At 50.8% G+C, this 51,961-nt stretch overlaps 1 pseudogene, besides 5 other annotated features; it reads left to right on the top strand.

The window, feature by feature from the left end:
* Positions 11,276 to 11,776: an enhancer, noted in NCBI's record as "H3K4me1 hESC enhancer chr3:13814826-13815326 (GRCh37/hg19 assembly coordinates)". NCBI's record gives its function as "activates a minimal SCP1, AML or CMV promoter by ChIP-STARR-seq in naive H9 embryonic stem cells {active_cell/tissue: H9 hESC(naive)}" and the evidence as "EXISTENCE:reporter gene assay evidence [ECO:0000049][PMID:30033119]".
* Positions 18,747 to 19,246: an enhancer, noted in NCBI's record as "H3K4me1 hESC enhancer chr3:13822297-13822796 (GRCh37/hg19 assembly coordinates)". NCBI's record gives its function as "activates a minimal SCP1, AML or CMV promoter by ChIP-STARR-seq in primed H9 embryonic stem cells {active_cell/tissue: H9 hESC(primed)}" and the evidence as "EXISTENCE:reporter gene assay evidence [ECO:0000049][PMID:30033119]".
* Positions 24,885 to 25,625: an enhancer, noted in NCBI's record as "H3K4me1 hESC enhancer chr3:13828435-13829175 (GRCh37/hg19 assembly coordinates)". NCBI's record gives its function as "activates a minimal SCP1, AML or CMV promoter by ChIP-STARR-seq in naive H9 embryonic stem cells {active_cell/tissue: H9 hESC(naive)}" and the evidence as "EXISTENCE:reporter gene assay evidence [ECO:0000049][PMID:30033119]".
* Positions 25,626 to 26,365: an enhancer, noted in NCBI's record as "H3K4me1 hESC enhancer chr3:13829176-13829915 (GRCh37/hg19 assembly coordinates)". NCBI's record gives its function as "activates a minimal SCP1, AML or CMV promoter by ChIP-STARR-seq in primed H9 embryonic stem cells {active_cell/tissue: H9 hESC(primed)}" and the evidence as "EXISTENCE:reporter gene assay evidence [ECO:0000049][PMID:30033119]".
* TRSUP-CTA2-1 (tRNA suppressor (anticodon CTA) 2-1) lies at positions 30,336 to 30,403 on the top strand (annotated as a pseudogene).
* Positions 30,504 to 31,144: an enhancer, noted in NCBI's record as "H3K27ac-H3K4me1 hESC enhancer chr3:13834054-13834694 (GRCh37/hg19 assembly coordinates)". NCBI's record gives its function as "activates a minimal SCP1, AML or CMV promoter by ChIP-STARR-seq in primed H9 embryonic stem cells {active_cell/tissue: H9 hESC(primed)}" and the evidence as "EXISTENCE:reporter gene assay evidence [ECO:0000049][PMID:30033119]".

The following is a 51,961-nucleotide window of genomic DNA, read 5'->3' on the forward strand; positions in this document are numbered from 1 at the left end:
ATGTCTGAATTTCTCTCCCTGACTATATAATAAACTTCAATAAAGACCCCATCTCCTTAGAGTGGCCGCATGATCTGGTGGAGGGAGGGTTGACTTTGAACCACTTATACAGCTGTGTAATATTGGGAAAGTTACCCATAGTATCCATGCCTCAGTTTCTCCCATCTGTAAAATGGGGACTAAATGAGTGGACTAAATGAGATTAATAGTGGGAAAATGCCCCAAAGAGTGCAGGCGTTATGAACTGAGTTCTCAGTAAATGTGAGGTTTGAGTCATCATCACCCTCATCATCTAGGCTTTCTCCATAGTGTTTGTCTCTGCAGCACCCATTACTCCTTCTCTGGCACATGCCCCATCTTGTTTTGTGAATTCACTCCTCTACATACAATGGCTAGTCCCCAGGCTCCTGGTGGGTTCCACCCTGGCTCAGTGGCTCTGGCCCCATACAATCTGTGCATCACTTCCTCAGCCACAGTGATTGGTTCGAGGATTATCACATACCTGAGGTCTAGCCAATCAGAAATTACAACAATTCCAGGTCTTTGTGTTGTCTTTGCCCCCAGGGACTTTGAGCTGGGAAGATATAGTGTTGACACCTCTATAGTCCTCCCTTCGCCCCAAAAGAAGAGCCTGCCTGAGAATGGAGCCAGTACAGAAGGTGTAGACCCCATAGAAGGAGTAAGAGACATCCGTGCCAGTGACATCATTTGACCCTGAAGGCAGATCCATACCTTTTAAATTATGTGAGCAAAAGAATAACAAAATAAAATAATTAAAAGTTGTTAAAAATCCCTTCTAGGTTAGGTTAGGTTTTCTGTCACATGCAACTAAAAGGGTCCTACACAATAGTTATTCCAAGTCTGTATGACAGACCAATTTACATATATTTCTAATTGAATTTTTAAAAGAACTTACGCACATATGTAAAACACAGTGCAGTCAGTGTGGAGATCACAAGATACTTGCCTTTGACTGGCTTATACATACAAATGCCTGGCTCTGTGCCTGCGTGGAAACCCGGTCGCCTGCTTCCCTCCACATCCTCCACAGGGTCTGAGCTGCAACCAAGCTGTCTTGTGCTAACACTGCTACCCTGTGGCCAAGGGCTGACTCAACGTCCTTCCCACGCCTTTCTTCACTGTGTCCCAGGAGGAAATTATCATCATCTGTAACCTCGTAGATCTTTTTATATATATAGTCATCTCAGCTCAATCCAGGCAATTTGGTAAGTTGTGGTTTGCTTTAGGAGCTCCCTTCATCTTCTCCTATCCTCACCTCTGCCCCTATCTGTTCCCTAGACAGTGTCATTTTGAGCCACCTTCTGGGCTAGGCTCCCATGGCTTAGAGCTCAAACTGCTGTCTCCCCTTTCAAACAAGTATATTGTAATGGTTCCTTTTCTCTCCAGAAATCAAATTCTGCATAATATTATCTACTTGCAACCCATAATTTAAACAAAACAACATAATTCCCCAGTTGTCGTATTAAAGTGAAATAATAAGAAAAATAACCTGTGAGAAAATAACATGTATTTCGTTACATAAATGCTTGATTAAGACTACTCCAAAAGGGAGGATAAAGTTGTCAAATGATTGCGCCTGTTTAATAATGAATACATGTAGATTTAAGAGAAATAAGACACTCTAACTGAATAATGTGATCCTTTGAAATAAAGGGCTAAAAATATACATTTATACATATGCATAGAGTTCACCACGAATACAACAACGGCAAACACAGACAGACACAGGGATGGTTCATAGGTTACTGGGGGCTGCAGGTGATTTTCTGAAAGAGTGAAGCATTCTTGGAAAAGTCCTAGGAATAGAAAGCATAGCTATCCTTGGATACCTGCTATCATACCTGGTAAGTTCATGTGCGTTAAAAAACCTTGCAAATAATAAAGCTACTCTGTTTAAATGGAAAATTGAGTGAAACTCTGGACACTGGTCATCATAGGTCCAATGTCCAGCATCCCAGGATGCTCTCTGCAAACTGGGAGTAGCTCCACCTGCCAACCACTGGTCGACATAGACACCCCATGAATGTCCACATGCCCCTGGGGCGATACAACTGCCTTTGAAAAGCTCTAGTCTAGAAAAGAGTCTGACAGCTGCAGGAACCACGGTGGACTCTGCGTAGCCATGGGCAGACTGCTCCCTGAGCCTCGGTTTTCTGCTCTGTAAAGTGGGGCTTTTTAATGTCAGGTAAGATGGTGCATTCACAGCAGGCAGGCACTCAGCAGACAGTTCTCCTCTTGTCTCTTCTGCGGTCCTCAGCCAGGCCCTCCATCCCCCGCCCTTCCTTGCACTCCAGGATGCTGGGTATCAGGCCCTCCTAGCCCTGCCTGCTTTAGCAGCCTCCGTGGGTTGCCTCACATTGCTTCTAAGCTCCCTCATCCCCCGAAAGGCCAGTGTCATCATCCAGAAGCCTGAAGTGATCTCTAACGGTCTCTAGCTGTCTCCCTCCAGCATTGCCCGGACACCTGCTGTGTGTCCCAAAAGCCCAGTGAATATATAACAGAAGTCACAGACTAGGGCTCAGATGCAAGGCTCAACACAGGCCCTGTGCTGTTTCAAGGCAGTGTAGAGGGCTTCCTGGAGGATGAGGAACTGAGCAGGGCCCTGATGGTGAAGAGGGCTTAGGTGTGGAGTCTGAGAAGGACATTCTGGGAAGAAGTGTTGGAGCCAACATCTGAGAGGCTTGAACATGGAAGGGAATGGAAAATCACTCTGCTTACTACCTGCCTGTTTCAGGTGATAACCACTCCAATCTGCACTATTGCAACAATTCCTCCTGGCCCCAGCTGTGCCCCTCCAGTCCAGCCCTGACACTTTCTGCCAAGAGGAAATAGTCCCCAAATTCGCAGTTAACCTTGCTTGTCTAGCCCCCGCTCAATCAGACCCTAAGTCGCTCCCATCTCTCGTTGGACACTCAGGTCCTTGGTGCCTTGGACCCACTGATTGTTCCAGATTCTACCCCATTACTTCCTGCCCTCACCTGCTAGTTTATTCATTTCTTCATTCAACAAATATTTACTGAGCACCTACTGTCTGCCAGACCCTGCTCTAGAGGCCAGGTATAGAGTAATGAATCTGAACAGACAGATTCCCCATCGCATGAAATTGATACTCCAGTTGGGAGATAGAAGATAAAGCAAACAAAAAAAAAATAAGATTATGTGGAGTTAAGAGCAGACAAGAAAAATATAGCAGGATCAGGGAGCAGAATGTGAGAAAAGAGGTTTTAAAAATGTGTATTTTAAAATGTAAGGGTTTATCAGAAACGATTTTGTTTTTGCTGGTTTAAAGAATACAGATTGGCCAGGTGCGGTGGCTCATGCCTGTAATCCCAGCACTTTGGGAGGCTGAGACAGGCAGATCACCTGAGATCAGGAGTTCAAGACCAGCCTGGCCAACATGGTGGTGAAACGCCATCTCTACTAAAAATACAAAAGTAGCTGGGCGTGGTGGCAGGCACCTGTAATCCCAGCTACTTGGGAGGCTGAGTCAGGAGAATTGCTTGAACCTGGGAGGTGAAAGTTGAAAGTTGAAGTGAACCAAGATCATGCCATTGCACTCCAGCATGGGTAACAAGAACGAAACTCCATCTCAAAAAAATAAATAAATAAATAAAAATAAATAAATAAATAAAAGAATCCAGATTTTGTTGCTGTGACTGTTTGGTGGCTAATTCTGAGAATACATTCTCATTGGATTTGGCTGATTTTGGCAGGCCCACTCTCCTTTGCCAGGGATGGGTCCAGGGATGGTCACGAAACTCCGCTTTGGCCAATAGGGCTTAAGGGAAAGACCTCCAAGGGCTCCTGGGAATGATTTTCTTAGAAAGGGACATGTGTGGAGAAAGCCCTTTTTTCTCTCCTCACTTTTTGCTTTGAGCTGCTATCATGCAATGATGTTTGGAGCTGTAGCAGCTATCTTGTGACCATGAGGTCTTGTGATATCATGGCATGCAAAGAGTAGCAGAGTGTGGAATTAGAAAGACTTACGTCCTCAGGGACAATACTGAACCCCTGAACAAGCCCAGGGGCCTTATCTTGGAACTTCTTATTCAGTCAACACTAATGTTTTAGACAAAACTTCCTAACCAGTGAGTGACAAACAGCTTTTAGTGTACAGACAGTCCTCAACTTATGATGGTTGAACTTAGGACTTTTCAACTTTCCAATGGTGCTACTGGACATGCATTCAGTAGAAAGCATACTTTGAATGACCACATGACCATTCTGCTTTTTACTTTCAGTACGGTATTCAGTACATCACATGAGATATTCCACACCCTATGATGAAATAGGCTTTGCATTAGACACTTGTGCCAACTGTAGCTAACGTAAGTGTTCTGAATGTGTGTAAGGGAGGCTCGCTAAGCTACCATGTTTGGTAGGTGAGGTTTATTTTTGATTTGTGCTGGGTTTATTGTAAACCATGGAGCATCTGTACCGAGCTGACTCCAGGTAGCTGGAGGGGGCCGAGTGGCCTCAGTGCCTTCTATTTCCCACCAATGATGAGACGAGCCAATGCATGCCACCATCTCTCTGCACACCATGGTAGGATGGGGTGAAAGCTGGGAAGCACTGCTTGAGGCCCCAAGAGTTGCATGCCCCACCATGGACAACCCGTCCCCATCTTCACTCCCTCCACTCCTCTTGCTTCCCAGACACCTCAGACCCTATCTAACTCCATGTTTTTGTACTTGCTGTCTTCTCTACCTAAATGCCCTCCCTATCTGCTCATATCTTCCTGGCAAACTCCTACTTACCCCTCAAAGCCCAGGTGTTGCCTCTTCTGTGAAACTCCTCTGAGGCTCCAAGCCTCCGGGCCTCTGCTCCATCTCTCATTTGTGCTTCCTTCTGCCCCACTGCTCATTCCTGTTGACTGATGGTCTATCCTGCTATAGACTGGGCCCTCCCCAGAGCTAGAGACTGGGTTTCATTGTTGTTTGTACCCCCTGTTCCTAATGCAAGGCCCGGGGGGCTCAGACCAGGGGCTAACCATTTTTGTTGGTTAGCTAAATGAGCAAGGTAAGTGAGTGAATGAATGAGCAAATGTTTTCAGCTGCCAGACCTAGGGCAGAGGCCAGGATGGTCTCTCCCCTGAGCAGAGCACAGTCCAGAGGTGGTGCTGGCACAATGGATGTTCCAGTGGTGGAGGCGACTCTGCAAAGGTGGGCCAGGTGCCTGCTGCTGATGGGCGGGTGGAGGCCTGCCTGCGCCCAGCCCTCCTGCTTCCTCTAATCCCGCTTCTCCCCCTGCACCTCGGGCTGCCTCCTGGGGGCCAGTCCCACCCTCATTCCTCCCCCAGGCTTCTGCCAGCTGAATTATCCTCTCTGCTATCTCCTTCCCTCAGATGTGCTTGGGGGCTGGGGTGGGACACTGGGGTAGGAGACAGGTGATGGCCCTCACTGCTCTGGGGAAAATTAATTAGCCTGGGTTCTGCAAGTCACTTTGAAGACAAAAAAAAAAAGAAAAAAGAAAAAGAAAAAAAGAAAAGAAAAGAAAGGAAAGGAAAGAAAATACTCGCATGGGCCAACTATTATCGTGAGGTGAGGCTCATCGCTCCCCTATGCTAGGGCAGGGTACGCACCCATCATTCCACTCCATACCTGTTTTTCTAGAAAATCCATCTTCTGAATCTCAGCTCTCTGGTGCACGGTGAAAAAAGGCACAAGGAAAGCTGCATTGGTGCCCTCTCTGGGTGGGCCCCACCTGCGGAAAACTGATTCCCAGTTGCTGCTGGGATCCAGAGCTTCAGATCTGGGTTAGAATTCCCAGCCTCCTGACCCCTGCCTGGGGCCTGGCCTCTCTAATGCTTCTGGCATACAACAGGTGCTCAATAAACAGAGCTCCCAGCCTCCTGTCATTGTCTTGGGATGGAGCCGACAGCATCCACACAGCCCCAGGTCAAGGCTGAGCCTGCTGTCAGGGCCTGGTTTCCCGGCTGCCTCCCTAGGGACCACCCAGCCAGCCTGCCTGCTGCACTCCACTCCAGCTCAGAACCGCAGAGCAGCTGACAGCCCTGGGCGTGAGGATGCCAGCTTCCTCCCCACAGCTGGGAAGGCCTGGCCAGACCTCAGGGTGGACCCTTGGCATTAACACCCCCAGACTGGAGTTGTCTCCTTGACATACCCTGGAATGCTCTCCCTGCCCTTTCCCAAGGTGGAAACTGAGGCTTGGAGGGGTCTGGTCTCTGGTTAACAGATACCCAGCCAGGCTTCCAGGCTTCCAACCCCAGCTGGGCTGGGGGAGGGGGTGGCTGACAGGCAGGCAGGTGAGGTTTGGCAGAGGGAAGGTCTGGGAGCTTTTTAGGGCTTCAGAAGTTTGGCATGGGGAGCCGGAGGTGAGCGACGCTTCCTTCTTGGGACCCTCCTGCTCTCTGGTCTTGGCAAACCTGCCAGGCACAGGTGGGCCTCAGAACCAGCCCGTTTATAGCTCCAGGTGAGCGCTCATGGGGCCCCCCACTGAGGAGTTGGGGAGGAAGGCCGGGCCGTGGGCTCCAGATGAAAGGCCAGAGGCGCCCCTGCTATCTCTGCTGCTCCTCACCTGGTGTTCCTGGCCGGCTTCATTACCTGGAAAACCAGAGGGCTTCTCTTTTCTCCACCCCTACCCCCACCCGGGCTCCGCCCTCTCCAGCCGAGTCTCCTTTGCCTTGGAAGATGTATTACAGTGCCCAGTAGGTGCCAGGCCTGCACAAGGCACTGCAGGGGACCCTTGACAGAAGGACTGGGTTGGTGGGCTTCGTCTAGAGCAGGCCCTTCACGCCTTTGAGCCTCAGTTTCCTCTTCTGTAAGGTGGAGATAAGAGTCGCCTCCCTCACAGAGTTCCGGAGGAGACAAGAGAGATAGAGAAAGAGCTGAGTGGAGTCGTGGCCCTATCTTCACGGGACCCCCAGGTATTGGTTCCCAGCAGCCATGGGCTTGGCCTGTGCAAGGCACCTCAGATAAAGAGAGGAGGGGGCCTTGGACTCTGTCTCTGGAGGGAAGGCAAGATGGCTGCTTACTGCTTTGTCTGACAAATAATTCTCGGCACCTACCTGGTGACAGACCCAGTCTGAGCCGGTCTTTGCCTTAGGGAAACTTTCAAAGTGATACAAGAGATTAAAACCTGCTGATGCTATGGGGAGGGAATAACAGTGACCAGCATTTATTAAGCACTTACTGTATGCCAGGCCCTGTTTCCAGTGCTTTTCATGTTTTAACTCACCTAAGGCTCTCAGCCAACCACAAGGTTGGTATTTTCACAGGCTGAGGACACCACACGCAGCTAGGAAGTGTAAACTTAGGATTTGAACCTGGGCTGTTGGGCCCGAGAGCCCCTTTCAGAGAAGGCTGAGGACTTCTGAAGAAGTGTGGCTGCAATGCCGTAAAGGAGAATGGAAGAGGAACTTGGGAGAGGCCTTGCTGTTCCTTCTAGACCACCACCCTCTCCTGCTCACATGCCTTCAGTGACTTCCCAGTGCCTACAGGACCAGTGCAGGGCCTGGGGCTCCTGACCCCCATGCCCTCCGCTGACCTCACCCTTCACGGCTGGCTGTGCCCTTGCCTCCCTCACAGGGCTGTCCTGCCTTTTCTCCCTTTCCACAGGCCCTGCTCTGGCGTCCAATCCCAATCTCCCAGCTTCCCGGGTTAGGGTCAGTCTGAGCAGTGGCACCGTCTCGTGAGTTTCTGGTCCTGCCAGCCAGACGCACTTATGCCAGGAGGTTCAAGGGGTGCTAGTTTTTAAAACTGGGATTGTTTTATCACATTTTATTGTCTTTCTTGGTTAAACCCTTGAGTATACAGTAGATATATATGCATAGCAGAAAACCTGGAAAATAGGACAGTAAAAGACCAGCAAAGACTCAGAATCCTGCAGCCTTCCCCAAGAGTTAGCTGCTATTAACAGATGGGATCTGGCCAGTACACCTTTTCTTTTCTTTTTTTCTAGTAATGCATATTTTTAAAATGCATTTTCCTTTCCTATTTCAGGGTTTGTTCCCCAGGTGATCAGTGAGTCCTTCTTGCTTCTAGCCTAAAACTCTCGTATGGGGTTTTCCCTCCAGAGTGGGGAAGCCCTGAGAAGATGCCATTCTGGGTTGCAGGGTGGGCAAGAAGAGGGTCTTCCCTGACATGCGGTCAGAGAGACCAGGGGTTCTGAGTATCCCATGAAATGAGGACTAGGGGGTCGCTAAGTGACCTCTACAACCTGGAAGGCCCATTCCACAGGGCAGGCGCCTCTGTCTGTCTCGTCCATTCTTTAATCCCCATAGCTACAGCAGTATGGGCTAGGAACAGGCACTCACTAAGTATTTATTGGATGAATGAGGCCGTGGGTTCTGTACAGAGCAGAGAATATGCAGACCAGAGGGGAGAAGGCCTTGCCCATGGCCCTATGCTCAGGAGTCAGGAATCAGAGGCTGGGTTGTCCCTGCACGATGGGGTGGGGGTGGGGAGCCCTGAGGCCAGGATAGGGTGCTGCAGCTTCCTGGTGGGGTCAGAGGCCCTGCCCAGCCCCCTCCCACCATAGGGCAGAGGAAGTGGAGGCTGCATGTCAGAATGCCTGAGGACAGCCTGGCTGCAGAGCCATTTATCACCTGCAGCAATTCCAGGAATGTGGAAATAGGCCAAAGTCAGAAAAGCTTGGAGGGTGGGAGGCCAAGAGATCCCCCCAACCCCTTTTTTCAAGAAGTAGAGAAGCCCAGAGCCTTGGCACCTGGGATGTGTGTTACCTGAAGAATCAGACTCATGGAGCGTGGGCTAACTTTTGCTTTTAGAGGATGCCCACCACGTGCCTGGCACTGTGCAGTGAACTTCACACCTGGCCATCTGGGGCTAAAGCTTGTGCAGTGATGCCCTGTGCTTTCTTCAAACCTGAGCCAGGCTGGGGCCAAGCTGTCTGCCTAACACCCTGCATAGCTCCCGCCTGCTGAGAGGAAAAGTGGAATTCTCACAGAGGCCACAGCCCTGACTGAGCCAGGTCTCCTCCAGTCTCCCTCCTGCTCACTCTGCTCCAGCTGCTGCCCTGAGCCTGCCTCAGGGCCTTTGCCCCTGCTGTTTCTTCTGCCTGGGGTAAGTCTTCCCCATTCAGCTGCCTGGTTTATTGCTTTGTTTCCAGGGCCCTGATCAGAAATCACTTCCTCCGAGAGGCCTTCTCCGACCACCCTTGTATGAGAAACACCCCTAGCTGCTCCGCAGTCCCCTAGACATGCACTGTCCAATACAGCAGCCACAAGCAATGTGTAGTCTTGAGTACCTGAAATGTGCCCAGTGACAGTCCAGGTGTGCATAATGTCCAGTATGCACTGATTTCACAGACATGGCATGAAAACGACAAAATAACTTATTAATCATTTTTTGCATTGATGGCATGTTGACATGATAATATTTGGACCTAATAGGTTAAATCACCTATATTGTTAATATTAGTTCCATCCGTTTCTTCTTGCTTTTGTCCAAGCAGCTATGAGAAAGTGTAGAATTACACAGGTGCCTCACACACTGGGGCACCATCACCTGACCTGGTTTTCTTCCTGGCCCTCACCCGTCTGCCACATCGCGGGTTTACTTGTTCATCTGTTTATTATCCACCCTCCCCAGGAAAACACCAGCTCTGTGAGGGCAGGGATTTGTGCCCGTTTTGTGGCTGCTGTACCCCACACATGTAGAGATTATGAATGAATGAAGGGGTGCCCTGTGCCCGCATTGTGCTCAAGTGCTTAACCTTGAGGGAAGGCGGGGAGGAAGGGAGGGGTGAGCCCACGGTGGGTGGCCAGAGTACTACAGGGAGATGAGAACTGATCTCGGGTCCAGACACTGCCTCTGCCTATGGGCGGCAGGAGCCTCAGTTTCCCTGTCTGTCCTATGAGGGTCTTGTTTTCTGCCTAAAGGTTCAAAATGGGGTGTCCTCCATGAGGCTGTCTTGGGAGCTCCAGCGGGCAGGGGAGCTGGGCACAGCCCTTTCCTGACCAGCACCAGAGCTGGACAGCGGATGAAAGGAATCGCCTCCAGAATGAGCCCACTGTCTTCACCATTCCTATGGAGGTGGTGCGAATGCAGGAGCTGAGACTGGCTTGGGCAGGAAGTCTCCAAGCCTCAGGGTGGGGGCGGGGGCCAGAGGGGCTTGGGGACACACAAGTGGACATGGCACGGGGGGTCCTTGAGAGGGATGTCAGATAGCTCCAGTGAAGTGAGACGGATGATGGGAGGGTGTCAGAGGGGCACTGTTGGCTTCCAGGGCAGGGGTGGCCACTGCTGGGGTTGATAGAAGAAGGACTGATTCCCAGGGGCAGACGTGTTCCCACTGGTGAGAAGGCTGCATGGGTGTCTGCAGGGCAGGGCAGGGCAGCCCAGGGGGAGAAGAGCCAGGCAAAGGTGTAGGGGTGTTTGGGGCAGCAAGGAGGACGATGAGGCTGGGAGCTGGGGACCCTGGGTAGTGGTGGAAGCTGGCAGGAGGGCTTGTCGGGGGCCTGGCTGCTCCCGAGTGGATGTGGCCTTCCATAGACTCTGTGGTCATGGCGGGCATGGTGGCTGCTGCTCCCAGGGTACTCAGAATGGGGCCACCTGGAGTGATGAGGAGAACAAGGGACCCTGGGTATCCCTGCTGCAGGGGTGCTGGAAGGTCAGCCAGCCACCAATCCAGCTAAGATAGTCCCCGCAGAGGATGGCTGGCCAGCCCCAGCTTGCACACCTCCCAGCACGAGGCAGTTGCTTCTTCACAGCGGCTCAGGATGGGGATAGCTGCTCTCCACAGGGCAAGTTGAGTTTGTCTTCCTGTGACCCTGCCCCTTCCCAGGCCAGGACTCTGTCCTTGGGGACAGAGATGTAAAACAGCCCTACAGGGACTGGGGACCATGATGAATTCTCCAGCTGCTCCTTGAAGCCTATCTCCAGCCTGGTTCCTCCTCCGGTGACTCCCTGCCTGTCTCTGCTCTTTCTGCTGGGAGATGCAGACGGGGAAGAAGCCGCATTCTGCAGGACCAGGGGGTGGGGTGCCCCCAGATTACCTGTGACTTTGGGCATGTCATAGCCCTGCTCACAGCCTCAGTTTCCTGCTCTGGGAGGTGGGTATGAATCACAGAGCTTCCCTCGCAGGGTGAGCGTGAGGCCCTTGCAAATGGCGCCAGGCCTGGCCCCATGGGATTGCTGGGCGCGCTCCCCTGCTTTCCTGGGGAGCTGGGTTTTGAGTGTGGGCTGCCAGGCGGGCGGGCAGGCGGGCAGGCCTGGCCCGTTACAGGGATTAATGGGTGGCTGGCTTTGGAATGATCACCCCCCATACATGGGAGGTAGGGTGGTGGGCAGCCAGGGAGCCAGGAGTGATTCCACACCTGCACATAATTACCAAAGGATCTGCCTCCTGGGAATTATTTTTATCTTAATATTTTATGTGGTTCCAAAAATTGGGAGAGGGTTGAGCAGGGCCTGGGACACAAGCAGCAGGGGTTGCTGGGGGCACTAGGAGGTCACTGCCCCTCATGGCCACCTGTCCAGGCACCTGGCACTGGAGTTTGCCTGCCATCGGGAGAGGATGCCCAGCTGCTCTGGGGCCTGCAGATCATCTGGGAAAGGTGAGAGTCCATTGGAGGCAACGGAAGCCCTGTGCTGCTGTGGCTGGGAGAGCGTGAGTGTGCACACGTGTGTGCACGTGTGTGTGTGCAGTGTAGTGGCTGCACACTGCAGTGGCTGAGCGGAACTGGATGTGTGAGTGAATTTAGATGGGACATATCTGAGCAGGTGGGTGTGCATCTGAGTGTGCTCAGTGTGTGTGTCAGGGCAGCGTGTGCCTGCGCATCTGAGTGTGTCTTGGAGGAGGGCGGGGGTTGATCTTTAGTGGGGGCCGACTGTGGGTGCGCATGCACCACAGCATGATGGTATGTGTCTGTGCTGTGGGGTTGTCGGTGCATTTGGTTTGGGTGTGTGGCAGTGCTGGACTGTGAGTGTGTGGCTCAACTGGGCAGCTACTGGAAGAGGTGGGGAGACTGTGTGTGGGGTGGGATGTGTACACGGTGTGTGCTTAGCACCACGGGGAGGTGCTGAGTCAGTGGCAGTGAGGGAGAGAGCTGTGAGTGCGCAGGGGTGAAGGTGTGAGGGCTATTTGTGTATGACTGGGTGGGTATGAGTATCTATATTTGGTCTGAGCCCAGATAGGGTGTGTGTGTGTGTGTGTGTGTGTGTGTGTGAGAGAGAGAGAGAGAGAGAGAAAGAGAGAAAGAGAAAGAGAGAGATGAACATGTGTGTGGGATGAGTGGGTGGGTGTATTTGCAGCTGTGCAGTTTTATGGTTCCTACTTGGGTTGAGGGACCCGTGGCTGAGTGCCTGTCCTATTGCCTGGCTGGGGCTGACCACCAGTGGGTGTGGGATTGCCCAACAAGTGAGGTGCCTGTAAGTGTTTAGCAAGGGTGCGATCTGGGCTCACGGTGACCTATACCTCCTAGGCTCAAGTGATCCTTCTACCTCAGCCTCCCAAATAGCTGGTAACACAGACATGCACCACCACGACTGGCTAATTTTTGTATTTTTGTAGTGTTGGGGTTTTGCCATGTTGCCCAGGCTGTCCGGAACTCCTAGACTGAAGCGATCCACCCGTCTTGGCCTCCCAAAATGTTGGGATTACAGGCGTGAGCCACTGCGCTTGGCCGGATTGTTATAAACTTAATGAGATGGTGGCTCAATCGTGGCAGCTGCCCCATGCTTGTTTGCTTGTTTTTAACCTAGAGCAAATCAGTATAGCCCCTTGCAGCTGGTGGCACCTGCTTTCTTTGATTTCCTCATTCAAGGGGCCCTGGAAGCCTCTGGCTGCCATCTGGAGGGGCAGCAGCACTCCTGCCCTTCTTTCCCTCAGTGTTCTAACAATTCACCAGCCCTCCCTTGAAATCCAGAGCACTCAGCCATCCTGCAGGCCACCACGCTGGTCTGCTTCATTGATGACATGCCATTTGGTCCTGGGAAATGAGAACCAGGAACATCTTAGACACCTTGCTCAGATCCATGTTGTGAGGAGACAGGAAAGAAGCCCCAGAAAAATTCAGGAACCTGCCACCTTGGCGAAACTTCTAGGGGTCCCGTAAGTTGGGGCCTGTCAGGGTATCCCTTCCTGGGTGAAGATGGCTAGATGGCTGCACCTTGCTCCTCTTGCCACCAAGGAAGAAAACATACCTATTGGGGCTTTGGATTGTTGAGGACAATGTTGAGTGTGTGGCTCTCACCCAGATTGCTGCCAGTTTTGAATGTGACCCCAAACAAGAAAAGGCTCTGCAATAAGTCCAGGTTGCTGTACAAAAGGCCTTGTCACTTGGGCCATATGACCCAGCAGACCCAATGGTGTTTTGAGTGGCAGCGGCAGATAGTGAAGCTACATGGAGCCTTTGGCAGCTTCTATAGGTGAATTGCAGGGAGGATCCTTGGGGTATTGGAGCAGAGCCATATGATCGTCTGCGGAGAATTATTTTCCTTTGGAGAAAGAGTTTCTGGTTTGTTACTGGTAGAGCTGGGAGAGACTGAATGCTCGATCATGGGCCACAAAGTTACCATACCGCCAAGCTGCCTGTCATGGCTTGAGTGCTGTCTGGCTCACCAGGCACAGGGCTGGGTGAACTCAGAAGCATCCCATTTGCAGGTGGAAATGGCACACGTAACACTGGGCTGGAACAAGTGCTGAAGACAAAAGTGAGTCGTAGAAACAAGCAACTCAGACTCCTGTGTCACCTGCTTCTCCTCTCCTCATACCTATGTTTTGTGGGGAGATTGCTATGACTACTTGGTGGTGGAAGAAAACATTCACCCCAGCTTACAGATGACTCTGCATCATGTGTTGACACCATTCCACAGATAGCGACAGCACTATAGCTCCACTCAGGGTGGCCCTGAGGACAGCGGTGAATAGAAATTCTCTTTGTGGAAAGAACTTGAACAGTGTATCTGGATGGCCTTTTTGCCTTCAGGGAGAGATAAGGGTTTTTCTACATAGGTCCATGTGCAACGGGCTAATTATTTGGGTGGATGATCAGGAACATGGCAGGATGGAAGGAACACTATTGGAAAATGAGTGACAAGGAAGCCTGGGATGAAGTATGTGGCTAGACCTTTGCAAATGAGCACACACTGTCAGGACACTGGTGTCTCATCATTGTGCCCACCAAAGGGCAAGCCCAGCAGAGGAACCTCCCAGCAATCCGGTGGCAAGATGACCTGTTTTGAGGATGTCAGTCAGCCTCTTTCCCCAGTCACATCTGCCATTGACTAATGGCTTTATGAACAAAGTGGCCATGGTGGCAGAAATTGAGGTTCTGCTTGAGCTCAGAAAAACATGGATTTCTACTCATTAAGGGTGATCTATCTGCAGGCACTGCTGATATTCCATCCCGCCAGCAGCAGACACCAACACTGAGCTCCTCCATGCCCTTACTGGCAGAACACCAGCCAGACACCTAGTGGCAGGTGGATGACATTGGACCACTTCCATCATGGAAGGAGAATGATTTGTCATCACTGGAATTGTCACTTTTTCTGGATATGTATTTGCCTTCCGTCTGCACTGCTTCTTCCAAACCCATCATCTGTGGTCTACAGAATGCTCAACCCATTGTCCACAGTATTCTACACAGCACTGCATATGGCCAGGAGAGCTCATTTTACAGTGCATTAAGTGCAGCAACAGGCTTGTGTTTGTGGAATTAACTGGTCTTTTCATCTCCCCATCTCCCTGAAGCAGCTGGCCTGATGGAACTGTGGAATGGTTGCTTTAAGACTCCCAACTGCATGACAACAATTTGTGGGGCTGAAGGAATGTCCTACAGGATGTGGCATGTGCTCTAACACAGTGACAAATATATCTGTGTGGTTTCTTCCACAACCAGGATTCACTGATCTGAACATCAAGGGCTAGAACTGGGAGTGGATCTTCTTACCATGACCTCTAACATCCCGTTGACCAATTGCTTGCTTCCTATCTCCACGACTTTATGCTATACTGGTTTAGAGATTTTGATTCTCAAGGAACAAATGCTCCCACTGGGAGACATAAAAAAATCAGTCCATTGATTGGAAGTCAAAACTGCCACCTAGCCCTTCATACCACGGAACCAATGGGCTTAGAAAGGTGTTTTTATAATGACTAGGGCAATTGATATGGATGGTCAGAAACAGAGGGCAGGCAGAGGGGAGTATAGCTGGTACAAGTGTTCTCTGGGGCACCTCTTGGTACTCCTGAATCCTGTTGTTACTAGAAAACTATAGCAGCGTGGTATAGGCAGAACCATAAATAACATCATCCTTCCAGGAATGCAGCCATCAGCCTAGGAACTAAGCTGAGATGAAGGCAAAGGGGATATGGAATAGGGAAGGGAAGATGGAAGTTACAAATACAGCCACGTGACTAGTTGCAGAAATAGAGACTGCAGAATTTGTGTGTGTAGTGTGTTTCTTGCTTTTCTATGCATATACCAGTATAGATTCATCCACCATCGTTCTCTTTCCTTCCTCTCCTATTTCCATACCGTTGAAATACAAAGTAGATGAATAGTAATGAACCTGTATCTTTGCATTAAAGTTATAGACATCAAAGGGGGCATGTGCCTCCAGTAGCAGAGGGGAAGTGACATGTGTAACATGTGTCTCCTCTTAGGGGAGAAGGTAGTTGCTTCCAGTTGGTTGAGGGGTACTTGCGTTGGCTTAGACACAAGTGCAGTGTTATGGTCTTCATTCAGAGGTTAAATGTAGTTAAAACAGGTATGTGGGATGCCGACTGGACAGAGTGTGTCGTGTTGGATCATCTGTCATTCAGCTTGGCACACAACAAAGGCTGGGAACAATGTTTTCATGGATCCCTTCCTGTTTGGACCAGGGAAGAGTTTTTCCAGTGAGTGGTATCCATGTGAGGTTGGGAGGTAGAGCAGACATGGCTTGGATGTGGCAGGGTCAGATGCTGTGGCCTGGGCAGATGTGGTGGCTTCCACGAACCTCTGCATGAGCTCTCATTTCATGGCCCCCTCTTGGGAGGTAGACCCCCTAGGTTATCAGATTTCTTGACTTTTCCTTTATGGAAATGTATTGATCGGCTGACGTGTGATAAATGCCTAGTGCTATGGCCTGAGTATTTGTGACCCCCCCCCGTGAAATTCATATGTTGAAATCCTCACCCCACAAGGTGATGGCATTAGGAGGTGGGGCCTTTGGGAGGTGATTAGGTTATGGGGCAGAGTTCTTATGAATGAAATTAGTGCCTTATGAAAGAGGCCTGAGAGAGCTCCCTGGCCCCTTATGCCATGTGAGGACACAGTGATGGAAGCCATCTGTGAACCACAAAGTGGGCCTTCACCAGACACCCAATCTGCAGGCTCCTACATCTTGGACCTCCATCCTCTAGAACTATGAGAAATAAATTTCTGTTATTTATAAGCCACTGAGTCTATGGTTTTTTTTTTTCCCACAGGGTCTCACTGTGTCACCCAGGCTGGAGTGCAGTGATGCACTCTCGGCTCACTGCAGCCTCGATCTCCCAAGTACAAGCGATCCTATCAGCTCAGCCTCCTGAGTAGCTGGGACTATAGGCGCACACCACTGTGTCCAGCTAAGTTTTGTATTTTTTTGGTGGAGACAGCGTTTCTCCATGTTGCCTAGACTGATCTGTAACCCCTGAGCTCAAGTGGTCCACCTGCCTTGGCCTCCCAAAATGCAGGGATTACAGGTGTCAGCCACCATGCCTGGTCTTATGGTATTTTGTTATAGCAGCCTGAGTGGGCTAAGACACATCTACAAGCTGCTGAAGGGACAAAGGTATCTCCACATGGGTGGGGACCCCAACCTTGCAGAATTGCTAAAATGGTAGCGCCCAAGTCCTCACCCCAAAGCTACTAAATAGGCCAGGATTTCTTGGTGCCAAGAAATCTGCATTGTTAGCAAGCTACATCCCTTCAGGCAATTGCGGAGGCTGCGCAGACAGGCTGGGAAACTGAGATAGAAGACTCAGACCTTATCTCCTAATCGTGGTCAGCATACCGCATTGAAGAAAAATCGAGCCATCCAGTGAAGAGTTCTGATGATTCTGATGACTCTTTGAAAACAACAGCAGTAATGATCATCAATAAACCAAAGCAGCGCTTTGCACTCAAAAAAATCCTAAATAACAGGGGTGTTCAATCTTTTGGCTTTGCTGGGCCACATTGGAAAAAGAATTGTCTTGGGCCACATATAAAATACACTAAGACTAATAGTAGCTAACTTACTTTAAAAAAATCACAGACAAAAAAATCTCATAATGTTTCAAGAAAGTTTACGAATTTGTGTTGGGCCACATTCAAAGTTGTCCTGGGCTGCATGTGGCCTATGGGCTGAGGGCTGGACAAACTTGTTAAATAATATAAAGCAATGTTTGTCAAAAGTGATATCTGTAGCCTTGGAGTTCAGCGAGACGATTTTAGGTGGCACAGGGAAAAAAATATTTTCTATTTTAGTAGCTGTAGCATGTCAAACATGTTACTCGCTTATGGTTACATTAAATCAGGCAGCAAGTTTAAAAGAAGAGGGTTGGTTTAGGCAAAGACATAGGTGACAGGAGAGGTGGGCAGTAGTAAGACACACCATTGTGTAGACCCCGTGCAAGGCCTTGGGAAGCACCCCATGTCACTTCTGTGACATTCTTGCCAAAAATATATAACCTCGTTCTGATCATGAGTAAACATCAGACAGATCCAAACCGAATCCAAACTCTACAAAATAACTGAGCTGTGTTCTTTAAAAACATAAAGTAAAACATAAGTGACCAATCACGACTGAGGAACGGTCCCAAGTTGGCAGGGACATGACAACTAAAGGCAATATGGGATCTGGATCTGATTTGGGACCAGAAGAAGGACATTTCGGGAAAATTGGCAAAATTCTAATAAGGTTTTTATGTTGGTTAACAGGATTTTATTCATGACAATTTCCTGGTTTCAATCATTGTACTTTATTGTGCAAGATACAAACATGGGGGAAACTGAGTCAAGACTATACAGGAAAACCTTGTGAGTCTAAAATTATTCCAAAACATTAAAAAGGAAGATAAATGGTATCTGATTGAATTGAAAAATGAAAGAAAAAGAGTAGGGTCTATGTGGAGTGGGCAGAAGTTTTGCAGGATGTGTAAGGGTGTCTGACTCAGGAGAAATTCACTCAGAAGTGTCTGCTCATTTGAAAGTTTGAATGATTCTTTAAAAATCAAAACACTTGGAAGTTCTAAGGATTCCAAACATTCTCCCTTCCCTCCCAAATCGAATATTCCCCAATTCTAAAGATTGGGGAATCAGATTATTGCAAAGTTCTCAAACTGCCAAATATTCTACAGTGTTAGAAGCATTGCCTTATTTTAGGCAATGCTCTTCAAACTGCAGGATGCACGGGGTCACTTGTTTAAAATACAGATTCATGAACTTTGTCTCCAGAGATTTGGAATCGGTAGGTCTGGAATAGGGCCCGGGAATCTGCATTGTGAATGCCCCATCTGTGAGCTTGTTGTAAGCACCCCAGAGGCCCCTCTGAAATCTCTGCTCTAGGGGTCCCAAGCTGCCCTCCAGATCAGCCCAGTAGTGGGGACCAGCCCGACTGGGAAGGGGTCTGTGTGGAGCAGAGGATGGAGCATTCTCTGGTGGGTGCTGGACAGCAGCCCAGCAGACCTCACCTGTCCCAGGCTTGAGCCTGGCTGTGCCAGGGGGATGGGGAGATGGGGTGGGGTCTCTGGGGACTCAGGGTTCCTGCCCCCTCCTGATCCCTGTCCATCTGCTGCCCGGGAAGCCAGGCCACTTGTGGGGCTGGATGTGTGGGGCAGACAGCCTGACTGAGTTGCCACAGGTGCCCTGAATCTTGGGGATGAAGCAGGCATGCTTCCTGCCACGGGGTCGGGAAGGAGCCAGGGAGGGAGCAGGGGGGCCTGCAGCAACAGGCAGGGTGGTGACACAAAGACCCATTCACCATCTCCAGGGCAGTGGCGACTCTCAGGGGAATCTCTCAGTGGCTGGGGGTGGAGAGAAGCCAGTTCCCAGCAGACAGCTTCATGCCTGTGTGGCGTGACATCTCTATTTCCTCCAGAGGCTCTAGAACACAGGAGCCTGCAGCCTAGGCCCCCACCCCGCCATCCTAAATAACGGTGGCAGGCGCTACTCTCAACACCTTAGCTGCTTTTACTTGCTGAATTCTCACAACAACAGAGATCTCATGGGGAGGTGAGTAGAGGGACATCATTGGGTAAGGACATCATGGATCAAGGGCTCAAACCCCAACCCTGGGCTGCAGTCTGCTCCCCAGCACCTCTCTGCAGGCTGTCCTGCTTGCACCCCACCCCCTAATACCATGGCTTCCCATTCAGTCCCACACAGCTCTGGCAGTGAAGATGCTCTTTCTTGCAGGGAGCTAGAGTCTGCCTCCCTGTGAGTTTCCTTATGGTTCTGGCTCCTCCCAGGCTGCAGTCTCCAGCCCGTCTCCTCCTCTCTTCTAAACGTACCTAGAATATTCCTGCTTCTCCTCAAGGGTAGGACCCAGTTCTTTCAGAGGACTCTGCATTGTATGGAATATAACTGAACAATCACCTCCCTTATGCTGGGTATAGGTCTTGGTTAATACGATCTGAACTACTCACTTCTTCTTTAGAGAAGCTATCCCACTGTTGATGCCAATCAGTGCTCTCAGGTAGGCCTTAAAGTGTTAACGCTTTTCACTTGGCTTTACTATGACGTCTGCATTCTGTGCATTTTACTTTTGCCTCTTTTTAGCTCTATCATACTCAAGGGAATCATGGGGCATTCTTGCAGGGCCTGACGCTAGTGCCCTCATCCCGGCAATAACCAACACCAATAGCACCCATCACATACTCACCACTTCACACAAACCTGCTTTCCCCCACTGGTATCTCATGAACACCTTGCAAGCATCAGGAAACTGAGGCTTGGAAACATGGAAGGACTTGCTCAAGGTCACACGGTGGAGAGGAGCAGAGCTGAAGACAGCGCTAATGACCACTTTTTAGCTTTGCTGTGTGCTAGATATTGGGCGGGGTCTCTCTTACAGTGACCTACTGAGGTAGACTCCGTGCCACCTGCTTTGTATAGGTGAGGAAACAGGTGCAGTGTGGTGTAAACACCCATCTGCTGCTTCGGGTGCACAACCAGTGTGAGATTTGGACCTGATGGGCAGGTTTAGGTCTACACTCTTCATTCCTGAGCTGTTCTGCCTCCCAGGGCTGTGAGGCTTCCTCAACCATGCTGGGCCCCTCTCAGGCTCTTTCCTCACTGTGATTTGGGGAGAGCGGTGGCTTCCCTGTGGGCTTGGGGGCTGATGTGCATCAGCCGACCTCCCTCCCCACACAGAGCAAGTTGTCAGGGAATGAGCGTTTATAATGAAAGGAAAAGGAAGGAGTATTCAAAAGCCTTTTCTGATCCCTGAATGGAGTTAGACTGCCTCTCGGGTTCCCTCCAGCTCCCCCAGTTCATTCCTTTGACAAATATTTTTCAAGCACCCGCCCGAGTCCCTAGTGTCCTATAAGGCCCCTGTGATCTGGGTCCTGCGACCTCTCTCACTCCAACCCCTTCACCCTCCTGCAGTCACTGCACTCTGGCCACACGCTCTCAGCTTTGCCTGGCACTCTCCCGCTCCAGGCATTTGCACTGGCTGTTTCCTCTCCCAGAAATCTCTTCCCCCAGATGTCCGGTTGGCTCACTGCCTCGGTTCCAAAGACCTTTCATTTCTCAGGGAGATCTTCTGTGATCACTGTGTCTAAAATTTCCACACCTGGCCCACGCAGCACGTCCCGTCTCCCTTCCCAGTGTCACGGTTTCTTGTTAGTCTTTATTGTGCTTCCCCACACCAGATACCTTCCTCACAGTTGTGGTTGTTGCTGTTTGACTGTCAGCTCAACTGGGAGGGGATTGTTGCATGGTATACTCACGGCTGTAACCTCAGTCCCGAGCCAGTGCCTGGCACCCAGGAGGTTCTCCGTGAACATCGATGGGGTGAGCACAGGCTGTGTGTCTGGATTAGATGTGTGGGAAGCAGATTCTTCTTCAAGGAGCGATGCCTGTCTTTGTTCATTTGCGAATATTTCTTGGACATCCTCTGTTTCAAATTTCACAGCCCTCCCCATTTTGTTTTAGTGATCACACAGTGTCCCAAGGCACGGATGGATGGCTCATGACTTATTTAGCCAGCCTGCTGTTTCTGTTGAATATTTGGACTGTTTCTGATTTTCGCTGTCCCAAGCTACAAACCTCCACACTGGTGGCCACCATCCAGGAGGTGGCAAAGCCCCTGCTGAAGCCAGCTGGGGTCCTCAGAAGAGCTGAAGCGGACCTTGGGCCCTAGCTGGCTAGGAAAGGGCATCAGAGTTGGGGGAGGGGTAGAACTTACAAATTTGCCATTAATACCTCAGGACCTAATTCATAAAAGCATCTAATTATGGGGTGCCAGTGTTTAATTGTAATTTTGGTAATGACCTGCAACTGCATACAAATTATAGGGTAATCAACTCAAACGTGCTGACAGCTGTTATAAATGCCATTTAATCTGACGTGGAGCACCCAGCCGGTGTCTCTGGGACTCAGGAAAAGGCAGGGTGTGGAGGATGGCCTGCATTCGGCTTATAATACCAAGACAACGGGAATGGCATAAGGCCAGACTGCAAACACCAGCTGCCATGCATTTTTACTCACCCCTCGTCCTTGCCCATGAAGTGTGGCCCAGGAAGGATTGCAGCAAGAGGTCAAACCCAGATTGAACCTGTAACGGTTTGGAAGGTGAAAGAGGAAGGCTGCCTCGCTGGGCTGGCTTGGGGCAGGATAAGGAGCTCAGAGACAGGGGCATGGCTGAACAGGCTTCCTCTGCACCTTTGGCAGGGGGTGGGCCAAGTCAGAGGTTAGAAATTGGTGGCCGCTGATGTGTTTTATCTGGCCTCATGTGCTCTGAAATAATACATCTGGAAACCTTAGGTGAGGCACGTGCTGCTTTTTAACCACACTCCCCACCATTCTCTATCATCTTCCCTGTAGCCTACTCTCCTCCACTTTCACCTTTACCACCTGGGTCCTGTTGGCATTGAGTTGCCAGCACCTTTCCAGAGATAGTGTCTGTGGTCAGGGGAACACGGGCTTTGGAGCTGGACACACAACTTTAAAGTCTGCACTCTGTCCCTTGCCAGCTGAGGGGCTGGGGGCAAGGAAGAGATCTCTCTGTGCCTTTCCACGTGCCAGAGAGAGGGTGCACACATGTATAAGGCCCCACCTGAAGGGTTCAGTCAACAAGTTCTCCAGCTGCGAGGGTAATGTAGCGCAGTGTGGGCGCTGGTGCAGACCGCCCAGGTTCCCATCCCAGCCCAGGCACCAGCAAGTTTCTGGAACTTGGGTTAGCTGCTTCAGCTCACAGCTTCTTTATCTGTAGAGCAGGGAAACTAATAAAGAGTGCTACCTACCTCAGACGGTTATGTAGAGTTCATGGATATGAAGGGCTAGAACAGCGCCTGGCACACAGCTGGCACTTCACAAATGGTAGCCAACACTGATATATGCAATGTTGGCTTTTGACATCTGATGTGTCGGACACTTGGAGTACATCTCAGTGAGTACCTACCATCTGCTGGGGAATTGAGGACAGGGTGAAGGACAAGACAGACAAAGACTTTCACATACACACACCATCCTCTTTTCCTCTCCCTCTCTTTGAAAACTCTTCCTTGTTGATCTGTCCTGCAAACTCATATTCATCCTTCAAGACCCAGCTGGTTTCTCCCCCTTTGCCCAGTCTTTGCTGCTACCCTCCGTCCTCTGGGCCAATATCTGTTGAGCACTGGCTGCCTTTGTGGCATTGAGCTGAGGAGGCCATTGGCTTGTCTCTGTCTCTGAGTGGGGGTGTTTTGGTGGCTGGATCATGACTACACTGAATATGGCTCTCTGAAGAACTTGCTCAATATGGGTTGAACTGATCCTATTAAAATAGCAAGTCAGGAGGACCTTAGAGGACTTCTGTACCAGGGCGGTTGCCTTTCTACTAATTTGCTTTAAAAGGAAATATATGTTCATAGGGTAAAACAATCTATTACGCTAAAGAAGTACATAAGGTACAAAGTGAAATTTTCCTTTTCAATCTTTTGAATTTTTTAGAGATTACCGATGTCAATAGTTTTTTGGGCTTCATTGCAGACATTCTCTATGCATCTCCACACTGTCTATTTCCCCTCTAAACACACTCGTCTGCACCTTTCTTTGTTCACTTGCTAATATTTCTTGGACTTCCTTCCATTTCAAATTTCACAGCCCTCCCCCATTCATTTTAGTGGTTGTGAGGGGTCCCAGAGTATGGATAGTTTGTGATTTATTTAGCTGGTCCCCTATTTATGGGCATTTGGGCTGTTTCTGAGTTTTGCTATCCCGAGCCTCACTGTGTGAATGTTTTGGTATGAACCTTCCCATGTGTAATCTGCTGCTGGTGATATACTCAGCGGGGGTGAGGTCCCCTGAGTGAGCTGGCCCGTCCTCTATTGTTGGGCCTCTCTGTTGCTTTCAGTCCTTTTGTATTTCGCACACCTTTCAGGGGCTGAGTGCTGCTACTAAACCGCTTTAGAAACAGCCTTATCCCATGGGTCCCTCCGTGGTTCAGGATCTCCAGAGTTTTGCCGGGAAACACCCCAAAGGATGGACAGCCAGGCACATCCCTGCCACCCTCTTGTCCTGCCCCCACCCAAGTGGGACAGCTGTGCCTTGTCCTGTATTGCATGCATTTTTTACTGTCAACTTGGAGTTTCTCAGCTACTGAACTAAGTCTGAAGGCACTCATTTAGTTGGGAGACTTCCTCTGCCTCCCCATTTCAGGTCTAGGGAAGCTGAGGCCCAGGGAGGGGGCTATGTGCCCCCAGTTCATCTGGAAACCTCAGCTGCAGGTTTGAGGCCTGCCCGGTCTGGGTGGGCAGCGGCTGACACCAGGCTTCCCTGGGGCGGCCCCCCCAAAGGGGCCTTCAGCCCCGTCCTTGGCCTAATCCCGTTTTCTGCCCAGCTGAACAGCCGAGAAGGCTTATTTCTCGTCCCATTTTAATGCAAAGGAGGCTGCCTGGCCTGGACTGGCTTGTTCTGAGTGCAGTGACAGTGGCCGTGAATGGGGACCCCAGTAACGGGGACAAAAATGTGACAGGGCCCTCCATCATGGCATTGTACGACAATCGGGACATTATGGTTGCTCCTGGAACCCTCTCCAGGAAGGGGTGGGAGCCTCCGCCTGGTATGCTAAGCAGACAGAGGCCAGGCCTGCCTTGGGCCCCTGGCCTTGGCCTGGTCAGTGATTCCATTGTGTGAGGCGCTTGGACCTGAGCAATTCAAAGGGTTCTCCAGCTGCCTCCCTCCCTCCCACCTCCTGTTACTGAGGCCTGGGCATCTGGGGTGTGGGTGGAGGGGCTTTCAGATCCCGCTGCTGGTCCCACCATCTTGCGGTGTGTCCCCAGGACAGCTGCTTCCCTCTCTGGGCCTAAGCTGGTACTAACAACAGCAGTAACGACAACAACCACGTAACAGGGGACATTTGAATGTTGGCCATAGCGCTTGACATGCGTTCCTTCTACCATTCCCACTGCCTTCCCCTGATTGAGGAGGTCATTGAGGCCCCGTACGTTAAGTGACCAGGTGTGAGAGGCACAGTATGACATAGGGGATGGGCCTGGCTGTCCCATAGAAACAGAGTGCAAGCTTCACGTGAGCTTTCCAACTTCCTGGAAGTTACGTTAAAGAATATATCAAAAGGAACAGGTGAAATCAAATTTAATTATCTAATTTACATAACTCAATCTACCCCAAATATGATTTCAACATGTAATCTGTATTTCAGCTACTACGAATGAGACATTTTGCATTGTTTTTCATGAAGCCTGGTGTGCATTTGACACTTAGAGCACAGCTCAATTCAGCACTCACCACCTTTCAAATGCTCGTGCCACACGCGGCTGGTGGCTGCCGGGCCGGACAGCGCAGCTATAAAGGGGACCAGGACATATGCTCACTTCCAGCCTGTGCTGCTCACTCGCTCCATGACGCCAGGCGGGTCACTCTGCCTCTCTGAGAATCAATTTCTGGGTGATGAAGAGGAGCAAAGTAATCTCTGGGGTCCAGGCTGCTTGGGGACATGTACCCTGAAAGGGGCTCTCTGAGGCCCCTGGGTCATTCTTCAGCCCCTCTACCCACAGGGGTTTTCCTCCCAGACCGTGGCTGGGGTGGTCTCTCTTCCATTCAGGCACCAGCAGAGCCCAGGCATCTTCAGTACGTTTTGTCCCGGGATAGGGGTCAGGGGTGACCTATATAGGTCCTAAGTCAGGGACGGGGGTCCCCAAAAGATTGTTTCCCTATGTTAAGCCTCCCCACAATTAACCCATTTTGCAGCAGTGGAAACAAAGGCCCCTTCACCTAAAGACACATAGGGAGGGAGTGGCTGAGCAGAACTTTCTCCTGCCTCTTGTCAAAGCTTTAGCTAGGAGCGTTTCCCTGTCCTCAGGTTCCTCAGGGCTCCATGAGATTCTCCCGCTGACAAACGGAAATGCTCCTCCCCTGGATGAAAACCAGGGAAGAATTTTCCACTGGGAATTGAGGCTGCCCCACCTCGGCTCTGGCTGGGTCTATCTGCTGAGCAACTTCCAGTGGATCGTTTCCTCTCTCTACCCCAGTTTTTGTGTGGGCAGGTCCAGGGTCCCTGCAGCGGGGGGCGGAAGGGGGTTGGTCAGTGTTTGCCGGCCGCCAAGGGCGGGTTCCAGGTCAGGGGTTGGAGGCCAAGACAGGGGCAAGATGTGGCTCTTTCCTCTCCCCCAGCAGCATTCTCCCCAGACCCCATTGATCAGAGGAGGCTCCCATCCTCAGAACCACAGACTCGCCTGCTCTGCCAACCCCTGGCGCCTTTCTATTTGTGACTGGACAACTTCCAGGGCCGGAGTTGGGATAGGCGGTAATGGACCACAGAGTGAGTTATGGAGCCGTGCAAGGCGACCTCAGAGGTAATGGAGACCGGGTTGCAAAGGACACAGTCCCAGGGCCCCCGTGCAGCTAAGGGGTGGTGCCCCACCCGTCCTTACTCCCTCAGCCCCCAGCTCCTCCCCTGCGCCCCATCCTGTGCCTCAGCTAAACCTCTCTCCAGCCCTCCTAGGTTAGCTTGATGGCTCCATTGTCCAGAATTGGAAACTGAGGCCTGGAGGAGGAAAGGAGCTTGTCCAAGGTCACATCGTAAGTGAATCTGGAGTCTAAGGCCCTTCTCCCGCTGGTCTGGAGGTCCCAGCAGCCCAACATGGGCCCTCTCCCCACCTACTCCAGTGCTAAGGGGTCCAGCCTGAGGCTTCCAAATCTGTTCTTTCCCTGCCTTGGACTGGCTCTGCCTGCCCTAGGATGCTGGTCCTGCTGCTTCCCACCTTTATGTGTTGTGGCTTTGGCCAGGTCACTTCTCACTGAGTCTCAGTTTTCTCATCCATAAAATGGAGATAGGCACCCTGGTAGGGCCTCTGTGGGATCCCTGGGTCACAGAGTAGTCGGGGACAGTGTGAGAATTACCTTGGACATTCAGGACATGCAGGAAGATCCCAGAGGATAATCAGGAGCTTCGTATCAGCCTCATTATGTTGCCATGTGTGTGAGACCCTCAGTGGACAGGACAATGGAGACAACAAGGAAATAAGCCCATGGCTGGGCCAACTTGAACTCAGGTCCAATTAATCAAGGTCTATGCCAAAAATGAGGGAGGTGAATTTTGTGCTTTATGCTGCTTAGATTTTTCCTGGATTTTGTCCTTGGGGCTGGTTGAGAGAAGCCAACCATTTGGCTTCTCCATTCGGAGAATGTACTCCAAATGGAGAAGAGGTTGCTGGTAGTCACGGAAGGCTGTCCTAGGGCAGGGAAGGAAGTGGGGTTGTGGGTAGAGAGGGTGGAGTTGGGCTCCAGTGGCCAGAGCAAGAGAAGTAGGCTCCAGGTTGTCGGGAGGGAAAGCTTACTCCCAGGCAGGCCCCACAGGGCTGGGGCAGGCTGGCCCAAAAGGAGGTAGCTTCCTATTCAGGGAACTATGTGAGCTGCGGATGGACAGCTCTGCATGGAGGGGGACGCAAAGGGTCTCAAGCATCGGATCGAGGCTGGACTCTGGGATCTGCAGGGCTCCTCCTGTTCAGAGATGCAGACTGGGAGCAATGTTCCCAGGGAGCAGCAAGAACCATGGATGATTACAAATTGCTCTGTGATTTTCTCCTGTTACCATGGTGACAGCTGGTCTAGCATCTTAAGCAGCAGCAGGATGCAAGTGGATCTTTTAAAGCCCTTCAGGCTTCTTCATCCTCCCTCTCCCCTTCCCCTCCCTGCCTCCTTAATGCTGTTGACCCACTCCCTTATTCACCCATGATTGCTCACCCTCTCTGTGCTTGGCATTAGGAATCACATATTTCCTGCTCACCTTCCCAATCCTGTACTTTCTCCTTGTAATTCATGCCAAGGCTTCTTGCTCACTTCTCTGGGCCTCAGTTTCCCCATCTGTAGAACAAGGAGGGCATGACCCTGGGTGACCCTATCTATCCCCACATGTTCAAATACAGCTCACCCTTGGCTATCCAATGCCAGTAATTCCTCCTCTAGAAAGCCTCTTGATTTCCCCAGCCTGAAGCAAACTCTCAATCATTCATTCATGGTTGCATGCATTCATGAACCTGCACTGTCTCACATGGTAGCTGCCAGCCATGTGTGGCCACCGAGCACTTGAAATGTGGCTGCTGCTGGGTACTGAAATACTATTTGGGACATATTGGCTTAACTAACATATTAATATTATTAAAATTAATTACACCTGTATCTTTTTTGCTTTGTAGACAATTTCAAATTACCTATGTGGCTCGCATTTTATTTCTATTGGCAATGGCATTAAACTAACATTTGCGAATGCATGCAGGGTTGCAAGGGCAGTAGCGGCTACCGTTGACAGAGTGCGGTGACTCAGTTCATCCTGACAAACCCTGAGAAGTGCATTCTGTGCGTATTTTTATTTGACAGGTAAGAAAAAGGAGGCTCGGAGAAGGGGAGCGGCTTGCCCAAAGGCACACAGCTCTGGATTGTGGCAGGCGCTCTAGTCTAGAAAATAAACTGGACAGCCACGATGGTGTAAGGAAGAGACCTGGCAATTCCAAAGCTGGGGGTGGCAGTGGGCTCGGCTCCTGCTGCAGGCACCCAGGTTAGTAGCAGCAGCCAGTGTTCTCCAGGAGTCTGGGGTGTCAGAAGGTGGAAAGCCCCACCAGGGTGAGAACCAAGCTGGTCACGGCACCCTGAAACTCCAGCTTAATTTCATCTTGTGCTTGGATCTAACATTCAGGTCCCACCTGCCATTCTGCCCACAGGTGGAGTGATGTTGGCTGAGCCCCGCACCTATGCAACCTCATTGCAGTTTCGCTAGCACACTGGCCTGCCAATCATGATTGGCCCAAAGTCTCTGAGGCCACAGTCGCCAAGAGGAAGCAGCAGGGCCACAGCCCACCTTAGTGTGGAGCTGTCACCCAGACCTAGTCAAAGTGGCTCTACAGAGCCAGCTGGGCTGGCTACTTTTTGCCTACCCACCTCCAGCCCCGCCCTCCACACTGCCTGCCCTGCACCCAGGAGGCTGACCTCCCGAACCATCGAGGCCTCCTGCCCTCCTGCTTCCCATTGGGTTGAGCCTCCCAGGGTCCCAGCTCTTGCTGGGTTTTGGAACCCTCCCTCCCCTGCCCCTTCAGGCCCAGGGTGGTGGTGGCTCCCCACTGCTCCTCACTCCCCACTGCTCCTCACTCCCCACTGCTTCTCACTCCCTACTGTGCTGGCCCTGCTCCTTTCTGCGTGGGCTCCCTGAGCCTGGCCCACACCCCTCTAAATAGCACTCCCCACAGGGCTCTTCAGCCACCCCTTCTGAAGGAGCTGTGTGCTGCCTGCCTGGTCCCATCTTAATCCACCCACTGCCCTTCATGGCCTGGAACTCGGTTCTCCCTCCCGGTAGAGTCAGCAGTGGCTTCCCCTCCCAGTCTCCAGGGCCCTGAAACCACCTTTCTGTCTGATGTGCAGCACGTCTTGCCTCCGAGCACGGCCAGCTCCCATGAGTCTTGGCGTCCTCACAGGCTTTGAAGGCCTGAGGTCCTGGTTTTCTCCACAGCTCTGGGAACACCATGGCTTGATGCTGGGGTCTTTGGCACAAAGGGCTTCTCAGAGACCATTGTTCTGTGCCCAGTTCTTCTCTCCACCTCCTTTTTCCTGGGGCCTGGGACTTGGCTGACCTCAGGGCATTTTGTTCAATGACTAAGTGAAGTAATAATCCAGGACATCCACAAAGTCTGGAAACACAGATGGATGTGTGTATGCACGTACATATATGTACATATATTATGATGTACATGGCTGTTACACATATTATACATATATGAATATAGTTAATGTTGTCTAAGACATCTGTGGCTTGTAAAACCATCTAAAAATGCCATGTAAGTATCTAGACGCTCTGGCCATCCTGCAGGTGCTGATCAGATAATGTGCACTTGCAGTGGATGGAGGACAGAATGCCTTCAGCAGCCTCCAGAGCTGTCTGGTTCACCCTGTATCTGCACAGCATCTAGCCTGAAGCCTCCAGCCTACTCAGTATGAAGAGGGTTTAGTAAAGGGATGGATAAGCGTTTCCTGGATGGAGGCACTTTATCCTTGTGACTTGGCATCATCTCTGTGGCCAAGGCCAGGTCTGAGGACTGGGGCTGGTCCCAGGCGAGCTGGTGGACAGGTGGAAGCCTGCGAATGGGTAGGTGGGTGTGCTCTGCAGGAGCCCGGCTCCGGCTTTGTGGAGACAGCCGGCTGGCTATTCCCTGTCAGCCCCTCTAGATCCCTTCTTAGTCCTTCACCCTTCTCCGTGCCCTGGGGGCTGACCCTGGGGCTGTGTCCACAGGCTCCCAGCCTGCTGACTTCTGTGGGCCTGAAGAGGGGCTGGAGGGTGAGCAGAGCTCCCGCACCGCGGGGTTGCAGGTGGCTGGGGCTACGTCCACCGAAGCTGCAGCTGTGGGCGGCTGCCTGCTTCTCTAGCCTCAGCTCCCTGAGCAGGTTCCAGGAAGGGCTCTATTCCTGTGTCTCAGACCTTGGGAGGGAATGCTCCCTACTGCCACCAGCCCCAGGGCGCCTCACCATTTCCCTTAACCCTTCATGCGCCTCTGTGACAGGTCCCTTTTCTCATCACCCATTTGTGCTGTTTCCTGCCAGGGCCCTTCCTGATTCACCAGGAGTAACCACCTTAAAGGGCGGTTTAGCAAGTTAAGTGAGAGAATTCACCCAGCAGCCCACCTGGCTCATTGCTAGTGCTCAGTAAATGGCTGTTACTGACGATGCCGTGGAGGGCAGGGTAGGGTAGAGGTTAAAACCATGGATTCTAGAGCCAGATGGGTTCAAATCCCGGCTCTGCCGCATCCCGGCTGTGTGACCCTGGGCAAGTTGCTCAACCTCTGTGTGCCTCCCCCGTGGGAGTTACCATAACACTCATCACACGGGGCTGTTGTGAGGATTAAACACTTTAACATCACTAAACACATTAACAGCAAGGGCTGGCACGCACTCAGTAAACCTTAAATAAGCACTCAGTCCACCACTGTTACCTGGCGGACTCACAGTCCCCACGTGTGCTGGTTAGAAGTGGAGTCTCAGCGGCGTGCTGCAGCCAGTACCTCTGAGATTTACCCCGTGGGGATCGGCAGGGATGGCAAATGCGAGAGCTGGTTCCCAACGCGGCTGGAAGCCTCCTGCCTGCTCATCTCCAGTCTCCACTCACAGTTTTATTTCCCCATGTTCTCCTCAACTTCCCCTTCCTTTTGGAAGTTGGACACAGTCAAGCAGTCCCGAAAGTGTGCTCCCAGCCCCTCCTTCCAAGGTGAGCTCACACCTGGGGGAAGGCTCACAGGGCCGTGCCCTCTTCACACCTCACATCACCTCTGGCCTCATTTGTCTCAGCTTCTCACCTTCTCACTCTGCTGGCTGGCTCCCTGTCTGTCGCCTGCCCTGGGCATGCGGCAGATGGGGGCATGTCAGCCAGGCCAGCAGCTCCGTGGGCCCTTCCCAGGGCTGGCGCACCCCCCTTGCCTGGCTGGCCGTGTAACTGGAGCTGCAGGCACTGGAACTGAGTCCCCCGGTGGCCAGATCGCACAGGTATCAGCTGACCGCCTGTGTCCCGTTTTCCTTCACACGCGGCGCAGTTAACAATGGCCGACAGTCCTCACAGGGGGCCCGGGCCCCCCCAGGGAGAGGCCCCGGCATGCTATCGGGCCACATGATCTTGCCCCTTAAAAGGCCTGCCCTCCCTGCTGACATAGCACACAAATAGGGCCTTTACTCGCTGCCAGCGACCGTCTGCCGCCCTGGGAGTGTGAGCCGGAACCCGGGCCCCTGTGCCAGCCAGGCCCGCAAGGCTCGCTCTCTCCCTCCATGTGAACCTGCTCTCGATACACCTGACCATTCTTCTCCCCTCGGCCTGGATTACACCCCGTAAAAGCCCTTTGTTCCTCGGCCCTGGACAAAACTGAAGCTGGCACCGCAGGGGTCTCTGCTAATGTAGCCATCTGCCCTGACCCACTCTTGGTGGAAAACCAGCTCCGGGCAGGGAATCAGGTTGGGGGTGGTGAACAGGGTGACGGGGGCGCTGCTGTTGCCCCAGATAACCCTGGTTAGTCTCTGCGGCAAGATGCTGGGCTCCTTGGCTCTAGAAGTTTCTCTGTAGCAGCACATGGGAGGTCTGGGTTTGTCGTCTCGTGTGGCCTCTGCTTTCCTGGGGGACCTGGAGAAGCCTCTGGCCCCTGCTGAATCTTTCCCCTCTTGCTCTGCAAAATGGGATAATAATGATTCCTCTCTCCCTGTGCACACCTGGCTCCTAGCAGTCCCTCAGTTAATGCTGGCCATGGCCAACAGACAGGAACAAGAGTGGGGCTGTCAGGGATGAGGATTTCTATGCAGGGATGGGGAGAAGGACTGGGCCCAGGTCCTAAAACTGGGATTGAGACCTTTACAAATACACCTCTCAGGCAGGGCGGTGGAGTGTCGTGGGGCGGTAACTTGAAGAGGCTCCAGGGATTTAGGGTTCTGGAGAGATCATTCTAAGCTAAGACCTGCCCTTGGAACCGAGTCTGAGTCTGTAGAGAGCCCAGGTCCTGGGAAGATGCTAGAGCTGCTCTGTCCAATGCTATAGCCACTAGCTACATTTAAATTAAATTGTAAATTACTATTTAAATTTACAAAAAGAAAAATGCAAGATCCAGATCCTCAGTTGCATCAGCCACGTTTCAAGTACTCAGTAGCCACTCGTGGCCAGTGGCTGCCACACTTGAGGATGCAGAATACGATATTTTCATCATCATAGAAAGTTCACTTGGACTGTGCCACTCTGCAGGCTGTGGGGGATTAACTCAACACACACTGCTGAGCGCCTCCAGTATGACATGTCACATGAACGTGGCGGTCACAGGAACCCTCTGAGCTTCCATGGCTTGCTCCTTCCATGCTCATTTATTAAACATGATGGTGGGGTGGGCTGGCGCTAGAGGGAGGGGCGCTGAGCTCTGCCCTCAGCAAGCTCGAAGGCAAGGATCCCAGTCATACAAACCTGCATGTGCAGGCCAAGTGCTGGGGGCCCCGTGGAGGAGAAGTAACCCCAGGTGGGGCCAGGGATGCTTCAGTGTTTCCAGACGGGCTGAGGATGAGTTCCCAGGTCTTCAAGTTCTGAGTTAAGCATCCAGGAGCTTCACCACCAGGGTTTCCAGTGGTCCCAAAATGTGCCTATAGACATCCAGGAAGGAGGAGATCATTACCTTCGCTCCAGCAAAACGCAGACTGGCTCAGCTGTGGTGGGCAGGATAATGGGCCCCAAATATGACCATGGCCTAGTCTCTGGGACCTGGGACTATGTTACCTTATATGGCAAAAGGGTCTTTAATTATGTGAAGGAATGAAAGCTCTTCAGATGGAATGATCACCTGGATTATGCATAGAGCCAGGCATAGTCATGGCATAGTCATGAGGGTCATTACAAGAAGGACATGGGAGGTCAGAGTCAGAGAAGATGGGGGAGTGATGATGCAAGTACAGAGTGGAGACATGTGCTCTGCAGGTGGGGAAGGAACCTCAAGCCAAGGCGTCCAGGAGCTGAACAAGGCAAGGACACAGCTTCTCCCCTTGGAGCCTCAGAGGAGCTGACCCTGCCCACACCATGACTTCAGCCCGGTGAAACTGATAACAGACTTTTGGCCTCCAGAACTGTAAGAGAATACATTTGTGTTGTTTTAAGCCACTGAGTGTATGGTCATTTGCTTCAACAGCGAGAGGGAAGTCATGCACTAGCATAGAGGTGACAATCATAGGTTTTGGCAAGGGATAGAAACAGGTTTGAATCCCAGCTACTCCCTTGTCTAATGGGATAATCTTGAGCAAGTGGCTTCATCTCTCTGCTCCTCAGTTTACCTTATCTAAGAAAAGGGGAACATAATGATACCCACCTAATAGGGTCATTATGGGACTTGAAGGAAATAAACCAAGTGGATTATTCCGAAAACGGTCCCTGCTGGCCTCAGTATTGCTATCTCTTGGAAGGAAATCTGTGGTTTATTGAGCGTGGATTGCCCAGAGCCAGACTATCTGGGCTGTAAAATTACTCAATCCTGCCTCAGTTTCTTTAAATTAGGGTAATAACAGAGGATATAACGATCACCAAATGAAATAATCTGCACGTGGCACTAAGAGTAGCACCTGGCCTCTGGGAGGCATTTTGTCAACACTGATTATCACTGGTGTCCTTTTATTCCCAGCTCCAGTACCCCGTGCTGAGGCCCCACACAGGCCTGTCCCTTTGACAGAAGGGCCCGAGGTGCAGGGTTGGGCACGTGGCCAGGAGGGCTGCCCAGCGGTGCCCTGAAGAGGAGCAGGGCAGGAGGGGGCTGGGCTGGGCCTGGCCGGGCCTGGCTCTCGGCGTCTTCACTTTTTCTGTCCCCGCGCCCCTCAAGCTGTCCAAACACCGGCCAGGCGCCCAAGGAGCACTCCCGAGGATCGGCCCTGGGAAAGGTTGGCTGTCTGCAGTGTGCGGTTGGAGGAAGTGGCCCTTGTTTGCTTCCCCGCAACCCTAGGAGCTTCCTTCCCTCTGCGTCTTTGCTTTGCTTTCTTGCGGCTGCCTGCTGTGGAGGGCTGGCCGCCCGGTGGACCTGGGCCCTGGGGCCCCGGATGCTTCCAAACCTGGAGAAACACCCAGAACAACAGCTCTGTCCCAGGCCTCTGCTCCCAGGATTGACTCTTGGACTCATCGCAGTTGAAGCTCAGGACAAAGCCACCAAAGCCAGCATGAGCTACACACCCACTGTGTCCTGGACCCCGCTTCAGTGCTCCCTGAATGCTCTCACGACACCACGAGCCCAGACATTCTCTCCCCATTTGCAACCCAGGAAACTGAGGCAGGGAACTGGCAGGCAATGTGCCCAGGTTCTGCAAACTACTCAGAGTTAGACTTGGTCTTCAGTAGCCTCGCTCCGAAAACTCCTGCCCTGTGGGGCCGCCCTAGAGCTTTAACATAGAATGAGAGGCTCAGAATCACCAGATCAGAGCATTGAAAAACAGAATCACAGAATCCAGGAATCTGATTATGGAAATTCTCAACAGTATTACAGGATCTTGTAATGAAATCAGATTCTTAGATTCTCTGGCTCATCACATTTCATTGTCAAAAGAGACCCTAAATGTTCTATGGTCACCCCTCCTTCTCCGCCCCTTTGCCAATGCATTTCCTTGCAACCCCCAGCACAGGGCTCCCCCAGCCCGCCCATCCTATAGCGCTGTGGTTAGAATTGTCTTCCTGCTTCCTCCACAGCCCCCCTTCCGTCTTCCAGCCCCCTCTGATCATCTCTCCTCTTCCTACTTGCCTGCATAAATTAGCACCCCAGCCTCTGAACATCTGGTGACAAACAGTGGCACTGATTCTAAAAGGCTGTGTATTTCTTGTATGGATTTCACAGGGCCGTCTCTGAGGGATGGATGGGGAAATTTCATCTTCAAGCTGTTTGTTTGGCTCAGGGTTGCTCTAGTTCCCCCAGGCAGGCTCTGGGAGAGGGAACTTCAGCTGCGAAGGAACCTCACGCAGCTCTCAGCCAGGATCGGCCCCTAAAAGTTTGTATGAAGATAAAATCTGCTAGTGGGAACAAATGACAGGTAATCCTGGGCACCCGGCGTTCGATGGAGAAACGCCGCCTGCAGCATCCTCGTGGGTGGTGGTCTGAAGCCCCTTGCATCTCTCCAGCAAAGGAAAGCTCACTACCTCCCCTGCTCTATGGGGTTTATCCAGGGCCCTGGTATAGAATGCACGATGCTCCAGCCCCCAGGTGCTGACACCCTCTGTTGAGTAGAGTCAGAGGGGGCATCTCTTTTGACAGGGAATCTAACAAAAATGTAAAAACCACCACTGTCTGGCCCCAAAACCCCACTTTGAGGAGCCAATCTTACAGCAACATTTGTGCAAAAGATATGTTCAAGGATCTTTGCTACGATGTCGTTTGTGGTGGTGGCAAACACATAGAATCTCATTCAATGTCCATAAATAGGAGACTGATGAAATACATTTGGATACCTTCAGGCTGTGAAATACTCTGACTGTTAAAGAGAATGAGGAGTGTTTATTTGTGCTTCTTCTGACGTTCAGAAAACAACTTGTAAAACAGTCATACAATGGGAATATGTATGTATATGTTTATAATTCACATAGGCAAAACTGATCATAGTGGTTACTTCTGGGGAGCAGGATTTTGGAGATGAGTGTATTTTAACCCTTCACTTTAGATACTTCTGCATGTTTTTAAACTATGGAACATGTATTACTTTTGTTAATAAAAATATAAAGGATATGGCTGGGCGCAGTGGCTCACCCCTGTAATCCCAGCGCTTTGCGGGGCCGAGGCGGGTGGATCACTTGAGGCCAGGAGTTCGAGACCAGCCTGGCCAACATGGTGAAATCCTGTCTCTGCTAAAAATATAAAAAATAGCCGGGTGTGGTGGTGCGTGCCTGTAATCCCAGCTACTCGGGAGACAGGCAGGAGAATCACTTGAACCCAGGAGGCAGCCATTGCAGTGAGCCGAGATTGTGCCACTGCACTCCAGCCTGGGCAACAGAGTGAGACCCTGTCTTAACAACAACAGCAACAATAACTATATATATATAAACACACACACACACATATGGATATTACTTCTTTACACTGGAGGGAGCACAGAGAGGCAAGGGCTGGCTCAGTTCATCCCATCTATGGGTTCACTCACCGAGATCTATCGGGCACTGGCCTACTCTGGTTTCCTCCTCCAGCGAATGTGATGGGCCTGCCTCGATGCCTTAATCCACGTTTTAGTTGATTATTCCAGCTGCGGCTAGACCGAGGTATCCTGGTGGCCTAACACCGTGGAGGTTGGTTTCTTGTGTTTCAGCAGCCCAGGAGGGCATGCAGAAAGGGGGTCCCCATGGGCAAGGTGGGTCCCAGCCTCCTGCCACCCGTGGCTCCTCTATTAAGGTGACTATCCAGAATAGAGGCGGACTAGGTCCATCCGCTTCTCTCCACCCAGGTCTGGCTGTGGTGTGTCCCCACTCCTGCTCACAGTTCCCTGAAAAGAAGCCGTCCTACAGAACCATTGTCTAGGTGCACGGGGCTCGGGGTGAGTGGGAGATCCATGCTGGGGCCTGCAGGAAGTGGCTGTGCTCTGAGGAGGTGCGAGCACAAATGTCCTTGGCCTGTCTGCCTCCACTGCCAACATCTTTTCTGGTGCTGATTAAGCCGCCATGCCTTAGGAGCAGCCAGTGGAGAGGTATTAGGTGGAATCTCATAAATGCCAGAGTTTAAACAGCCCTGGGCACTACGTCAGGGCAGGGTGGGGAACGCACCCGGGGGCCTGGGCTCCCGTATGGGGGCTACACTTTTTATTATGGACTTGGCATTCATCAGCTGCCTCACCTCCAAAAACCCACAGAACGTGCACGACCTAATGACCAGATTGGTAAGGGCCAGGAAAAGACAAAGCTAGCTCAGGGAGTGGAGTGGAGGCAGGTATCCTTGCACTGGTACTTCAGGCAGGGAGGTCAGGGAAGGCCTCTGGGAGCAGGTGACTTGTGACTTTTTTTTTTGAGACAGAGTTTTGCTCTGTCACCGAGGTTGGAGTGCAGTGGCACGATCTCGGCTTACTGCAACCTCTGCCTCCCAGGTTCAAGTGATTCTCCCGCCTCAGCCTCCCGAGTAGCTGGGACTACAGGGGCCCACCACCATGCCAGGCTAATTTTTGTATTTTTAGTAGAGATGGGGCTTCACCATATTGGCCAGGCTGGTCTAGAACTCCTGACCTTTTGATCCGACCGCCTCACCCTCCTAAAGTGTTGGGATTACAGGCGTGAGCCACTGCGCAGCTGGGAGGAGGTAACTTCTAAACGAGGTCCTGCCTGGAGGAAGGGAGGGTGGGGAGGAGCATGGCATGTCAGACCCAGCCAGGAAGCCCAAGGGGCTTAAGCAAGTTAGCAGGGACATCAAGAGTGCTCAGGGTCAGCTGGGACAGAGTGGACCCTCTGGCCGTGGTAAGGAGTTTGAATTTTATCCCAGTTGTGAAGGGAACCCAGTGGGTGAATGAGCGAGGCAGACAGGTGAGCAGGGGTGAGGATGCAACACAGTCCCTGCCTCCGGCTGGGGAGGTAATACCCAGGGAACTATGGAGTGCAGAGAGCCCAGGACATGATGGGTTAGTGCAGGCTTCTGAAGGAGCCAAGGAGGTTGGCCAGATGGGAAGCTCAGAGGAGGTTTTTCAGATAGTAGACCCAGTGGAAAAATGCACCAAATATATAAACCAGCAATTTATAGAAGTGGAAACAGAAAAGGCCAAACAGCTCAGGAAGAGATGGGAAAGCTCATTAGTAACCAGAGAAATGCACATTAAAATAACAATGAGCTATCACCTTACATTGATTAGACGGGCAGGAATTAGAAAGCTGGGTTATGCCAAGTGCTGGCATGGGTGTGGCATAGAGAACCTCTGGTGTCCTGAGTGGGAGTGGTCACCAGTGGAACCAATCAAGAAAGCCATCTCCTAATCTCCCAGTTCTTATGCACATGAAGTTACACACCGAAGAAGCAACAATTCTGCTTCTGGATATTTATCCTGAGACATTCTCTGAGGTCCCTTAGGCCACATGCAGTGTGTGAAGATATGCTCTGCAGGCAGCTGGGTGCCCACGACTCAGGTGCAGATGGACCTGTTCTCACCAACCATCACTTGCCGGGTGCAGGGCAAGGCACGTGACCTCATTCCTTCATTGAAGAAAGAATCCCTTATTAATCCCCATTTGACTGCCGAGGAGACAGGCTCCTCGGCAGGTGGAAGCCCTGGCCCAAGTCATGTAGAGAGTCAGTGGCTAAGGTGTGTGACTCTACCTCATCAAAGGCAGCCAAGGTCCCAGAGGAGCCCTGTCCTCAGTGGTTTTACTCTCCTCCCCATTAAGGGGGCAGCTCCTGCAGAGATGGAGGCTGTAAGTTCGAGTGGAATGTGGTCTTGTAGCACATACCCTGGCTATTTTTGGGAGCCCAAGTCTGAATCCTGGCTCTGCCACTCAGCAGCCAGAGCTTGGCAGGCTCAGGCTTTCCACCTGTGAAGTGGGCCCTCATGAGACCCACCTTAGAGGCTTTGGTGAAGTTTCTTATGCCAAGCTTCTGGCATAAGAAATATATTTCTTTCCCTTCTCCCCACTTCCCAAGTTCAGGGGGAAATCAGCCATCACCGCCCCACATTTAAATGAGGAAGACTTCTCAGATGGGGTGTGTCTAATCATGGAAGCCAGTTTTGCAAAGGTGAAATCTGGGCAAACTGAGCACTTGTGCCTGCCGTGCAGCCTCTGCTAAGTGCCCATCCATCTCGGGGCCTCCAGCCCACCCACTGTTAAATGCAGGGGCTGGACCAGCTGGTCCAGGTGAGTAGATACTCTATGACCCAACCAATGCTACTTGGTCAGGGACCAGGAGCACTGCATGCTCTTGAAGAAATTGCCCAGAGTGGGGAAGAGGGGAATCTCAAAGAAGTGCGGGATGATCTACACTTTGACTCATGTGGGACATGTTGAAGGGTTCCAGGCAGCCAGAGGCTGCATCCTGGTGCCTGCTACACCTCCAGCCCTGCTCTGACCCAGCGCCCCTCTCCCACATAACCCCCTTAGCAAAGCCAGCTGGAGCCTAGCATGCCCTGCCCTCCACCTGGGCCCAAATATATCCAACAGGGAAGCCTGGCACTGAGCTGCAAGCCTTCCTTGGATAGCAAGCTGGAAGCTGGGATGGGGATGGCAAGAACCTGAATCATGAGAGAGGCAGAAACACAGAGCCACCCGATGTGGGGCTCACTTAAAAGAGTCCAGGCCCTGGAGCTAGCCTGCCTGGGGTAAGTCCTGGCCCTGCCATCTCACAGCTACGCACCTGGGCAAGTCTTCTTGCCCCCTATGTGCCTTCAAGGGGACAACAGCAGTAACTGCTCGCTGGATTGTGCTGAAGATGAAGTGGGGCAGTTGCGGGGTGGTCTACACACAACACAGATAAGCCACTGTTACTGTGACACCTGCGAGGCCACCCTCTCCAGTGCCAGCGGTGGGCAGCGGGAGCAGCAAGCTCTCAGGGTAACACATAGACAAAAATTGCAGATTCAGATCTATCAGGACCAAAGAGCTTATTCTGTTGGCATCAGTCAGGAGAGGCGAGGCTATGCTGTAGTAACAAAAGGCCCCAAATCCCAGTGGCTTAATACAACAAAAGCTTATTTCTCATGCATGCCACATGTCCAAATGGGCTAGCAGCAGCTTTGCTTTGTGCCATCCTCACTCGGGGAGCAGGCTGATGGAGCAGCCACCACTGGGAACACCGCCAATCTTTGGGCAGAGGGGAGAAGAGAATGGTGAGTCACACACTGGCTTAACAGCCAGTTAAGTGATGGTGTCTCATCACTTCCCCTTCCGTTCAAACTGGCCAAGGTGTGTCGCATGCTGAACCCCAGTGGGGCAGGAGGCACAGCTCAATTATATGCCTGGAAGTTGGACAGACAGAATATCTTTGAGCAGTTCCAATGACGGCCACGCCGCCCAACCTCCTTTATTACATTATTGTTGATGCTATTGTTGTTCTAGGGATGAGTATGCAGGAGCTCAGAGGGATTGAGGAGTTGGCCCCAGACCACAGAGCAGTCAGCGCAGAGCAAGAGCCATTTTCTCATTCAATAAGTATTTATTGGACACTCACGTTAGACACACACTGTTTTAGGCACTGGGGAAATTACACAAAACAAAGATCTGTGTTTAAGACAATTGTTATGCTGGTGGCAGGTGGGACACAGATGATAAGTGATAAACACATAATAAGCAAGTGAAAGGGATCGTAAGTGGGAAGGTGGGAACAACAAAGTGGCAGGGAGGGGAGGCTGGAGTTCTGGAAGGAAGCAGGTGCTTTCAGTTCCAAATAGGGTGGTCGGACCTCCTTGAGAAGGTGACATTTAAGCAAAGACTTGCAGGAGGCAAAAGGGAGAGCCATGGGGACGTTTGGGGGAAGAGCATTCCAAACAGAAGGCCCATTCTGTTATTCAACCAACAAACGTTTATTAGGATCTGCTCAGGCAAGGCCAGTGCTGAGAGCTTGGCACACAGAGCAGAATAAAAGAATCTCACTTTGAATCCTTGGAGCCCAATGGGGAAGAAGAAAAAGACCTGATCATTAATTAATTTGTCATTTATTAATTCCCTCATTCATTGAATTCATTGACTCACTCACTAAGCATTTGTTGGTATCCACAGTGTGCCCTCTCTGTATGGGGTGCTGGGGCCTTGTTGCAGGATCAGATATGGTCCCTGTCCTTGAGGAGCCCCCAGTCTGGTTGGGGGAGGCAGGAATAGATAGGCAGCTACTAGCCAATGGGAGAGAGAGAAGGGCACAGCGGTCAGAGAAGCCCAGAGGAGGACTGTGGCTTGGAGAGCTGGGAGGCCTGGCCACATTTCGGGGAAAGACTAGGGAGGCCTGAGTAGGTGACGACAGTGGGGTTGGAGCGGGAAGATTTGGGAGATGGGATCAACGGGACTTGGTGACAGATTGGATGTGCATGCTGGGAGGAGAAGGGGGAGCCAAGATTGATTTTGTGTGGCGGGGAGTCCCACCTTGGGTTCTGAAAATCTGGAGAAAGGACCATTCTCTGGGATCACAAATAGGGAATGCAGAACAATTCTGGTAGAAAATGCTGAGTCCAGATTCGGCCATGTAGGGGAGTGAGGAGTCTGGTGGGAGAGTGTGCTGCATTATAGCAGGGAAGGGGGTTCAAACCTAGGTCTGCCCTTGCCTGGCTATGTGATCTGTGACAAGTCAGAACTCAATCCCGTTCTAGGTCTTAATCTATCACCTGTAACTGTAATGAGGAATATCTGCCTTGCAGAGTGCTAGGGGAAGAGGGCAGTTCTAGGGAGGTCAAGTAAGTGCTGCATCTGTGGTCATATCTGGCTGCTCCCAGGCCCAATTCAATCCTAGTTCTGGGGTGGGGCTGGGTTCTGGGTTTCTGTCTTCCCCAAGCTCCACTGCGAGGCTGGTGTGCAGCCAAGGTTGGGGACCTCTGTGGCATCTGCTGTGCCTGGTGCACCTAGGGAGCCTGATCAGTGGAGCTGCTTTTTTATTTTTATTTTTGATGCTACTATTTCTTGTACTATTATTCAGATGGCAACATCTGGAGGCAAGTAGAGAGCTAGCTCTGGAGTGAGGTCCTGCTGGTGGCTGCAGACCCCTGATCTCCCATCATGTGGGCCACTACATTGCCAAGTGGGAGTCATGCTGCCTTGGGGTTTTTTGAGAAGGGGGCCCTGTGGACACCTGATCAAAAATGGGTAAGAAAGGAAATAGGTTGTGAAAACAGTCTCCACAACTCCCGTGAAACTACGGGTTTTATTCTTCTCTAGGTAATTTAAAAGTTTTGCCCCCTGGCCAGGCGCAGTGGCTCACGCCTGTAATCCCAGCACTTTGGGAGGCCGAGGCCGGTGGATCACGAGGTCAGGAGATCGAGACCATCCTGGCTAACACGGTGAAACCCCGTCTCTACTAAAAAATACAAAAAATTAGCTGGGCGTGGTGGCACGTGCCTATAGTCCCAGCTACTCGGGAGGCTGAGGCAGGAGAATGGCGTGAACCCGGGAGGCGGAGCTTGCAGTGAGCCGAGATCGAACCACTGCACTCCAGCCTGAGCGACAGAGCGAGACTCTGTCTCAAAAAACAAACAAAAAAGTTTTGCCCCAAATCAAGATGAAGTATAATTACAAAACATAGGCCAGGCGCGGTGGCTCAGGCCTGTAATCCTAGCACTTTGGGAGGGCGAGGCAGCTAGATCACCTGAGGTCAGGGGTTCGAGACCAGCCTGGCCAATATGGTGGGCGATGCACGCCTATAATTCCAGCTACTTGGGAGGCTGAGGCAGGAGAATTGATTGAACCCGGGAGGCAGAGGTTGCAGTGAGCCAAGATTGCACCAGTGTACTCCAGCCTGGGTCACAGAGTGGGACTCGTCTCCATAATAATAATAATAATAATAACAACAACAAAATACAGCTAAGCAAAAAACTCACAAAACTCATAGGCCCACAACCTGGGAAAACTACTGTATACACCAAATTTCATGTAAATAGATTCATTACCTAGGCATATATATATATGCACACACACACATATACATATGTGTGTGTGTGTGTGTGTGTGTGTGTGTGTGTATAAGTATATCCACTCACAGCTGACCTTTGAGCAACACGGGTTTGAACTCCTTGGGGCCAATTATCCTCAGAGTTTCTTCTGCCTTTGCCAGCCCTGAGACAGCAAGACCAACCCCTCCTCTTCCTCCTCCTCAGGCTACTCAACGGGAAGATGAGGATGGAGACTTTTATGACGATCCACTTGCACTTAATGAATAGTAAATATGTTTTCTCTTCCAATGAATAGTAAATACGTTTTCTCTTCCTTGTGATTTTCTTAACAACATTTTATATTTTCAAGCTTACTTTACTGTAAGAATACAGTATATAATACATATAGCATACAAAATATGCATTAACTGAATGAGGATGGAGACCTTTATGACGATCCACTTCCACTTAATGAATAGTAAATATGTTTTCTCTTCCCTGTGATTTTCTTACTAACATTTTATATTTTCAAGCTTACTTTACTGTAAGAATACAGTATGTAATACATATAACATACAAAATTATGCGTTAAATGACTGTTGATATTATCAGTAAGGCTTCTGGTTAACAGTAGGCTATTAATAGTTAAGTTTTGGGGTAGTCAAAAGTTATACATAGATTTTCAACTGCAAGATGGGCCAGTGCTCCCAACCCCCACGTTGTTCCAGGGTCAACTATACTTATAACGATTATATTTTTATTTCCACGAAAAATGAAACGAGACTCTTAAAGCCTGGATTCACATCCACCACACTGCGCAGCAGGTGATTTACCCTTTCTGTCTCTTGTTCTCCACATCTAAATGATAACCTCTGCAATAGGCTGGTTTAAACAGTCAGATGTGGTGGGGCGTGCCTATAATCCCAGCTACTTGGGAGGCTGAGACAGGAGGATCCCTTGAGTTCAGGAGTTCAAGACCAGCCTGGGCAAAATAGTGAGACCTTATCTCTAAAACTGCATTTTTTTAAAAAGTCAATTCTTGAAAGATATTTAAATAATATAAAAATCATCTTTTACGTCTCCCCATGGAATTACCATTTCCAATGCTCCTTGTTCCTTTGCATAAATCCACGTTTCCAGCTGGTGTCATTTTCCTTTTGCCTAAAGGGCATTCTTTAACAACTTCTTATAGGTAGTGTGGGTCTGCTGATAATGAATTCTTTCACCTTTTGTGTGTCTATAGAAGTAACATCTTGTTTTCCTCTGGCTGTTTTTAAGATTTTCTCTTTTTCACTGGGTTTTGAGCAATTTGATTATGATGTGCCTTGGTGTGGTTTCTTTCATGTTTCTGTGCTTGGGGTTTGTGGAGCTCTGGGCTCTGTGGGTTTACAGTTTTCCTTGGATTTCGAACATTTTTGGCTATTAATTTTTCAAATACTTTTTCTGTTCCCCTAGCCCCTTCTCCTTCCCAGATCCCAACTCCTTGCTTGTTAGGCTGCCTGAAGTTTTCCCACAGATCACTGATGCACTTTTTTGTTTAAAAGTTGCACTTTCTCTGTATGTTTCATGTTGAATAGTTTCTATTGCTCTGTCTTCAAATTGCTAATCTTTTCTTCTACAATGTCTAATCTGCTGGTAGCCCTGTCTAGTATATTTCTTCATCTCAGAACTTGTAGCTTTCATCTTTAGAAATTTCATCTCTAGAAAGCTTTTTTCATATTATATGTACCTCAGCTTAACTTTCTGAACATATGGCATGCAGTTTCAATGACATTTGTTAATGTCCTTCACAGCTAATTCTACTGTCTGTGGCAGTTCTGGCTTGTTTGGGGTTTTTTTGGTGGGGGGAGAGGGGAGACAAGGTCTCTCTCTCTCATCCAGGCTGGAGGGCAGTGGTATGATCATACCTTACTGCAGCCTTGACCTCCTTAGTTCAAGAGATCCTTCCACTTCAACCTCTCCAATAGCTGAGACTACGGGTGCAAGCCACCACCCTTGGCTAATTTTTGTATATTTTGTAAAGACAGGGTTTTGCCATGTCGCCTAGGCTGGTCTCAAGCTCCTGTGTTGAAGCAGTTTGCCCACCTTTGGCCTCCCAAAGTGTTGGGATTATAGGCATGAATCACTGAGGCTGGCCCTGGGTTGGTTTTGATTTTTCTTATAATGGTGTTTTCCTGTGCATGCCTGGTAATCTTTGATTGAATGCCGGACATTGTGAGTTTTTCCTTGTTGGGTGCTGGATATTTTTGAGTTCCTGTGAATCTCCTTGAGCTTTGGGGTCTTCTCTTTCAGAGAAGTCTGAAACCTTTTCAGGTGCCCAGGCTAGGACTAATCATTCCCCACTACTGAGGCAAGACCTTCCTGAACAGTCTACCTGCTGCCCTGGCAATTGTGAGATTTCTCGGTCTGACTGGCGGGAACGTGTACTATCCCCAGCCCTGGGACACTACAGGCAACCTTTTCTCTAATCCTTTCAGATGATTCTTCACTGGCCTCAACTAGTTTCTTCACACACACGCCCTGACCAGTGCTCTGCCAAATACTCAGGGGGACCCCCTGTAGGTCTCCAGAGCTCCCTCTTTCCTCGCTGGCACTTTGCTCTCTGAACCACAGCTGCCCCCATCTTCCCGGACTCCCAGGAGTTCTCTGGGCTCTGTGTAGCCCCACCTCCCCGGGCCACCACCTGGAAGCTCTCAAAGCCATAACGGTGTGACCATTACATTCTTTGTTGCCTGAAGTCCAGTTCCTTTAAAATCACTGTCTCAGGGATTTTGTCTGCTTTGCTTGTTTGTTTCACGTAAGAGCCTGATTTTGGCTGCCATGACTCCATCTTCCCCAGTGATTCTGTGCCTTGTTCACCTGAATTAAATTCAGTTATTCTCCTCTCCTCCCTCTTCCCTTCTGCAAACTGAGGTTGAAAGGTCCCCTGGTTCAGGCCCTCCACTGCATCTCAAGGGAGGCCACAGGAAGGCAGGATCACAAGGTTTGGAGAGCCTTGGACATCAAGGGTCCCAGCAACTGGGAAGAAAGAGGAATGACTCATATGGCAGTGCTGTCCCAATGCCCAGTGGCATGTGCTTAGAGGGACATCTGGGAGCCCATCGGAGCCTGACAGCAGACATCTGGGGAAGGATTATTACCCAATCTGAGAGAGGAATGAAGTCTCCAACTCCCAGGCCACAGAGCCATGAGAGATCAGGGCTGCATTTGAACTCAGGTTTGGCAGACCCTCATATTAACAGCTAACAGGTACTGTTCCAAATACTTCATAGGGCTTATGGCATTTAATGCCCAGCACAGCCCTGCCAAGTATGACTGCCTGGCTCAGTTTTGAGCAGGCAATACTTCAGAGTGATTGAGAGTGGCCTGGGTTTGAATCCTGCCTCTAGCTCCCTGATGTGGATGACCTTGAGCCCACCACTTTGACTTCTCTGCCTCAGATTCCTCAGCACACCCAGGTGTTATGGGGTGAATTGTGCCCCCTGCAGAAAATTCCCAAGTTGAGGTCTTAACTCCTGGTACTTCAGGAAGTGTCCTTATTTGGAGATAGAGTTAATCAAGTTATTTAGAGTTAATCTAGTGAAAATTAATTTTACAGTTAATCAAGTTAAAATCAGGTCATTTATAAGGATATCAGTCATAGTTCAATATGACTGCTATCCTCATAAAAAGAGGAAATGTGGACATAGAAATGCACACAGAGGGAAGACAATGTGAAGAGATGAAGACAGAGGGAGAAGGAAGCCTTCTGCCAGCCAAGGGTTCTCCCTCACGGCCCTCAGAAAAACCAACCCTGCCCAACCTTGATTTGGAACGGTGAGGAAATAAATTTCCATTGTTGAAGCCACGCAGTGTGCAATACTTCATTACAGCATCCCTAGCAAACAAATGCACCAAGGCTGACAGTAGCGCCTCCCCCGCGGTGTTACTGTGAGGATTACAGAAGTGCATATGTGCAAAATGTTTGGGGTAAGGCCTGGCACGCCCTAGCATGCAGTCAAGGATGAGGGGGCTGAGGTCCAGGGAGGCTGAGCGGCAGTGTGTGGATCACACCCCACACAGTGTGTGAGCCCTGATCCTGTGCTCCTGGCCACTCTGCTGCCCTGTCTGCACTCTAGTCCCGGCTCTCTCCTGAGGACACTTTGCCAGGATCCCTGCCACCTGTGCCCTCCGTGCCCTTGGTTGGTGCTCAACCATGTTAACTGAACATCCTTTGAGAGATCAAAGGAAAAAATGAAATAGCAGAGAGAGGCCCAGGCTGGCGGGAAAAGGATGTTACTCAAGGAAGTAATTACATATTAAGTGAAAAAGTCCACCCGAGTGCTCACTGATTCTCCACCCACATCCCTGATGGATGTGTGGCCCTGGTTGCCTTCCAAGGGCAACAGCTATGTCAGAGCGTCTGCCACGTGAACTCTGCCACTGTCCAGGTGTGCCGGCCTGCAGGTGGGGACCAGCAGATGTCCTTATGGAGAGAAGGGCCCACGTGGCACATAATTAAATGCTAAAGGACACATCCTGGGAGCTGAGCCTCAGTTTCCTCAGCTGTAAAATGGGTGTCACTATTTTACAGATGGGGAAACTCTGGGACCTGCAGATGTTCCAGATCCTGTTGTCAAGTGGAATCTCTGCAGCCCAGTCCTCCTGGCGAACACCTGTGCCCAGAGAGGGTCAGAGCCGGGCTGCAGAGCACACAGCTCTCCTTGGTCGCCCAGGGTGGGGAGGCAGAAGGAAGACAGAGGTCACTTTTGGGGGATGGCAGAGGGGAAGGAGGTGGGGTATGCAGATTCCACAGCTCTAGGGACAACCTCTCAAAGCAGGCCTCACTGGCTATGAGGGGAGGCTGAATTTGTGGGAAAGTGTTGCCAGAAAGAAAAGTGCCCATAATCACCACACATCTCAGCTGCCCACCCTGCCCCCATGTCCGCCCTAGAGAGAGGGACCAGAATGCCTCCCCCTGCAGCTCAGAGAGGTGGAGGCACTGGCTGCAGGGTCCACAGCTGGAAAGAACTGGGCAGTCCTGCCTGGACCAGAAGTCTAGAAGGCGGGGGCCTGCCTATCTTATTCAGCATCCAGAGCAGCCTGGCACAGTTAAGGTTGCCAGATTTAGCAAATAAAAATACAGGACACCAGTGAAAATGGGAAGTTCAGATGAAATTCAAATGAATGATTTTTAGTATAGGTATGTCCTGTGTAATATTTGAAACATATTTATACTATATTTTGTTACTGTTGCTTATCAGAAATTCTAATATAACTGGGCATTCCTAGGCACAGGGAGAGACAGGAGCTGGTGGGGTTTGGGGTGGGGTGGGCGGGGATGGCCTCACTTCAGACTGCCTTGGTTTGAGTCCTGACTCTGCCACTTCCAAGCCCATGACCTCATCAAGTTGCTGGAAACTCAGCCTTCGTTTCTTCCTCCATATTTTTTTTAAATAATAAATTTAATAGTTTCTATTTATTTATTTATTTATTTATTTATTTATTTATTATTTCAATAGGTTTTTGGGGAACAGGTTGTGTTTGATTTCATGAATAAATTCTTTAGTGGTGATTTCTGAGATTTTGGTGCACCCATTACCCGAGCAGTGTACACTGTACCCAACGTGCAGTCTTTCCTTTCCCCTGAGCCCCCAGAGTCCATTGTGTCATTCTTATGCCTTTGTGTCCTGATAGCTTAACTCCCACTTATTAATGAGAACATACAATGTTTGGTTTTCCATTTCTGAATTACTTCACTTAGAATAACGGTCTCTAATTCCATCCAGGTTGCTGCAAATGCCATTATTTCATTCCTTTTTATGGCTGAGTAGTATTCCATGGTGTATATATCTATATTACATTTTCTTTATCCATTCGTTGATTGCTGGGCATTTGGAATGGTTCCATATTTTTGCACTTGTGAATTGTGCTGCTATACACATGTGTGTGCAGGTATCTTAATAGCACCTACTTTGCAGGGCTGGATTCCATGCAGTAACTCTTCTAATGCCCTCAGAACAGGGCCTGATGCATGGGGAAGACCTGAGTATGTGCTCCTTGTTTTTATTATTTACTAAATTAGGGTGATCAGGGGAACTATAATTACTTGCTAGCAGGGTGTCTAAGGCAGCAGTTCTCAAGTTTTGGATCTCAGGACCCTTTAACGTTTAGAAAAATTAGTGCAGGCCTTGAGCTGTTGTGTATAGGTCTGTCGTATCTGTCCATATTTACAATAGTAGAAATTAAAGCTGTGAAAAAATTATGTATTAATTCATTTGAAAATGTTAACGAATCTATTTTGTTTACATAAATAATACATTTTTCATGAAAAATAGCTCTATGTTTTAAAACCAATAAAATAATATGAAAGTGAGAAGTGACCTCGTTTTACATCTTTGCAAATCTCTTCACTGCCTGGCTTAATAGAAGTCAGCTGGACTCTCACATCCACTGTTGCCTTCATTCTGCTACAATATCACACCACGTGTAGCCCTGGGAAACTCCACTGTACACCTGTGAGAGCATGAGTGTGAGAAGGCAAATATCTTCCTACTGCTATGAAAATAATTTTGGCCTTTTGTTCTCCTGATCCTCTGAGAGACATCTTAGGACCTCACTTAGAGAATCACTGTCTAAGGTCTATTTCAGGCAGGGGCCTCTCCAGCCCCTGATGCCCTCCTGGCACCTGCTGGGCCTGGGGCTGAGTCCAGGCTTGCAGAATCTAGTGGTGGCGGCGTGGTTAGTTGATGGTGTGCATTTGCAGCTGCTCTCTGATCCAGTAGCACTGGGGAGGCATGCATGGGACTTCCCTGCACTTTACAGTGAGGACGCTCTGGCTCAGAGGGTGGAAGGGCCAAGAGTGGGGGCTGTGCAGGGGGCATGCTGCTCTGCGTGAGGCAGGAGGGAGCCTCAGAAGGGTGCTCTCTTGGGCCTCAGAGGTTGTCTCTCTTCATGCTGAAGTACCTCTTGCCTGATATGGCCTCTTAGGGGAGGTGGCATTGGGTCTCTCTCCAACCTACACATCCCCAAGTCCACCCTATCACCGTGCACCCAAGACACCCTCACCCGCCTGCCTACCAGCCCCCAGCAATGCACACACTGGGCCAGGCAGGTGCAGGGACTGCAGGTGAATGATGAAGGTCAAGCCACGGGCGCCTGGGTGAGACAGGTTTGCCCGGGCCTCCCTGAGCCCTGGTCTGTGGCCTGGGTCTGGATGGGTGTGCTTTATGTGCATGTGACCTCTACCCCTGGGGGTGGCCCGTGTGTGTCTCTGAAGCCTCTCGCGGGGTCTGTCAGAGCTTTGTCCCTCCTTTTGTGAGCGTCTGCTCACTCCCGGGGCTGTGTGACTCCTTCTGGGTCTCTTGCTCAGTGACTCTCTCTCTCTCTCTGTCTGTGTGTGCACTGCACATGCGTGGTGTGACACTTTCTCTGGGTCAGGGCAGCTTGCCATTTCGGGGGCTAAGCTGGGGAGTGGCTGCAGAGCTCTCCCTTTGTCTCCAGCACATTCTTCTAGGGCCAGAAGCGTTGTTGTGGCAACTGGTGGCTGCCCTGTCAATGGGGCAGATGTGCCTGTGACCACGTCGAGGGGGCTTGATCTGTGTCCACTCCCCCACTGGCCCCTGGGCAAGCAGGCGGCCCTCAGGACAGGCCCCCCGCTTGTCCTCCAGCTCCTCCACTCAGACGCCTGCCCAAGCCCACCGCCTCTGAGCCTGGCTGGGCCCAGGCAGGGGGCCTGGCGAGTCTGGGAACAGGCTCCGATCTCATTCATTCTCATTCAACAAATATTTATTAACCCCAACTGTGTGCTGGCACTGGGAACCCAGCAGCCACAAAGACAGACAAAGTCCTGCTCTCTTGAAACTTAATGACCATATTAATACGCAAAGCTCACACTTCCACACCCTCACGGCATGCCAGGCACTATGTTTAGCAACTTGCATATATTAACTCATTTAATCACTGTGATAATCCCATTACTCTTCCTATTTTACTAATGATGAAGTACAAGCACAGAGATGTTAAGTTATTTGCCCCAAACCACACAGCCAGTAAATAGAGCCAGGAGTGAATCCAGGGCATCTGGCTCCAGGGTCCATGCTCTTAATCACTATACTGTATAGCCTCTAACAAATGAGAAGCATCATTTCAGATAGTGGTAAGAGCCACGAAGAAACAAAAATAGTGGGTGAGGGGGTGCTGGGAGCCAGGTTAGTTGTGAGTATGTCCTGAAGTGTTGGCATTTGACATGAGCCCTATTAACAAGAAAGAGTCAGCCATGCGATGACCAGAGGGAGCAGCATGTGCACAGGCCCAGAGGCAGTGTGGAAGCTGGCTTGTTAGAGGAACAGAAGGAGGAGGGATAGGCTAGATCCTGGATAGAAAGGGGCTCTGTGCTGTACCAAATGAACTCCCAGATCCCACAGCCGTGTATTTCCTGCCTGCGGATATTCCTGACCAGCAGGTTGACTTTCCTCCAGGTGGACAGTCAGGGACCCAGAGCCCTTCCTTCTGTGGCTTCACAGCTGGCATCCCATGGCCCACATAGGTAAGGAGCGTTGGGGGTGTTGACGGGCCAGGAAGTGGAGTGCATCGCCTCTACTCCATCATCCAGAACCCAGTCACATGGCCCAGAATAAGAGGATCTGGGAGTGGCAAAAAGCCAGCCAGACTCAGCCCCATAAATGGCTGGTGGTTGTGCAGACAGAGAGAGCTCAGATTTGGGTATAGGTTGAGGTTGAATCAATGGGACTTGTTGATGGATGGAGTAGAGGAAGACAAGACCCATGACTGACTCCAGGACTGCACAACTGGCAGGGTGAGCAGCTGAGGCTCGAGGGCTCCACACAGCAGAATGGCTGTGTCCCCACCATAGCATCAGTGCTAAGGAGCTCTCCTTTTGTTCCGTGATTGAGTTCTGGGAAATCATTCCCCTCCCTCTCCCCACACCCTTTGCTATGTAGCTGGGCAGGTCCTGCTGGGAAGAGGTGGCATCTGCTTCCCTACACCTTGAATCTGGGCTGGCCTGGACTTGCTTTTGCCAGTAGGACATGGAGAACTAATATAGTGATGGTACCAAGCCAGGGCCTCAAGAAGCCTTGCAGCATCTGCTCCCACTTTTGGAGTCCTTCCCCTCTGATGGAAACCAGCTTGGGCCAGCCTGCTGGAGGATGAGACCATGTGGAAGAGACCCTGGTTGTCCTAGCAGAAGCCACCCTAGAGCAGCCTATAGACAGCTGACCCCAAAATATGTGGAAGATTCTGCTAAGCTCAGCAGCGCCACCTACTTGACCCACAGCTGACCATAGGTGTGTGAGAGAGCCC

This window comes from Homo sapiens, chromosome 3 (assembly GCF_000001405.40).
Source record: "Homo sapiens chromosome 3, GRCh38.p14 Primary Assembly".
NCBI classification, from domain to species: domain Eukaryota; kingdom Metazoa; phylum Chordata; class Mammalia; order Primates; family Hominidae; genus Homo; species Homo sapiens.